General features: G+C 39.2%; 2 protein-coding genes across 4 annotated transcripts; one reads left to right on the plus strand and one right to left on the minus strand.

Annotated features, from left to right (window-relative positions):
* Nucleotides 1-2141: 2141 nt before the first annotated feature.
* Nucleotides 2142-33263, minus strand: CGRRF1 (cell growth regulator with ring finger domain 1). Of its 2 annotated transcripts, XM_067028459.1 has the most exons (7): nucleotides 33015-33200; nucleotides 24394-24500; nucleotides 21205-21344; nucleotides 11251-11428; nucleotides 10949-11096; nucleotides 4894-5001; nucleotides 3136-4668 (listed from the first exon to the last, which is right to left on the minus strand). In XM_067028459.1, exons 3-7 carry the CDS (start codon nucleotides 21266-21268, stop codon nucleotides 4348-4350), a joined length of 819 nt encoding a protein of 272 aa, XP_066884560.1. In that variant the 5' UTR covers nucleotides 21269-21344; nucleotides 24394-24500; nucleotides 33015-33200; the 3' UTR covers nucleotides 3136-4347. The 2 variants fall into 2 exon arrangements, with proteins under 2 accessions (XP_058911705.1, XP_066884560.1); XM_059055722.2 differs by lacking the exon at nucleotides 24394-24500 and having other exon boundaries at nucleotides 2142-4668; nucleotides 33015-33263.
* An 11619-nt stretch (nucleotides 33264-44882) lies between these two features.
* On the plus strand, nucleotides 44883-58786 carry GMFB (glia maturation factor beta). Of its 2 annotated transcripts, none has more exons than XM_059055732.2 (7): nucleotides 44883-45027; nucleotides 49369-49465; nucleotides 51054-51103; nucleotides 51792-51841; nucleotides 52305-52387; nucleotides 53410-53483; nucleotides 55053-58786. In XM_059055732.2, the coding sequence occupies exons 1-7, from the start codon at nucleotides 45025-45027 to the stop codon at nucleotides 55122-55124; spliced, it is 429 nt and encodes a 142-aa protein (XP_058911715.1). In that variant the 5' UTR covers nucleotides 44883-45024; the 3' UTR covers nucleotides 55125-58786. The 2 variants fall into 2 exon arrangements, with proteins under 2 accessions (XP_058911715.1, XP_058911714.1); XM_059055731.2 differs by having other exon boundaries at nucleotides 44917-45027; nucleotides 52302-52387.
* The last annotated feature ends 10040 nt before the right edge of the window (nucleotides 58787-68826 follow it).

Here is a 68826-nt window from a genome sequence, read left to right on the forward strand (position 1 = left end):
TAAATGTCCATAAACTGATGAACGGATAAACACAGTGTGGTATATCTATGCAATGGAATATTATTTGGCAATAAAAAGAAATAAAATACTGATTTATGCTATAACATGGATGAACCTTAAAAACATTATGCTAAGTAATGTTCTGTGGCCAGTCACAAAAGGCCACATATTGTGTGTGATTCCATTTGTGATTCTACATGTGATTCCATTCCATGTAATGTCCAGGACAGGCAAATCTATACTATAAAGAAAGTAAATCAGTATTTGCGTAGGGTTGGGGAAACACGGCAGGGAGTGGGGGTGATGGCTAATGCACACAGGGTTTTTCGTGTGGGTAATCAAAATGTTCAAAAATTGACTGTAGGGGTGGTTGGAAAGCTTTGTGAGTACATTAAACCCTTGAATGGGGGAACTGTATTGATATGGTATTTAAACTATATCTCTATTAAGCTATTAAAAAGAAAAAAAAGGCAAAAACAAAAAAAAAGGCCATGCAGCTTTTGCCTTGTTCACTAAAAACACTTACTCTTGGAATCCTGAGCCCCCATTTAAGAAATGACTATCCTGAGGCCACCTGGCTGTGACAAAGTCCAAGCCACATGGAGAGGCCACAAGTTGTCCTAGCTTGGCCCGTCTTTCAAGTCATCACAGTCCAGTCACCAAATACGTAAATGAAGAGCCTTCAGATGATTTTAGTTCTCTGGACTTTGAGTCACTTTAGTCATTTGGGTCTTCCCAACTAAGTTCCCAGACAGGCCCATCCCTGCCATATCCTGTCCCAATACCTGACTACACAATCTGTGAGTATAATAAAATGGTGATGGTTTTATACAACTCCATTTTGGGATGGTTTGTAAAGCCCACGCTTCTGCTTTTCCTCCTACCTCAGCATCTACTTCTCAGTGTACTTGTTCCTCCCAATCTCCCTGAATGCTGGAGTATCCCCTCAGTCCATGGACCACTTCTATTCCTGTGCTCATGTCGTCGGTGATCTCATGCAGACTCATGACTTTAAATGCCATGCTGATGACATGGCATCAAGAAAACATGAAATCTATCAGCCGGATCTTTCCCCTGAACTTCAGAGTACTATATTCACCTGTTTATTGGAGATCCCTACTTGGATTTCCAACTGGCATCCAAAATGGAACAAAACCAAAATTGCTCTTTTCCTCCAAATCTACCTTTTCCCAATTGTTTCCATCTCAGTAAATTGCACCTCTCAGCCTTGCAGTGGTTAAGGTGTCTTTGTCTAGATATACATAGCTCACTTCCTGGCCTTCTAAAGGTCTCTATTACGCTGGTGAGGCCTTCCTTGACCATTGTATTTGAAGTAGAATCCTCACTTCCATCCTTCACGTTCCCGACTCATTCATGCCAGCTTTGATTTTCTCCATAGCACTTAATCTCCACCTGATATTTGATACTGCTTACTAATTTGTCTCCCTCTCTACTAGAATGTAAGGCCTATGAAGGCATGGGTTTTTGCCTATTTTTTTTTACTGCCGTATTCTCATGCCTAAGGTCTTTGGCACTCGGTAATTTTTCAATTACTGAATGAATAATTAAATGAGTTCAGGGAGCAAAGAGAGATGAGATCAGTAACACAAGCAGTGTTGGCCTCAGAAGTATCAATAGAAGAGGCTGAAATCACCTCCACCGACCCTTCCTAAACCCCAGATTACCTATATTGATGCTACAAATTCCCACAAGCCAAGACAAAATTTCATTCCACAATTAATGAGAAGGCTTAAAAAGTACAGTAGTCCCAGTGGGAGATAATTCACGATTATCTGTGATGTGATGAGATGATCTGTGTTGTGTCCTTAAGCAATAGTTTTTAAGTTCCTCCACTAGAGCTGGTTTTGACATTAAGAACCCTCATAGGTACCAAGTTGGGAACAAAGGGTCACTGAAGGAGGAGGAGGCTACTCACCTATCAGGTCTGCTTAATGTATCCCTGGTTGAGATTTTTGGAAAGTACCAACTACTCTACATAAAGCAAATGTTTTATCTAATGATCCATAAAATAAATAAAATAAAATGCTTTTGTAGATGTTCTCACAAGATGTCCCTTATTCACTGCTATTGGCAAATTCTGCCATAAGCCTCTATGAGACACTGTACTTGTTTTTACTTGATTACTTAGCGAATTCCTCATATTTATTACTACTGAGGTCAGGAAAAACAATTCCTTTAGTTGCAGCAAGGGGACCTAAGGGCAAATCATCTTTAAGAGTTATGAAAAATAATGGGTGAATGGATAAACAAAATGTGGTATATACATATAATGGAATATTATTCAGTCTTAAAAAGACAGGAAATTCTGGTACATGCTGCAACACAGAGGAACCCTGAAAACATTATACTCAATGAAATAAGCCAGACACAAAAGGACAAATATTGTATGATTCCATGTATATGAAGTACCTAGAATAGTCAAATTCATAGAGACAGGAAGTAGAATGGTGGTTGCCCAGGGCTGAAGGGAGGGGTAATGGGGAGTTACTGTTTGATGGGTACAGAGTTTCAGTCTGGGATGATGGAAAAATTCTGAAGACGGATACTGGTGGTGGTCACATAAAAATGTGAAAGTACTTAATGCCACCAAATTGTATACTTAAGAATGGTTAAAATGGTAAATTTTATGTTATGTATATTTTACTACAATAAAAATTATGAAAAATGGAATTAGACTGCAGGTGGAAGCTATCTCAGATGAGAAAGCAACCGTGGATCTAGGACAGTTTAGGTACAAACAGATCTGTAAAGGGAAGCAGGATGGACAGGATGGGCAAAATGATCCCTGAGTATTCCCCCAACTGCCCTACAAAGTGAATTTCCCAGATGAACTGCTATACAGCTAGCCAACTGCAGCATGGACTGTAGCTTTTGACCGCCCTGCTTCCGCGGATAGAATTAGAACAGGGCCTTAGGAATTACTAAGATAGGTATGTGCTTCTAATAAGGCATCAATGCTTCTGTTAGGGACAAATACTTTGAGGTCAGGAGCCTTGTCTGATTCTTGGTAGCCCAGACTCCCAAAAGGTATCTGGCCCCTAGAAGGTATTTATTACATAGCTATTGAACATAGATGAAATTTGATTTGGTTTATAAAATGGAGAATAGGTAATGTCTTTTTGAGAGTGCTATATTTGATGGGAATGAAATAATATTACGTAAACACACTGATACAAAGATAAGGCATTATTCTTAATACAAACAGGACAAATGCGGCTTGGAAATCTCCCTGCATGTCACAGTTTATTTGCCATAATCTAATTTCTTAGTAAGTTAAAGGTAATTTCCACTGAAGAAACAGGAAGCTCTGATTTAGTTTTTTCTTCTTAGTCATCTTGGGAAAAGTGGGGAATGGGGCTTTTTTGACTATCAGGTTACTCAACTATTAAGAGGATGTAACAAGGGATGAACAAAGTGATTTACTATTAAGAAGGACATGGGGTTTACTTAGAATAAAAAACACCCTAGGAAAAAAAGAGTCACTTGTTTCTTTTAGTGATTTTTCTGGCCCTAAACCCCTTCAGTTTTGGATGGGTTCGTGTGCAGGAGGAACTCTAAGCTAAGGCATTGAGAGCCTCACAGATCTTCCCTGGTAGGTCACATCCAGCTACTCTAATCATATTGGACAATACATTTAATTATCCAATAAATTTTATTATCCATGTTTTATATATCTGCTTCCTATAAATGAGTATCATTTAAGTCTATGATACACTGAGAACAGTCAAGAATTGTTTCTTGCATTTATGATTTAAGAAGCTATATTTTAAAATTAAGACTTGTGTTTATGTGACTATAATTATAAGGAAAATTAGAAACCAAACAGCTGGATATTTATAAAAATGGATATTTCAGGAAAGGATTTAAAGTTAGAAGCCCTTTCCAACTCTTTTGTAAACCAGCGAACATACAATTATTTTAAGAAGGATTTCATTTTTACCCAACTGCATTCTAGAATCTGTCAAAGGAAAAACATTCAGAAATCTTAAGACTTTTACTTCCTCAAATTTTAGATGGATTGCTTTTCAGAATTTTTCTAATCAACATTACGTGAAATCCTCTAGCTGATAAAGGACAAATGTTTACATTCTTCTCAAGAGGTTGAATGAATTTTTATGCATTGACCCAGAATGGGATTCCAGTATTTGCCATACTGAACAGCAAGGAATAATTAATTTTCACCATCCATGTACCATACAAATATGAAGTCAAAATAGAATTTTCACTGACAGTTAACACTGTAGATTCCCTGTTATGATTAATTCCAAGAACACAAGAACACTGCATCTTCAGTGGGAAGTGTACTTCTCAGTTGTAACAACATCCTCAGAGACTTTTCAATTTGTCTTTACCTTGCTCTTTTTGACTGCAAAGTGCAAAAGATTCCCGAACAAATTGCCTGCACATTGGGCACTGCTGAAAATACTTAACACAGCCATCACACAAGCACGTGTGTCTACATGGCAAGAGCACCCAGTTCACAGTCCCATTCTGGCAAACCACGCAGTCCTTGCTATTCTCTTCTGGAGGCTCCATTTCACTTTCAGATAGTCCAGCCTTTTCCAGCAAACTTCGGTCTGTGTTTTTTTCCTCTGGAGAGGAACTTCTGGAGGGAGTGGAATTATTATTTGCCGACATGAAAAGTTGCTGAAAATCAAAGAAACAAATGTAAAGATATTACAAATGACAATTACGCTTCAAATCTGGGGGTCATAAGACATGCTAAAAATTTATGAGCTAGCAAATCCAATAACAAATAATAGCTAACTTCTATGATAACTAACTGAAAGATATTATCTCTTTATAGATAGTCATTCTTTGAAACTCTTCAAACAAAAAGACAGAGGATAAAGACTAGAGGGTACAACGTACCTTAAGATCATGAAATTGACCTTGAGCCAGGAGTAAATATTGATATAATATTCTACAGGAGAGTTTATAAGTCTTATCAGGAATATGAATTACTGACACCATGGAAATCTAAGATAAAAATTGAACAACAGTCAGTACATACCTCCTTACATTATTTCAAAGATATGTGAAAAACACTTCTCAAATAAAAATAAGAGGTTGATAAATTAGAAAACTTACAATAAGTTCCTTAAATCACAATCACAAAAGAGGACCCAGTTACATATTTTTGCCAGAATTATTTTATTTATACTCAAATTTATAAATTCAATGTCATCTCAACAAAAATAGCAATTAGTTTTTATACAGCTGTATAAGTTGACTAAAATTTTCATATGGAAAAATAAAACATAAGAACAGCTAGGAAAGGGGCTTCCCTGGTGGCACAGTGGTTAAGAATCCTCCTGCTAACGCGGGGGACATGGGTTCAAGCCCTGGTCCAGGAAGATCTCACATGCCACAGAGCAGCTAAGCCCATGCGCCACAACTACTGAGCCCACGAGCCACAACTACTGAGCCTGAGCTCTAGAGCCCATGAGCCACAACTACTGAGGCCGCACATCACAACTACTGCAGCCCACGCACTTAGAGACTGTGCTCTGCAACAAGAGAAGCCACCGCGATGAAAAGCCCACACACCGCAATGAAGAGTAGCCCCCACTCGTTTCAACTAGAGAAAGCCCACGTGCAGCAACGAAGACCCAACGCAGCCAAAAATGAATAAATAAAATAAATTTTAAAAAAAACGAATAGCTAGGGAAATATTGAAAAGAAAGCTATGAGAGGGACTAAGCTGAGTCAGATATTAAAGCATACTACAAAGCCTCTAAAATTAAAACAGTGTGGTACTGGCACATGAATAGATGGATGGAACAGAATAAACAGTCCAGAAACAGACATAACTATATATACAAATATGACAAAGGTAGCCTCTCAAGTCATTAAACAAAGAGAGCCTTCTTAATAATAAAAAGTATTGGGGCAACTGGATAGCTGTTTGGAAAAATATAAAATTAGATGCATTCCTCATTCCATACATAAGAATAAACTCCAAAACCATAAGAGATCTAATTGTGAAAAATAAAACTATACAAGTACTAGGAAAAACGTGTGAATTTCTTTATAGTTTCAGTGTAGAGAAAAAGACTTTCGGACTATGACCCAAACCCAGAGGCAGATAAATTTGACAAACCTAACTACATAAAAATATAAAATTTGCATGACAAAAAATTTGCGTGACAGAAAACACTATAAGTAAAGTCAAAAGACATATGACAAGCTGAAATATATATTCACAATGTATATCACAGACTAGGGGTTAATATCTCTAATTTATAAAGAACTTTTAAAAATTGAAGAAAAAGTGAATTAAAATCCTATAGAGAAATGGGCAAAAGACACGAACAGATAATATACAGGAAGATAAAAACATGGTCCTTAGCCATATTAAAAGATGTTCAATTTCACTCACAATATGATAAATGCAAATTAAAACTTGACTGAGATATAATTTCTTTCTCATCAGGTTAACAAAAATTGAAAAGCTTGTCAGTACACTCTATGGAGAAATCATCACTCTCATATACTGCCAGTGGAAATGTGTTAAAAAATAAAAAATACAACTCCAAAGGTACAATTCCAATGGAGGGGAATTTGGCAGTATGCAACAGAAAGAAATGTATTTACTTAGCCTTCAACCACATAACCTCAACAATGTTAAAATACGGACACACAGGTTTTTCAGTGCAAGATTATCTGTTATTGCAGAATACTGGAAACTACCTGAATGTCCAGCCACAGGAAACTGGCTGAATAACTGTCATACATAAATACCCTACATACAATAAAGTGCTAGGCAGCTATAAGTGAAAAAAGCAAGAACATGTATAGTATATATAGGGTGCTACGTTTTGTGTAAGAAAGAAGGAAAAATAAGAAGAAATAGAAAGATATCTGTATTTTCTTATCATTACAATAAGAAACATAGGAAGGATAAACCAGAAAACAATGAACTTGAGTATCTGTACAAGAATTGGGATGTCTGAGAATGGGGGTAAGGGATGAAAGCAACATCTGAGTATAGCACTTTATATAGTTTTTTGACTTTTGAGAGAACTAATCTTAGTAATTTATGGACACAGTTTTTGACTATAAATCCTCAGTTTGGGGCAGGAAATAAGGAAAGCACAGTTTGAGGACCAAAATAATCATATTCAGTAATGAATTATAAACCACTAGGGGAAAAAGGAATTCATGAGGCCATGAGGATAACAAATAGATAAACAAAGAGGTAAAACGGAGGACTCTTGCTTGTAATAGGAAAATAATCATTTTGCAATCATCACGGTAAAGATGAAATCTCGTAAGAATCATTAATGGATATTAAATTCAGGGGGAAATTTTACTAAAGAACAGGATATTTGTATGGTATTAAAGTGCCTCCCCACACACTGCTTATTACTCGCAAGGGAGGGGAAAAAAAGGAAACAGTGGAAAATTGGATAACACCTTGACTGAGAGATCAAAGTTTACATCACCAATGAAGGAAAAGAACCTCCCATTCTTCTATAGGCGATGCCCTGAAATACATACATTATCACCTGCGTGGTACACTGGCTGAGAACGCTCAACTCCAATCTAAACACGATGAAACATCAGACAAAATGAGAAATGTTCTATTTTACAAAAACAGTGTGTGCATGTGATTCTATTCTTCAAAAATGCTAATGTCATAAAAGACAAAAGAAAGGCTATGGAAATGTTTCAGATTAAAGGAGGCTAAAGATACATGACAAATACAACAGCTGACGCTAGACTAGAATCTGTACTGGAGGGGAAAACATGTTGTAAAGAATACTGTTAGACAGACTGACAAATTGGAATATATATTATAATAGATTAGATAAAATATTATACCAATGTTAGATTTATAAAGTAGATAACCATATTGTAGTTATACAAGAGAATATCCCTATTATTAGGAAATACACACTTAAGTATTTGGGTGTAAAAAATCATCATGTATACAACTTATTCTCAATTCATTAAAAAATATATATACACATACACCCATAAATATATATGTGGGCAAATAGTGAAAATGGTGCAAATGTTAACAATGAACAATAGGAGATCAGGGTAAAGGGTATATGGATGTTCTTCTACTTTTTTATTTTTGCAAGTTTTTGAAATTATGTCCACAAAGAAAGTTAAAAAAAACAACAACCCTATTATGGTTGTAAACATACAATATCTTTTACAGCCTCATAAGGATTTATTAATTTGGCAGTGACTTCAGAGGCTTTTAATACTAAATCAAAACGACAGGATTGGTAAAAGATAGTAATGTTATCACCTACGACTAACAATCCTGCCATTTAATTTAACATTAAAAGCCTCCGAAGCTACTATCATGCTAGTTATGAATATATATATAGTTGTAGATTTACATTTGATATGGAAAAGATGTTTAAAACATACTATTAAATGAAAGCAGATCCCCAAATAGTATGGACAATTTGATCCCATTTTTGTTTCAAAATTACATACGTAAAGGTCTAGAAAGATACAAATATTCACAGTGGTTATCTCTGGATGATAGAATACAGGTGATTTTCCTTTTTTCCCTTTTGGCTTATCTAGATTTTCTACTTCTATTTCCTGCCACAAACATGTATCATTTGAGTAGTACAGAAAACAAACTAGTATAATTTAGTAAAAATGAAAAAAAAATTTAAGTCAAGATCTTGCAGTGACAATCCCTACTTTCCTTATCTACCTAAAATAACAGACTGGCTCCTAACTACACAATCTGAATGTAATTTATTACTGTCACAATAGGAGTGAGAGAGTTAAAAAATTTCTTTTTTAGATTTAGAATTTCGGACCCCAGATAAAATACTGAAAAACCAAATGCCCAATTTGCTTTTAAAATTAAGAACAGAGAACATTCAAACAAAATATACTAATATGCTTTAGTGCCAGTGTTAGGCCCCACCTGAGAGATAAGAGAGCGAGAAGCAAGGATTAACAGGAAAAAAAGAAGGGAACCTACTGATAAGAACAGAAGATACAGAGAAGGACCCAGGCAGGGAGGTGTACACAAAGGACCTGAGAGCCAGGTACTTTGTCTGCCCTGTGGGAATAAGCCTCCCCCAACCACAGCTGGGCCAGTAGACTTCATTCCAGTTGCATCAGAGACCTGAGAGCAAATCTTTCCCTGTTTAGAATGCCACTGAACCGTACACTGAAAAGTGGTTAAAATGGTCAACTTTATGTTAATTTTACACCTCCCAACACCAAACACACACACACACACACACTCTCTCTCTCTCTCTCTCTCTCTCTCTCTCTCTCTCTCTCTCTCTCTCACTCACTCCTTCTCTGTTTAGATTGAGGAGGAAAGTTAGAAAATAAGGAAGAGTCTGAGTACTCAAGTTGACAAAGAGCACCAGCAGGGAGAGGGAAAGGAACCACAGGGGAAGCTGAGAGGAAGGTGACAGATCTGACCCTTTCTGTTTTGAATGAAAGGAAAGAAGTAGGGGAGCTTAGAAGAGATGGGGGACACAGTGATGAGAGAAGGGCTATCTTGCCCCGGTAGGCAGAGTGAAGGAAGGAAAGGCTGGACATATCAAACACCAACTTAATAGGTCTTATTTATCTTCAGTTGAAAGGAGTGGGAGGGCCAAAGGAAGGGAGGGGTAGACAACCAGAAGAGCTCTCCTATGGACTATTCAGGAGCTTGGCTGTGAGGCTCTCTGTGGCTCACTAACATTGCTTGGTATGACTTTTTTTTTTCACTTATCAAATTTACTGAGCACCTATTGTGTTTCAGGCACTCCATTAGGTTCTGGAAATACACTGCTGTTAGTATGACTTTTATTTGGAAAAAACAAACTGACTTCAGCTCAATGGAACTTCAATTTGATAAAATTAACCCCGCTCCCCAAAAAACTACAGAGGCATAACTTATTTAGCAGGGTCTAGATCTCCCAATTAGGGTGTGCACCTTCCAAAGCTCAATGTGTGCTGGTTTTGGTGAGATACTCCTCTTAAAAACAAAGCATACTGCCACAGGACTACAAAGGCTCAGAATCGAACCCTGGTTCCATCTCTTATTTCCTGAATTCCTGGGAGTTTTCTTTAGTCTCTTTCAGTGTTTATAAGACAGATGCCCTAACACACAAAGTTGTTGGAAGGAATTAATATGTTAATGGGAGCGAATGTACTTTGTATATTACAAAGTGTCATAAAAATGTTACCATATCTTTATTCATCAACATATCTATTTCATGCACTTCAGAAAAGTAGTAAATTGTGTATAAAGCCATTCTTATCATGATAGGATTTCACCAAAAGTTTATTTCACGTACAAGCTTCTACCATACTTATAGGAACGTCAGGCTCAGGACCTTTCAGATCTCTAACGTGCTTTTATCTTCCTAATTGGGATAAACTACCAGACTAAAGAAATAATTAGCACATAATGAGAAAAGGAGATTACAATAATTACTGAAAATATAGGGACCAAACACATGTAAGATGTAGGTGCAGCAGGGGCTATGATGGAAACAAGATGACTGCAAAAGCATGCAAAGAAAAGAGTGGATACTGTCTTAAAATCAAGCCCTTCAGATCATTACAATGCTTATTTATTCAGTGCTAAAAATGCTAGGAATAAACATGCTTCCTAACAGACCTTTTTCTATGTGGCAAAAATGACAGAATATAGGATGATGAAATTAATGTAATTCAACTCTATCTTTCATTTTCTAAATAAAATCATATTCTCGCAAGCCATATGGAAAAAAACAAGTCATTCTCTGAAGGAGCATTACACATATAAAACACATACAAGTGTACTTCCCATGTATTCATTTTCCAAAAAAAAATGTGTCCAGGCCGAATGTATATCCTCAGAAATTAAAATAAACCTTTTTCTATTTCACCAAATAATTAAGACCCATCATCCAAATCACTTAAAAGTTAATGTTTCCAGAACTTTAAAATTACTTACAATATCATAAATTTCTCGGTTATCTTCATCAGCTAGGGTCAACAGCGCTACCAATGGATAGCGAGATCTGGGCACTGTACCAAAGTCTTCAATTTTAGTATCTTTTGGTAACTGGCAATATATTTCTTCTTTGCTGTCCTTTTTAATACTTTTTGAAGATGTAAAGATAAATTGCCACTATAAGCAAAAATACAACAATATACCAAAGGGGTAAGTAATAACTTAGCAACACTATTTTATCCATAAAAAGTCTAATGTCTAAAATTTTGATGTGCTAATGGATATATCAGATAAAAGGATACAAATACTGCTCTTGATAGAGATATTCACTATACAGAGCATCTTCTAATGCTTGAGGAGTGTTTATTCGGAAGCAATAAAAGTGCTTCTGCAGAGCTTCATATAATTTTTGAACACTGCACCCCCAGTAGCAAGTAAGGAGGCTATCTTCAAGGCAATCTGTTGTCAAAGTTATGCCAGCTGTGGAAAACAAACAAGACAAAGAGAGGAAAATTACCTAATGCTATTTCTACTACAATTATACATAGCCGGTAACAAAAGCTTCCTTTTGGATGCTGGCCAGGCTGACGGCAGTTAAATGAACTCATTAAAGGGTATGTGCCTTTAAATGAAGAAAATGGTCTCTAAAACAAAAGATATAAAAACTTCAATGTCTACACAGTTTTGAAGCACTGTCAGTAAACTCTAATTTACATTATTTTATATTTATTCTTGGAAGTTATAAAGATTTTTTTTGATGACTTCAAGACTCTTCCCACATAAATTTAAAAAACTGAAATACAGTTCACTATTGATAACCTACCACTCTAATAGTGTATATAATCCTAACTACAAGAAGTAATAGAGGGGCTTCCCCGGTGGCGCAGTGGTTGAGAGTCCACCTGCTGATGCAGGGGACACAGGTTCATGCCCTGGTCCGGGAGGATCCCACATGCCGCGGAGCGGCTGGGCCCGTGAGCCGTGGCCGCTGAGCCTGTGCATCGGAGCCTGTGCTCCGCAACGGGAGAGGCCACAACAGTGAGAGGCCCGCGTACTGGAAAAAAAAAAAAAAAAGAAGTAATAGAGCTGTCTCTAAAAGTGGACGCATACAACCCATGTGGTCCAGAAGATGATCAGTGGAGTAGGAAAAATATTAAAAAGAAATTGAGCCTTACTAACATTAAGATACTAATTGACAACACTGATATACTCTTGTCACACAGTTAATGTCCCATGTAATATGCAAAATATCCTAAGGAAAGAGTGGAGATTCTAAAACATGGAGGGTTTAAGAGTGATGCCCTCATTCATTTGTTTGCTTTCAGCATAATAAAATATATTACAATTTAAGTAAACCTGATTAAGTGGATATATGTTATAAGTGGACATTCAAATTATCTTATATAGTTTTGCCTATTTACCTAACACTTACATAGGACTTACTATGTGCCACCTATATGATTTTTTCCCTTGCTCATTGCAGCTGTAGCAATATTAAGTTCAAGGGCAGCAGCATCCAATGTCTCACACTGCTGGCAGTGCAAGCTGCAACATCTAGTGCTCAGTGGCCATGGCATACTTACCAGAGCAAAAGGGCATGTTTTTGGTCATTGCTCCTGGCTGAACAGCCTTGGTCTCTGATTCTGGCTCTCCAAACCTACTGGCAATTCTGTAAGCTACTCAATGTCCTTGGAGTCATTTCTGTTGTTTGCAAATAGGAATTTTTATTGATACATTATGTATTTTTTAAAAGGTAATCAAGAGTATGAGTTGGAAGGAGATACACAAACACAAGCAGATGCTCTACAGCAGGGGTCCCCAACCCCCGGCTGCAGACCGGTAGTGATCCACCATAGCCTCTTAGGAACCAGGCCGCATAGCCAGAGGTGAGTAGCAGGCGAGAGACAGAAGCTTCATCTGCCTCTCCCTATCGCTCGCATTACTGCCTGACCCACCCTCCACCCAACCCTGCCCCGTGGAAAAACTGTCTTCCATGAAACAGGTCCCTGGTGCCAAAAAGGTTGGGGACCGCTGCTCTACAGGACACCAAAAATTGAGCTTTTCACTTTTCTTCTCACTATTCAGTAGTATGTACACAGAGTCTCAGATTCTGAACATGTACAGTAGCAGCAACATAGAGCAATTTCTAATCATTGTTAAGCAAAAATCTTAATTGGCAGGAATTTCACAGGTAATTGGAACAGAATTTGATTTCAAATTTTTAAATAATGCCCAATATCAGGTATTAATTCAAGAATGAAAAATTCAGTTAGCTATTTTTCTTGATTAACTATTGAATAGCTGAAGAGGAACACTCTATTAATACAAATTTTATATATATATGTATATGTATACATATATATTAAAATCACACATACTTTCCTCTATGTCACTAAAGAACCACAAAACATGAGGCAAGGAAAAAAAGTTGGAATTAGATAGGACAGGAAAAAATATTAAAGGCATATTAAAAAAGTAGAAAAAGAAAAAAAAAGGAACCCAGAAAATGATTTCTTAATATTATTGTATTACCGGTAAAAATGCAAAGAAAATGTGAAAAGATCTATGTTTAGTGCACTAGTTATATCAAAATACTGGAACCCACCCAAATATCTATCAATAAGGGATTAAATGAATAAAATATGGAATACTTTACTTTTTTTAACATCTTTACTGGAGAATAACTGCTTTACAATGGTGTGTTAGTTTCAGCTTTATAACAAAGTGAATCAGCTATACATATACATATATTCCCATATCCCCTCCCTCTTGTGTCTCCTTCTCACCCTCCCTATCCCACCCCTCTAGGTGTTCTCAAAGCACCGAGCTGATCTCCCTGTGCTATGTGGCTGCTTCCCACTCTCTATTTTACATTTGGTAGTGTATATAAGTCCATGCCACTCTCTCACTTCGTCCCAGCTTACCCTTCCCCCTGCCTGTGTCCTCAAGTCCATTCTCTATGTCTGCGTCTTTATTCCTGTCCTGCTCCTAGGTTCTTCAGAAGCATTTTTTTTTAAGATTCCATATATATGTGTTAGCATACGGTATTTGTTTTTCTCTTTCTGACTTATTTCACTCTGTATGACAGTCTCTAGGTCCATCCACCTTGCTACAAATAACTCAATTTCGTTTCTTTTTATGGCTGAGTAATATTCCATTGTATATATGTACCACATCTTCTTTATCCATTCATCTGTCGATGGACACTTAGGTTGCTTCCAAGTCCTGGCTATTGTAAGTACTGCTGCAATGAACATTGTGGTACATGACTTTTTTTTTTTTTGCAGTATGCGGGCCTCTCACTGTTGTGGCCTCTCCCATTGCGGAGCACAGGCTCCGGATGTGCAGGGTCAGAGGCCATGGCTCACAGGCCTAGCCGCTCTGCAACATGTGGGATCTTCCCGGACCAGGGCACGAACCTGTGTCCCCTGCATCGGCAGGCGGACTCTCAACCACTGCGCCACCAGGGAAGCCCTACATGACTCTTTTTGAATTATGGTTTTCTCAGAGTATATGCCCAGTAGTGGGACTGCTGTGTCATATGGTAGTTCTATTTCTAGTTTTTTAAGGAACCTCCATACTGTTCTCCATGGTGGCTGTATAAATTTACATTCCCACCAATGGTGCAAGAGGGTTCCCTTTTCTCCACACCCTCTCCAGCATTTACTGTTTGTAGATTTTTTGATGATGGCCATTCTGGAATACTTTATAATAAAGAACTGTGACTCTTAAAAAAAGAATTGAGCCATATCAAAACATCTGCATGCACTATCGTGGAACAATCTTCAGAATATATTGTTAAATGAAAAAAGCAAGGTGGAGGGAAGTATATAGAGTATGTTACTGCTTATCCCACAGGAGAGAATATCTATATATATGGGTTTACTTACACTAAAAAAAGAACAATGGAAGGATAAACGTTAAAAAAAAATAAAAAAACTCAACTTACAGAACATAGAAACCTACCCAGTGTGTTTGCTTTGTAAAAAGAATCAGAGTTCCAGGGATTCAGAGCTGCATACAAGACTTGTGTACACTTTGTACATCTGACTACAACAGGGAGTGTCAGAGTCTACTCACCACTGGATATTACTCATACCTTAACATAATATGTCTCTGAAATTAATAAGTTAACAAAAGAACTATAGAATCTATAAAATTCTACTCCCTACAATCTTTCATAAACTTTTCCATTAATAGACTGACAAGAGAATGTCTCCCTTTAGTTCTTCCCACTTCTTTGCAAATAGAATTGCCATTCTTACATTTTCTTAATCTTCTATAATTCAGTGTGAACACAATGGCATCTTAGATCTATTGATCTAACAGATCAATAACAGATCATTAACAAAACTGGGACACAGCCATAAACCAGAAAATTCAGAAGCCAAATTAAGCGAGGCAGCATGGATGTGTTTTCTATCAACCTGCCCTTACGTGCCTAGCTGTAACAGCCAAGTAAAGCACTGCACAAGAGATAGCCTTGCAAAAAACTGGAAAAAAAAAAAAGGACTACAGTCAAATGAGTTGAGCGTTGAGCCATTAAAAAAGGAGAAACCCTAGGGCAGAAAAGCCACAAACCCTGAAGAAGAAGCGCTGAGAAAGAAGAACTATATACAAGGAGATCATGCATGAGGATAATAAAACTGGAGGGGGTACTGGGAGCTGAAAATTTTAGGTTGTAGGGAAGAGAGGTTCACAAATTCCTCCAAATATGCTGTGTGTGTCATCTTGCACAAGGCAGCTGTTTACAAAAGGACAGCAGAATTCCTGAACCACCACGGTTCTGCACATTTTAATCAGGAATGTTTTCTAAACAAGTTAGTTTTCTCTGTCTTATCTTGAAATTTGTTCTTCCTAAGTGCAAAATGTCAGAATGAACCCCTTATCCATCACTGGGGGAAAAAAAGGTCCTTAGTTCCCTTTAAGTCAATTCAACTCAACTAATATATCCTGAGTACTTACTTTTAAAAAAAAAAAATAAATTTATTTATTTAATTAATTTATTTGCCTGTGTGGGGTATCTGTTGCTGTGCACAGGCTTTATCTAGTTGCGGTGAGCGGGGGCTAGTCTTCATTGTGGTGCGCGGGCTTCTCACTGCAGTGGCTTATCTTGTTGCAGAGCACGGGCTCTAGGCACACAGGCTTCAGTAGTTGTGGCACATGGGATTCGTAGTTGTGGCTCGTGGGCTCTAGAGCACAGGCTCAGTAGTTGTGGCGCACAGGCTTAGCTGCTCCACGCCATGTTATATCTTCCCAGACCAGGGCTCGAACCCGTGTCCCCTGCATTGGCAGGCAGATTCTTTTTTTTTCTTTTTGTTGTTTTGTTTTTGTTTTTCAGCAGTTTTATTATGATGTGCTTATAATGATTTTCTTTGTATTTATTATACTTGGGGTTTGTAGTGTTTCTTGAATCTGTGGCATCAGATCCTTTATCTGTTTTGGAAAATTCTTGGTTACTGTATTTTAAAGTATTACAACATTCTCTCTCAGCTTTCCTTCTGGAACTAATGGTGTGTGTGTGTGTGTGTGTGTGTGTGTGTGTGTGTGTGTGTGTGTGTGTGTGTGTGTGTGTGTGTGTAATGCTCTTTTTTATCATTATTCCTGAAGTAATAGTTCTTCAGAAATCCCTAATAAAAATCATCTGATACTTGTCAAATTCTCTATTCTTTGGAAGAATGGGACTCAGTATTTTGGTTCCACCTGTCCTAAGAAATTTCAAAAGCTCTGTTTAACTTCTCAACTTCTCAGCTACGGTTTTCTGCTCAGCTTCTCAGCCTCTTAATTACTCAATTATAGACAAAGAAAAATACCAAGCGTCAGGCTAACAGCAGGTGGACTCTTAACCACTGAGCCAACAGGGAAGTCCCTGAGTACTTACTTTTAATGTCATTAAAGTTCTACCCTGGGGACATGGAAGCATCATAAACCCACATACATTAAATAACAACAAGGTAATCCCAACAACCCACTCCTAGTAAACAGAGCTATAAACAACTAAGATTAAAACTGATTCTCTGCTTTATTTTCAAGTAAATCAGGTCTCCAGATGTTCATCCTTACTCTTCTATGTGCCAGGCATCTTAGGTACAGCAGTGAAAATAAAGACTTGCATTTTTAATCTACCTATCTACACATCAAATGAAATAACCTTTTACAATCTCACAATTATTGCTCAGAATATTATTTCAATGTTTTGGTTAGACACCTTTAATGACATCTGCCATTCCACAGTTTAAACAAATGAATTTTATTCTACTGAGTACAATTCCCAGCAAAACGTTCTTCTTATTTCCCCACAGAAGATAGATAAAGAATGACATGCATTGCAAAACTACAGTGAGGTACCACCTCACACCAGTCAGAATGGGCATCATTAAAAAGTCTACAAATAACAAATGCTAGAGAGGGTGTGAAGAAAAGGGAACCCTCTTACACTGTTGGTGGGAATGTAAGTTGCTGCAAGCACCATGGAAAACAGCATGGAGGTTCCTCAGAAAACTAAAAACAGAATTACCATATGATCCAGCAATCCCTCTTCTGGGCATATATCCAGACAAACCTATAACTCAAAAAGATACATGCAACCTTATGTTCACAGCAGCACTATTCACAATAGCTAAGACATGGAAACAACCTAAATGTCCATCAACAGATGAATGGATGAAGAAGATGTACATATATATGACGGAATACTACTCAGCCATAAAAAAGAACAAAATAATGCCATTTGCAGCAACATGGATGGATCTAGAGATTACGATACTAAGTGAAGTAAGTCAGAAACAGAAAGACAAATACTGGGCTTCCCTGGTGGCGCAGTGGTTGGGAATCTGCCTGCCAATGCAGGGGACACGGGTTCGAGCCCTGGTCTGGGAAGATCCCACATGCCACGGAGCAACTAAGCCCGTGAGCCACAACTACTGAGCCTGCGCTCCGCAACAAGAGAGGCCACGATAGTGAAAGGCCTGCGCACCACAATGAAGAGTGGCCCCCGCTCACCGCAACTGGAGAAAGCCCTCGTACAGCAACAAAGACCCAACACAGCCAAAAATAAATAAATAAATTTATTTTAAAAAAAGAAAGACAAATACCATATGATATCACATATATGTGGAATCTAAAATACGACACACAAATGAACCTATCTATGAAACAGAATCATGGACATAGAGAACAGACTGGTGATTGCCAAGGGGGAAGGGGTTGGGGGAGGGATGGAGTGGGAGGTTGCAGTTAGCAGATGTAAGCTTTTATACATAGAATGGATAAACCTACTGTGTAGCACAGAGAACTATATTCAATATCTTATGATAAACCATAATGGAAAAAAATATTTTAAAAAATGTATATATATGTATAACTGAATCACCTTGCTGTACAGCAGTAATTAATACAACATGGTAAATCAACTATACTTCAATTTAAAAAAGAGGGACTTCCATGGTGGTGCAGTGGTTAAGAATCCACCTGCCAATGCAGGGGACACGGGTTCAATCCCTGTTCTGGGAAGATCCCACATGCCGCGGAGCAACTAAGCCACAAGCCACAACTACTGAGCCCACGTGCTGCAACTACTGAAGCCCTCACGCTTAGAGCCCGTGCTCCACAACAAGAGAAGCCAACACAACGAGAAGCCTGCGTGTCACCACAAAGAGTAGCCCCCACTCGCTGCAATGAGAGAAAGCCTGCGCACAGCAACGAAGACCCAATGCAGCCAAAAATAAATAAAACAAATTTTTTTAAAAAGAATGATATGCATTAGTATTTGAAAAATTAAAATACATCAATAAGCATGCTACAAGTCTTCACACTTAAAATATTTTTCACGTACTTTAGTAATGCTACTGTTAGCATCTAGTGTGTTGGACATAGCAGAGAGGTCTTCTACTTACTGGGTATCTTCTCATTTGCTTCTAACATTTACAGGGTGGGCTCTATTTGAGACTTTCTGCATGAAAGACAGACTGATGGATTTCCTCACACATTCTAGCTCACAAGTGTCCTGTATTTGTTTGCTCACGATGTAACAGTTCTTCTTTTTCAGTGTTTCCAGGCTTGTGGAACTGTGCTGCAGGAAGGACAGCTTTGTGCTGGTGGATTTTTTTTTATTGGCAGTCCTGCTCAAGAGCCAGATGTGACATTATAGCAGGTCTAAGTACGTGTCCATAGAGGTTAGCGATCAGAAAGCCACCACAGTTCTGCACATCTTAGTCAGGCATGTTTTCTAAACAAGTTAGTTTTCTCTGTCCTATCTTGAAATTTGTTATTCCTAAGTGCAAAATGTCAGAATGAACCCCTTATCCACCATGAGGGGGAAAAGAGGTCCTTAGTTCCCTTTAAGTCATAGGGTAATCATACAATATTTATAGGAATAAGAAAAAGAAATTTTGTACTTTTTCAACGTAAATCAAGATTTACTTAAGGTTGGACTTCCCTGATGGCACAGTGGTTAAGAATCCGCCTGCCAATGCAGGGGACACGGGTTCAAGCCCTGGTCTGGGAAGATCCCGTATGCTGCGGAGCAACTAAGCCCGTGTGCCACAACTACTGAGCCTGAGCTCTAGAGTCCGCGAGCCACAACTACTAAGCCCGCATGCCACAACTCTGAAGCCTGCGTGCCTAGAGCCCGTGCTCCACAGCAAGAGAAGCCACAGCAATGAGAAGCCCGCGCACCACAACGAAGAGTAGCCCCTGCTCACTGCAACTAGAGAAAGCCCCCTCACAGCAATGAAGACTCAATGCAGCCAAAAATAAAAAACAAATTAATTAATTAATTAATTACTTTTAAAAAAAGATTTACTTAAGGTTGATAATCCCTGTTGACTATGTACACTGATGACAACTGATTTTAGAAGTTGAAGGCTGGAAGATGACTAGACAAGAAGGTCACAGGGGCCAAGGGAGAGGATGTCAAGAAGGAAGGCCCAGCCAACTCTGCTAAACACTGCAGAAAGAGCACTAACTCAGGCCGGAAATACGTCCCCTGGATTTTACGACTGGGGGGGACCAGAGGTGGGGGTTGAAGCGGTAATTAGTGACCTTGGAGAAGGCTATCTCAGTACAGGGATACAGGCAAAAATCAGACTGCAATCATCTGAGGCGTAAAAGGGAACGAGCTAAGAGGAGAAGGCAAACGCAAACCACTTTTAGGAAGCCTGGCTGCAAAGGGAGGAAGAGAAGGAGGACAGTGGCTAGAATAAGATGACAAGTTGAAGAAGTTTGGGGTTGTTTGTTTAGAAGGTACCAGAAATGTGAGCAAGTGTGAAAAATGATAGGGTCTTAGCCCAGAAATCCTTGTAGAGCTACAGAACTGTGTGGAGAACTGCCTACTCTATATCTCTACTTAACTGTCACAGAAGCATTTCAAAGTCCACAATTTCAAAACTGAATTCATTACCTTTCTTCCAAAACCTGTTGTTCCTCCTGCACTCCTTACCTTGGCAATAGGATCTGTCTATGGAGGACCCACGCAAAGAACTTGAATTTTCCTTGACTCTTCTCTCTTACCTGTCCCACCCTATGTTTTATACATAACAAGCTACTTATTGTTTCTCTAATGTATTATTCTGTTTATATCTCATTGCTGTGCTCATGCTTCTCTCTCTACCTAGAATTTCTCCCAATCCCAAAAGATAAACACCTACTTATCTCAAAACTCTACTCACCAAAAAAAAGGGGGGGGGGATAAGAGAGAGACACACACACACAGCACACTCTTCTTTACGAAGCTTTTCCTGTGTATGCTTCCCCAAACTTAACCCTTTTCCTTCTTTCTATTACTCCAGTGATTCCTAGATAATCTTGCAGACAATTTATTTCCCCAAGTACAGAAATAAACAACCACTATTTATTATTACCATTTAATACCAAAATACCATAATTTCAGATGAAAAGATAGCTGTTCTTCAGAAGGGTAGCAACCTTACATTAGCTATACTTATACTACACTGCCTTACTTTTCTCACTGCACTGAAGAACAATGAAAATGGCACAGTGTCCTAATAGACTTCTCTTATTAACACCTGTGATACTTTATTTTTCTCATACAAATGCCTCTATTTACTAGTTGATAAGCTCCTTAGGAGCAAGGTTTGTGAATTATCAGTCTTTGTATCTCTGGTATGTAGCATAGCTCCTGGAACAGAATAGGGGCTCAATAAATGTTTGTTAAGTCTGAGGAAGAGAAAGAAAATTAAAGGGCTAATTAAAGGGCTACAGAAAGAGAGAAAAATCTTTGGAAAATAGCCACCAACTTGTAATTGAAGCTGAAGATGGATTGGTGATCTCTAAGCCAAAAGGATTCTTTACTTGTCTCATTTGCTTTTTGAAAACTCTTGTGTTGAACTGGGTCTCTTCCGAATTTCTCAGAATTACTGGAACATCCCAACCAAACCTGAAGAAAGGTAAAAATAAAATAAGACATAATTTTAATAAATATTGAAACTTTATATGTAAAGAATCTTGTGCTTTATTAGTTATTCCTCTTAACATAAGTATCAGAAAAATAAATTCAGTTACTCGAAATTTTACATTATATTGCAGAATTAATCCAAGATTAAGAGATATTAGAGGTCCCATAGAATTGCAATATATTGTTTGGCTGGCTGAATCAACATACTCTTAAAAACAGAGTTCTACTGTTAATTATTGTTGATTACAAAAGAGTGCCATAATTATAGATAAAATGAACCTAATACAGTAGCAAAAAGATAGAATTATTGAATTTTTTAAATGAAATGAAAAGCAAATACATATTTAATGTGCAGACTATTTGATATTATTTATGGGACAAGAGAACTTTTAAACACCAAATATAGCCCTTCATTAATATAACATATTCTCTACTTTTAAATTTCATGTAAAAATGTGATAATGAACAGACTTAGAGGGAAAATGGAAGCGATAAAACTCAATTCCTTATAAAAGTAGAAAGCAGCTGAGTTTACTCAGTTTAAACAAAACAACTTAAAATGAAAACACGTTAGTTAAACCAGGGGACTTTAGGTTAAGATAGCACAGTTAGATTCATACTTTAATGCACTGTCTTCTCTCCACACACTTAGCAGTGATAGATGAAAAAAAATAAAAAAAGAAATCAGAAGAACCGCACTGAAATAAGTAAACAAACAGCAGGTGTGTTTAAACAAAGCAATAGTACTGCTCAGCAATGAGAAGGAGTAAATTACTACCACAACCACATGGCTAAATCTCAAAAACAACATACTGTGCAAAAGAAGCCTTACATAAAAGAGTACATGCTCTATGACTCCACAACAGGAAATTCTAGAGCAAGCAAAACTAATTTATGGTAGAAATAAAATACAGAAAAATGGTTCTTCTAGGGATGCAGGAGTATGGACTGACTGGGAAAGGGCATAAAGAAACTTTCTCTGGTGATGGTTATGTTCTTACCTTGACTGAGGTTTGAGGTGTATATGTTGGTAACACTTAAGATTTGTACATTTCACTGTATATAAATCTTACTTCAAAAGAAAAAACAATAACTACAAAGAAAAACAAATATTCAACTCTAGCTAAAAATATGCAATGCTTTAGTACTTATGGATGAAGAGTATAACTTACTTCGAAGTAATAAAGAAATTAACATGGACTGATGGGTAGATAGAGGAATGGATGGACAGATATGTAATAAAGACATTATAGTGAAATGTTGATTGTAGAACTTAAGTGATGGGCATATGTATGTTCACTATGTAATTCTTTTAAGTTTTCTGTATGTTTGAAAATTTTAATAATAAATTGTAATAAAAAAGAGACAACTGGGTTAAAAGACAAATCTTTATGGATCTGAAAAGGAAAAGAAATACAAAGTAATGAGTAAGGCTGATGCCATGGTTTGATGGGTTCTGAGCCTGGCAGGAGGCAGTGGCAACTAAGCCTTCACACGGTAAGAGGCCTTACAGGTTGTCCACTCAAGACAAGGGCCAGAGCCAGGTTCACAACTTGAATCCAGGAGCTGGGTTATTAGGCTTATATCAATATGGGACAGAACTTTCATTATAAGACCTACTCCCTGATGAGGGGGTCTAGAAATCTGGTTAAACAGCAAGGATGAGGACAAAGGAGGGGGGCAGGGGACTTCCACTAAAATTTAAGTTGCAAACTAAAATTTCAAAACACATGAATAAATCTAATGCCAAGAGAAAGCCAATAAAATTAACAAATGACATACAATTTCACTGTAAATGATTTTAATTTTATAGAACAGTTGGATAAGGCTGTTCTGTTCCTGCTTTAAAAAGCTGAAAAGCAAGCTTCTAACAGATCAAAGCATTCCAGGTAAGTTAACTGAATCCCAAAACAAAGTTCAGGAATATTTGTATGAATACAAAAACATCCAGCACCCAATAAGGTAAAATTCACAATGTTTAGCATCCGATAAAAAATTAACAGGCATGCAAAGAAGCAGGAAAATATAACCCCAAGAGCAGAGAAATGGTACAGATACTAGAATTAGTAGATAAGGATATCAAAATAATTTTTATAACTATATGCCATATGTCAAGAAAATAAGTAAAGATCAAGCATATAATATAGAGACATGGATCATATAAAAAAGACCCCAATCCACTTCTGAAGATGTTAAATACAATGTTTTGGGTGAAAAGTACACTGGATGGGATTAGCAGCAGGTTAGATATTACAGAACAAAAGATTAGTAGATTTGAAGACATAGCAGCAGAAAGTATCCAATATGAAACACAAAGGAAAAAAAGGCTGCACAAAAAAACAAAACATCAGTGAGCTGAGGGACAAGTTCAAGCAGTCTAACATACATGTGACTTAAGTCTGCAGCAGAGGGGAAGAGACAATACAAGAAAATTACAATACCACTCAAGAACATAAATGTAAAAATTCTTAACAAAATTTTGGCAAATTAAATCTAACAGTATATAAAAATATGTCAAGACCCAGCAAAGTTTATCTCGGGAATGCAAGGATGGCTTAACATTACATTAAAAATGTAATGTAATTCACCATATTAACAAACTGAAAAAGAAAAACCATACAATCTTCTCAATACATGCAGAAAAACTGCTTGCTAAAATCCAATGTCTAGTCCTGATAAAAACTGTTGGAAAACTAGGAATGTAAAAAAAGAACTTACTCAACCTGATAAAGGGAGGCATTTTTTAAAAAAAGTATAGCTAACATCATACTTAATTAAAAACTGCTTTCTTCCTAAAGTCAGAAACAAGATACTTAATAGCCATGTATCCTTAAGCAATCACTCAACCTCTATGTAACTGTTTACCCACCTGTAAATGTCTATAACAGGGCTTGGTACTATGTAAGTGCTTATAATGATAATGATGATGGAGTGGACTTAGGGGTTGGAAGAGAGAAAACACAAATCTAGTAACTTATCCTCTTTGATTCTCAGAATCAATTACCCCACAGCTTTTGTCTCCGCTGCTCACCATTGTCCCAGTGCCCTTTAGAGGTCAAGTCAGGCATACGGAGTGGTGGGACACAGATATAACCTTCCTGTTACAGCCATAACACCTTTCCTTTCTTTCCTTCGTCCCTTGGAGTGAAAAAAAAAGCAAAGAAAAAAACACCACTCTATGCATACTCCTCATTATATTCCCTGGCCCTTTCCTCATTATTTAATTCTCCTTACCTCGCCCCACCCTTTTCTTTCTTTACCCATATTGCCTTACTCTTTATACCCACAGTACCGGCAGTAAAAGCTACAAGTTAGATCTCATGGTGTTCATTTCTACTGTAGGTTCAAGTACTGTATTTCAGGTACTTCATAATGTTGTACCTAAAAATTTCAATTAAAGAATCCTTTAAGGCAGGGGTCCCCAACTCCTGGTACCGGTCAGAGGCCTGTTAGGAACTGGGCCGCACAGCGGGAGGTGAGCGGCAGGTGAGTGAAAGAAACTTCATCTGCCACTCCCCATCGCTCACATTATCGCCTGAGCCATCCCCCCACACCCCCGCTTCCGTGGAAAAATTGTCTTCCACAAAACCCGTCCCTGGTGCCAAAATGGTTGGGGACTGCTGCTTTAAGGTACGAGCCAGAATACCACAATAGGCTACCACAATACCACAGAATACAAGCCAGAAACCACAAAAGGCAAGGCTTTGAGGAAATATCTGGAAGCAGCTCATTGTGAGCATAAAATTCCTTTGTAAAATGCTTTTTATACTCCATAATATATTTGGTTTTAATATAAAAATATTATTTTTCCAAATCCTTACATAAAATCAATATTGTAGGAGGATATATCATACCTGCTCTGTGGCTTTGGATACACCTCAGAGTGAAACAAATAATTTGACATGTGAAGTGCTGCTTCTCTTTAAGCATGCTTATCCAACACTGCTTGGCCCAGCATCACATCAACAGTTGGCAAAGCACATCTATTATTAAAAGAAATTCCTCTCTCTTGATTTTTAATTTCTCTGCCTCATGCTTAATCTTGGGTCTACATTTTCTAATATCCTAAGGTCCTTGATTTAACATCTTTGAAAGTTGTTGTTATGAATCTTGCTCAATCTTTGGCCTTTTTATATTATATAACCTTTTTACTGTGACGGATAACATACATATAAAAAAGTACACAAAGTACTTTTCTGAATAACAAAATAATTGTTATTCAGGTTAAGAACCAAAATAATACCCTCAGAAAGTCTCCTTGTGTCACCTCCCACGTACTACCCCTTCCTTCTCTATCTTGATTTCAATTACTATAATTTAGTTTACCTGCTTTTGAACTTTCATATAAGTGGAAGCATGCTGTGTATACTTTTATTTCCTATTTTATCACATTATGTTGAAGTCATTCTTGTGTCTATACTTAGAGAATTTTTGTGGCTGTATAGTATTCTATTGTACAAACGTGCCATAATCTGCTTACTCATTCTACTCTTCATGGACATTTAAGTTGTCCTCACAACTCGGCCATTATGAATAATGCTTATATGGACATTTTCATAAGAGGCTCTCAACGCACATACATGTACATGCATTTCTGTTAGGAATGGAATTTCTCGGCCATAAGGTCTGTGCTTCTTCAACTTTGGTGGATAATCTTAACAACTGCTCTACGTGGTAGTTATCAATTTACACTCCACCAGCAATGAATGAGGGTTCCCCTTGCTCCATATCCTTGTCAAAACACTATTAACCATCCTGGTAGGTGTGTGGTGGCACTGCATTATGGTTCTAATTTCTACTTTCCTGAATACTAATGAGGTTGAGCACTTTTTATGTTTATTGCTACTTGGATATCCTCTTTTGTGAAAGCCCTTTGAAATCCCTTCCCTGTTTTTCTACTGGTCTATTTTTCTTATTTATAGAAAATTCTTTATATGTTCTGAATACAAGCCCTTTATTGGATATATGTTCGGCTCTTCTACACCTTGCCTTTTCACGTACATAATAGTATGTTTTTGTTTGTTTGTTTTTTACATAAATGGAGAATGCTTTTTTTGTGTGTGATTTATTTTTGGCTATGTTGGGTCTTCGCTGCAGTGCGTGGGCTTCTCATTGCAGTGGCTTCTCTTTGTTTCGGAGCATGGGCTCTAGGCACACGGGCTTCAGTAGTTGTGGCACGAGGGCTTAGTAGTTGTGGCTTGCAGGCTCTAGAGCATAGGCTCAGTAGTTGTGGCACATGGGCTTAGTTGCTCCGAGGCATGTGGGATCTTCCCAGACCAGGGCTCGAACCCGTGTCCCCTGCAATGGCAGGCAGATTCTTAACCACTGCGCTACCAGGGAAGTCCCATAATGGTATCTTTTGATGAACAGGGTTCTTAATTTTAACACAAAAGTTATTAACCTTTTCCTTTAAGGTTAATGTTTTTGCTCTTTGGCTTTTCATTACTGCCTTATGTGAATTATGGCCTAACACTGCTACACTTCTGAATTACCATCTCAGACATTTTTGTATTCTTGTCTTCTTAGAGGAGTCAGCCAAGCATGGCTAGTGCAGCCAACACTCAGTCAAGGCTCTGGGTCCTTATTTGACTTTGCCAGCCTTGCTCCCTTGATATCCTCATGCTTTGAAGGGAAAACAGGGGGTGAGGGGGATAGAGTTCACTGTGTAGCAGAGTGACATCATAGCCTGACCACACCTCTTGTCCTAAACATCACACTTAATGTAGTCTAAGATCATGTCAGCTGACACACTGATGACTCACCTTGAGCTTTCAGCCTAGAATAACCCTAAACCTTTTCACATACCTGACCCATTGTGAACTTGCTCTTTTGCACAAAAATCCACAACTTTCACAGTTTAAACGTATTTGATGTGGACCAATATTTCTATCTTTATAATGTATTACTCAAAAGCCAATATGCAGAAATGATTTGGAATAAGGTTAAATGTTAGAGACTGTCTAAAGAGCAATCCATAATTGGCGCTGCCAAATGGTTCTATAAAATGTTAGTAAGTAGACTCTGTGATGTTCTTCTGGCCACCATCCTACATCTGGCCATTTTCACATTTTTAGTCAAAAGCGTGAATAAAGACACTGATGCCCTGTGTATCAAATCATGGCTGATATGACATTAGAAGAAACAGTAAAATAGAAAATTGAGCAATTTTCTTTTCAATCAAATTCCATTTTAATCTTTTTCTACTCAAAGTCATTTTGGCAACTGTTAGCAATAGAATACCAACTAAATAAATGTTTAACATTCATTACTTTCTCTTTTATATAAACTCAGCCTCCCACCTCTTCCTTTTCCATTAAGAGAATTTTCAGTTCTCTTTACTGTTAAAATTTCATACTTAATCCTCCTGGAATTTTCTATAATTCTGTTTTTTTCCCATTTCTAAAGTGTTTGTTGCACTTGTTCATACTGCTTAAACTTCTAGCACAGCAGTAACCTGGGGGCTTCCAACTCTGTCCACACTTTTTCATATTGCTTGTTCACTGTCTTACCCTGCACACACTTCCTAAACTTCCACCCAGCAGCTGAATCAGGAACTGACCTCCTTTCCTTGTTGGAGTCTCACCCAGTCCCTCCTGAAAAAAATTTACTTTGAGGCTGAAGTGTCAAGCTCAGCAGTAAACAACTTTTATCACCCCTTCAGCCTTGAGTTCTAAAGCCAATTAGAAAACAAACACACAGGCAGCTGTTAATCTGGGTGGGGGGGGGGGATTGGGGGAAGCTCCTCTCCTGAGCAGTCTCCCAATGTTGGCCTCACTTGGCTAGTTGGATACTGAGACTGGATCAGGATATAAAAAACATTCTTGGGGGAATCCTTGGTAGAGGAGGAGGGTTGTTTCTGCGCAAACTGATGTGCTAACAGACTTCGAGTAAATTACTCAATCTCTAAAATTCTGTGCCTTTAATTGTAAAAAGAAGGGTCAGAATAAGTTATCTTAAGGCCCTATTGAGGTTTGAAATGCCATTTCTAAGAGCTTTGTGTTTTCTTCTAGATTGTTCCAAGAAATTTCTTGCCAATAGAAGGGTCATATATTTTGTACCCTAAGCAAATACAAAATAACACTATATTCTTTCCCTAAGAAGGAATCTGTACCTCATCACACACACACAACCTACTGCATTAGACAAGTAAGGTGAGAAACAGTCAAGGTCAGTGTATCGGGAAGGGTTGGCAGGAGACAGCTATTTTGACACAAAGATTTTAATATAAAGAACTATTAAAGTACTGGAGGACTGAAAAGGCAAGAAGGGGACACTGAGGTACCCTAGCAAGAAGCAGTTATCCCTCCGAAGGCGAAGGAAACAAAAGGAAGAGTGGGGATTATTACAGTTTAGAAGCTGGGAGAAGGAATCCCCCAGAGCTGGACCCAGACTTTTCCAGTAGGAGTGCTGGCCAGCTGGTGCTCATATTTCTGAAGGAGTGCAATAAGGCTGTTTCTAGGTATGAGGAAAAACTGTAAACTAAAATAAAATGCTGCTACTCAGGCCAACTGTCACTGCCAGGGTGATGCCACTGCTGCACGAATGTAGACCAGGAAAAGGAAGCAAACGGTTAACAGGAAGTGCAACCTTATTAAATATAGAGCACCTCTGAGTCCAAGTTTCAGGAGTTAATACTTTAGAGTCAGAAATATTTTGAGAATACACCCAGATAAATAAATGTAATCCGCTCTATTGTTACATTCTATCCTCCTTGGCCTAACCTACTTACACTCCATTCTCACACATACTACCCAAATTCGCAATGACATAAATTAGTAAACTTTTGTAATTCTTTTAGAGGCTAGGCTATTTCTGACTAGGTCAGATTTTTGTCCCTGTCCTGAGGAACATGAAGAGATCTGGGCCTCATGGCAAAAGGTAATAGAGGTAGGTCTTGAGTATAAACACCCTTTGCAAAGCAACTGCCCTGGGAGAGGTTATTACAGGATCTTCAGGCAAGAGAAGGCTAGTTTTCTCAGACACGGAAAGCAGGCTTCCACCAAGAAGGAAAGCTCAGAATGACTGGGGTTTTAAGATTCTCAGCTCTGTCCATTTAGATGTTGCCATTCCTAGTTTCAGGGCGCTACTCTTTTCTAGTCCGTGTCCTAAATGAGACATTGACAAGGTTATGTAATTCTAATACCAGCACAAATAAAACTGTGTTCAATTTTTAGCTTTGTGGCATGAAGTAAAGTGCTATGAAACCATAAAAACTCTTGATTCTTTAAGACTTGATCTGAGAGTTTAAAGACATGAGCTTGTCATTTCCTTTCTGTAAATGTTAAGGAGCTTGGTCCCCCAAGGCACTTACTTCAGAAATCGTTTAATCACAATCACACAAAGTGTGATAGTAAGTTGATTAATTATGAGGCCAACACATGCCATGGATTACTAGAATCTTACTTCCCATTGGCAAGGAGCTGAAGAAATGACCAAACCCAAATCCCATCTTTGAAGGTTCCCCCCACCCAGGATCCCATTCTGAGTAACGATTTCTTATATATCAGTCCAATCAAGAGACCAAAACCACACCAGTATTTTAACAGATAATTTAATGGAAAAAAATTGCTAACCAGATGTTGAAGAACTGAAAAGGCAAAAAGGGGACCCTGAGCATCAAAGAAGTAGTAACAATGGGAAGCAACTATCACACCTAGGACAAGGAATAGAGCAAAGAGGATTACTACAGATTAGAAATTTGGAGGAAAGACCCCCATGCACGTGGGACTCAGATCTGAGGAAGGGATTGAAATCTTTGAGGGGGTACAATGAGGCTGGTTCTAAGAGAGTAGGAAACTATAAACTGCGACCAACTGTTAATGCCAGGGTGAGGCACCATCACTATGGTGAGACAGAGGAGGACAAGAATCAAACAGGAAGCAGCAAGTCCTTTTGCCCTCCTCTAGCCTTCTACTCCCCTTCCCCTATAGGCAAAGCCTCATTGAGGCAGCAAGCTAGTAAAGAAGAAACGTGGTTTAGAGGTTCTGCCCCAGATTCACAAAGCAGAGTATATAAGGGTGGTATGAAGTCTAGAGATGACAGCTTAATAATCTGCAGTCCATAGGAAGCAGAGGGTAGCTGCAGAGTCAGGTTCACTGATTATTTGAAACTATTAAAGGATGTATATGGCATTTTGGTCTCCTTTCTGCACAGTGCCTGGTAAATAGCAAGAGCTTAATAAATGTGAGCTATTAGAGCTCACAGAAACCATCACATAGTTAAATAGAGATACCATACTTCCAGTTGCATGATTCTCTGCTATTGCCACTGGGATTCCAACAACCAGGTGCTCCTGTTCTTTCTCCATTCCCACACAGTGCAAGTGGACAGGGGAAAAGTGGAAAAAAATGCAGAGCAGTACCGAGGTAAGAAGCATGACAGAGAAAACAGATGACCAATTGAAATTATAATTGGGGAGGTTAAAAAAAAAGACAAGCATAGTGAAAAAGCACAGTGGATTAACGGGTTTACCTTCTGCCTAGAGAACTATTAGATAGCTGACTTGATGAGATCTAGATGGTTTTCACTGTTTCTATACAATGAATCTGTAGCCGTGGCTTAGGGCAGCAAGTAAACTAGTAAAAAGGTTATCTAGATGGGCAAAGCTAACCCAGATGGAGAGAATGGGTGGGTTAAGCTCAAGATAACTGGTTAGGCACAAATCAGGATGGAAGTGCGTGGCACTTACATGGTCTTGTGTCCTCAGCAGTGCTTAGTTCAGAGTTTTGAAAGTTCTACAATTACCTGGGTTTCTACCCTTGTAAAAGTCATACTTAAATGGAGTGTTTAGAGAATCATTAAGTTTTCAAACCAAGCCAAATTTGGCAGAGCCATGATCTGAGCCTAAGTCTATCTGACCCCAAAGTCTGCCTCTTAACCACCACAAACATGAGGTTCCTAACTACCCTTCACCCACAGATGCCACCATCATTATCAATATGGTCTTCACTCATTTTCCTCTAACCAGTACTAAAGACGGACACATCTGAGATACCTAATTAGTTGAATTAGGCCAACTGCAAATTAATTTTAAAATAATTAGGCCTATTGAAAATTAAAATTTAAGGATATAATGTAATTATCAACTAGCTACTTATTTTCCTTAAAGGAGGAAAATTACACTCTTGAAGACAATAACACTAACATAATAGTCAATAAAAATCCTGTGTTAAGACAGCTTTTCTCACTTAGGCAACATCTTCCTAACTCCAACTACAAACTTTCTTGAAATGAACAATAGCAAGAAAGTCTGATGGGTCAAGAATAACAAATTGTGTAAAACTGGTCTTATTCTTCCCCCACCAACCAACAAGGAATTTTATGCTCTACTGCTGATAGGGTGGAAAGCAGTGTGAAAACATTAAAACTTTACTTAGTTCCTAAAGACGGCATATTTTCAGAAGTTGACCAGGGCTTGTGTCCTTTATATATGTGCTCAAAGGGTATTTTTATTTTTATTTTATTTTATTATTATTATTTTTTTTGCGGTACGCGGGCTTCTCACTATTGTGGCCTCTCCCGTTGCGGAGCGCAGGCTCCAGACGCGCAGGCTCAGAGGCCATGGCTCACGGGCCCAGCCGCTCCGCGGCATGTGGGATCCTCCCGGACCGGGGCACGAACCCGTGTCCCCTGAAACGGCAGGCGGATTCTCAACCACTGCGCCACCAGGGAAGCCCTCAAAGGGTATTTTTAAACTCATTTTACACAGCCTGCTCTATTCACTAGCATGTCTTCTCTGACCCTCTGCTCATGTATTCTCTGAAATGCTTTCTATTCTCTATTATACACCTTTAACTCCATTTATTTTTCAAAATACTCATTCTTCAAAATCCAGCTCGTGTCTCTCTCCTCAATGGATGGAGCCTGTAAGACGGTTTCAAATAGCTGTGTTTTTAAGGAGTCCCTAAACATGATACAATGGCATCTCCTCAAGAGAGAAATTTTAGAATTTCTGAGCTAGAATTGCTCAGGAATGAGCTAACAGTCTACTCTCCTTGTCTCCAATAGGTAAAGTGCCCTTACCCCTTAGTGTAACTTATCTCTAAGATCTCTTCCAGCTCTAAAATTATGTCTTTATGGTTCTATCGATCTAAATATTCCTTCAAACGGTGCGAAATATGTGTATAAACCATTAAATTCTCAAACGGTAACAGAGTTCAGTCAGAACTTACACTGGAAGATCTGAGGCCAAGTGCTCACCTCAGTTCAGGTCAGAACAACAACGACCAACTCGGTTTACTGTCCACGTCTGTGGACTGTACCGCGGATGATGGGTTCACTCCGGGCACACAGTAGGCCCCAATTCCGGACAGAAGCCTGTTGTACAACCTTTCTATCCTAACACCAAGACCTGGCCCTTACTGGTTGCTTTACCGTCTAGAAACAAAGCTGGGTAAAATACCTCAATCCGGCATCACCCCCAGATGCGCGCCGCGACGGGGACCGGACGATGATGCGGAGCAGTGATGCAGGTGCGGTGTCCACCTTGTTTTCCTCCCGGAGCCAGTCGGAGTCCTCGGCACCGGCTCTCCGACAGCCCCAGGTGCCCCAATTCAGCAGCCACCCAGCTCCTCTGCCCCCAGTTGCCCGCCGCGACCCCATTCCCTGGCTGTCCGCCCCGTCGTCCCTTGCCCCTGGCCCTAGGGCACTCACCATCCCAACACCAGGCCGGTGGTCACGATGAAGCAAGTAAAGACCACCGCGATGTAGAAAAGCGGCGAGTACTCGTAGAGCGTTACTAGAAACACCGCAGCCATCAGGGTCTCCTAAGCTAAGCCGGGCTCCAGCCGCTGAGCCCAGTCTAGCCCAGCCGGGCCCTCTCGGCCAGGGTAAAAGCCACCTACGGTGCCCCGGAGCGGACAAACTTTGTAGATCCGCACTAGCCTGGAGCTCCTGCAGACTAGATAGGGGTAGCCTCGCGGGCTGCGGGAGCCTACGTGCCAATCACGAGGCGGCCAGCGGGGCTCGCCCCGCCCCTCCCACTCCTGTCCCGAGTTATTGGCTTCGCAGCGGGGCGGGGCCCCGACTCGCACCACCCCTGGTGTACAGCTAGCGTCTTATTCCGTGGTCTGTCCCAGCGGTCCGCGCTTGTCTGCGGCAAAGTCTGAATGGATGTTGGTGCCAACCCCGCCCAAGACTCAGGTAGTGTTTTCTGATGCCAGAGACAGGAGGCACAGTCCGAAATCCACGTCACAGAGTCAAAATCCTGAGATCCTGCCTATTACATCTGAGGCGGTTGTGGGAGGAAGAGGGCGGCCGGCATCTCAAGTTCTACAAAGTAAAATAACCCCACACCTACTCTTGTTTTATCTACAAAACTTACAAATAGGCACTGTACGAAACACCAAAAAGAGTCTCACAAGCAGTTTATAGGAGCCTTGTCAGCCTTTTCAAGTTCGATTTAATGCTAGAGGAAAATTAGCATTGGGTGTCAGGATTCTCAGAAATAAATCAACTGTCCTCCCATATCCCTTTCTTTTTTTCTCCCCTATACCCCGCAAATTAGAATTAGATATTTGAATGTTTTTTGTATTAATTTTCACCTTAATAATAATTTTAAATATGTATTATGTGTATGTGTATATATGTGCATATATATACATATATACAGTTGACCCTTGAACAACGCAGCTTTGACCTGCACAAGGTCCATTTATAGGTGGATATTTTTCAATAGTAAATACTATAGTACTACACGGTCTGTGGTTGGTTGAATCTGTGGTTGAAGTATCACAGATACCAACTAAAGTTATACCCGTCTCTCTCAACATTTCTACTGAGATCTCATCGGTTTGCGTTTGGTCCCAAGGCCACACCTAGCTGCCACTGAGTCAGGGAAACGCAGCATCCCCGCTACAGATCAGGGATTTGTTACCACGGAAGAAAGGGACATATGTCAAACGTTGTATCAATTTATGTTCCCTCCCTTTTATCCTCGGTTTTGTCATAATTTGATATTGTCACTTAACAAAATCTTGGCTAATGTGAAAGGCAATTTTATTTCAATAAACAATAAAGAATTTTCATAATGAAAACAAAAATATAAGGAGTTCCAAGTTAAAGTGGTATATTAAACATATGCCTGTAAGTTTGCTCTCTCCCAAAACTCCACTAAAACTACATCGAAGGGATTTAAAAAATAAGTCAACAAAAACAAGAAGAACAGGAAATAAAATAACAGCAGCAACATATTGGAAGATGGAAAACAGATGAACAAGGATAATTCACTAGCCAGGCTATTAAAGACAAATCCCAAACCAGCAGTGGAGAAATAGACCCAACCTGACTCACACCAAAGAATTCTCAGAAAAAAGAACAGGAACTGACACAAATTTAACACAAGCCCTTATTTTTCACTTGGATAACTGCTACAACCATTGAAACCTGTAATTTTATTTCCAACATAGATTCATTCTAGTACATTCTACACAGTGCTGGCAAACATTTTCTTAAACACACATATATATTTTTAAACAGATGTCTTATTTCACTCCACTGCCAAAAATTCTTGGTTGTCATGCTGTATGTCCTTGAGAATGAAGTTCCAAGTTCCTTATTTAGCATACCCATCTCTCTATGACCCAGCTCCCACTTACCTCTTACTTATTCATTCAGAAAATGTTTATTGAGGGTCAAATATGTGCCAGACACTGTAGAAAGCAATAGGGATACAATAATAAGCAAAAAGTGACACATCTCTGTTCTCATGGAGTTTATCATCTAATGGAAAAGACAAACATTAACCAAAGAATCTTGAACAAAATATAAAGGCAAAATTATAAGTGCTATTAAAAATAGGTACATGGAGCTATGAGAGTAAATAATGGGGAAATGGGGAATATAAGGAAGATCAAGGAAGGCTTCCCTAAAGAACAGATGGTTGACCTGAGAGCTGATGGAAAGAGGTTTACCAGGCAAAGGGACAGGATGGGACAAAAAGAATTTAGGACAGAAGCTACAGCTTATGCAAAGGCCCTGTGGTGGGAAAATCATAGCATACCTGAGACAATGAAAGGCCAGCATGGAGAGGGAGGAGGAACATGCTATGAGATGAAAACGGAGACATAGGTAGGGCCCAGATCATACATGAGTCTTGCCATTTTAACTACTCAAATAACCTAAGAGCAATGAGAAGCCACTGATATGACTGAAGAAGAGAGTTTTATGGACTGAATTGTGTCCCCCCCCCCACCAAAATTCATATGTTGAGGCCTTAACCCTGAAATGTGACTGTATTTGAAGATAGGGCCTTTAAGTAATGAAGGTTAAGTGAAGTCATAAGGGTGGGATCCGAATCTAATGGGACTGGTGTACTTATTAAAAAAAAAAAAAAAAGACAACACCAGAGATTGCTCTCTGTGTGCACGTGTGTACAGAGAAAAGGCCATAGGAGGACACAGCAAGAAAGCAGCTGTCTAAAAACCACAGAAGAGAATTCTCTCCAGAAAGACTGCTGGCATCTTGATGTTGGGCTTCTGACCTCCACAACTATGAGAAAATTTCTATTGTTTTAGCCACCCAGTCTGTGGTATTCTATTATGGCAGCCCAGGCAGACTAATATAGGGAGCGACATTCTATTTGCATTTTAAATCAATCACTTTAGCTACTGCGTAGAAAACTTATTGGTAGGAGGCTGGGATGGATATAAGTGAATATGGAGATACCAACTAATAGATTCTTTCAAAAGTCCAGAGAAGGGCTTCCCTGGTGGTGCAGTGGTAGAGAATCCATCTGCCGATGCAGGGGACACAGGTTCGTGCCCCGGTCGGGGAAGATCCCACATGCCGCAGAGCGGCTGGGCCCGTGAGCCATGGCCGCTGAGCCTGCGCGTGTGGAGCCTGTGCTCCACAACGGGAGAGGCCACAACAGTGAGAGGCCCGCGTACCACAAAAAAAAAAAAAAAAAAAAAAAAAAGTCCAGAGAAGAAATATTGGTAACTCTGATTAGGAAAGTGATGAGGACTTGCAGTGAAGTGGATTATTAGTTAGAAGTGATTTCAACTGTGAGTGACTAAATAAATAAATAAATAAATAACAGTATCTTACTTGAGATAGAAGTTTATTTCTCTTTCAGGTGAAAGTCCAGAAATAGGTAATGCAGGACTGATTTAGTGCTTCACAGTGCAAGGGACCCAGGCTTCTCTTTTGCTCCACTATGTATAGCCCCCATTCCTAAGGTCACCTCATGGTCCAAGATAGCTGCTGCAGCTCCAGCCACCATGTCCAGATTCCTGCTAGCAAGAGGGAGGAAAAAGAGGAAGAATAAGACACCATTTCAATTTAAGGAAACTCAAAGGATATACGACACATTCTGTTGGCCAAAATTTAACTGGAAGAGAGGCTGGAAAATACAGTCTTTGCTCAGGGTGGCTGTGTGTCCAGTTAAAACTAGAAGGCTCTATTACTTACAGAAGGAGGAAACAGAGTTTGAAGGAGAGAACTCTTGTCACAGAAGAAGTATACAGGACCTAATGATGCATTGGACATGGGGCATGAGAGTAGCAGGAGTTGAAGTTTCTGGCTTCTTCTACCAGGTGAGTGGATGTAGCTGTCATTCACTGAAATTAGACCTTAAATCTCCAATCTCTCACCACTCATCCCTGTTCCCCTTCCCTCATTCCCTCCAAATACAAATCTTAGACCTATTGAATTACCAGTCTTCTAAAATACATTAGAGATGCAGGTATGTGAGGCCTGAAGCACATACCATTTGGGGGGCCCATTCTAGGAGAGTGAATACAAAATCACAAATACAAAATTAACTGTAAGGCCTTGGAAGGGGCCTATGCAAGCAAGTGGCCCCCAAACTTAAACTTCATTCACTTTAGGGTGCTTTAAGCCTCACCTTTACTTTATGTATCACCAAGAACAAAATTGTAAGATACCACGATTGCTAGGTGCATCCTGATTTCAGAGAAGTTAAAGTGTTGGGAGGAAATGAATTTTGAAATCAGTGAAAGAAACTATTTGCAGATTTCAGAATTGGCCATTGTATTAGTTAGGGTTTTCCAGAGAGGGAGGGAGAGAGGGATTCCCACAGTCAGCTCAGCCGTCTATAAGCTGGAGGGCCATTGAAGCTGGTGGAGCAATTCCTGTCCAAGACTGAAGGCCTGAGAACCAGGGGAGTCAGTGATATAAATCCCAGTGCAACTGCGGAAGACCGCTGTGCCAGCTTAAGCAGGCAATCAGGAAGAAAAAGGGGGCGGGATGGGGGCGATATCCTTCCTCTGCCTTTTGTTCTCTTCAGGCCCTCAACGGATTGGATGATACCCACCCACATTGGGGAGGGATATCTACTTTGCCAAGTGCACTGATTCAGCGCTCTCCTCATCCAGAGACACCCTCACAGACACACCCAGAAGTAATGTTTAATCTGAGCAATACGTGGAGAAGTCAACACATCATAGTCGTCACAGCTCTGTACATATATGCTCTTCCCTTTGCCTGAAAGCCCTTCTTCTTTCCTCTTCCCTCTCCTGGCGAACTTTTAGCCATTCTTAAGACTCAGCTGTGAAGTTCCTTTCTCTGGGAAGTCTTCCTAGACACTTCCCAACTCTTGGAGAGATGCCTCTCCCACAGCACCCAGTGTGGATCTATATAGGATCCCCCTGGCCCTGGTGAAAGCATCTGCTCACTAGTCCATATGGCCTACAGATCCCCAGCTCTCCGCGGGCAAGAGTGACACCTAATTGATGTGTGTGCCACCAGCACCTAGCTTATGTCTTGTAGCCACTCAACACCTGTTTACAGAAGAAGGAGAGGGATAGTGGGAGGGGGTTCTTCTCCAGAAGGTAACCTGGCAGCACAAAATACCTATATTAGGCTAAAAAAAGTATAACTCTCACATAAAAGGAAAGAATGGCTCTTCTTTATTATCTATAACTGATGTAATTTTGCTCTAGATAACCACCCCACTAAATAGTGGAAGGGTGAGAGGACAATGGGAGCTTAAACTTATCAGTTAAAGTTATCTTAGTCTCTTCAAGTTTAACTGCCCCTTTTGAGTAGCTGGTCTCTTTCAGGAAAATTCTTAGTCTCTCCTCCTTCTTCTCTTGTTTCTCCCTAAGATGGTATTCAATTGTACAGGGTATTCGTGTGATCTCACGGTAGGGTTGGGAAAACAAGCCCTCACTCTGCACACCTTTGAGTCCTCAGTAAGGTGATGCAGGTTTCATCTGGCCTTTTGTGGCCATGGGCTAGCAACCACTCCTGAGATCCAGGGTTCTAGACATTTATCTCTGGTTGTAAAGCCCTCAAGCACTAGCTTAGCTGGTTCACCAGACTGTTCACCATTTCCAGTGGTACTTCTTTAGGGAACTATGAATGTGTAGCTCCTCCAGCTTGTACCCTGCAGGCCACTGAGAACCTCAAGATACCAAATTAGGCCCCCTCTGCTATTGAACACTGTTGCTCCTGAGTCATATTCAAGGATGCGCAGAGCTAAATGAAAGGCCTCTCCTCCTTTCTCATAGGAAAAGTGGACTGCCTATTCCAATCTCCTCCTGCTTTCCTACAACCCCTCCCCACCCCCCATTCTGAAACTTCAGCCGGGGAGCCCTGCCAGAACAGGCTGGCTATGGCTGCCTGTCATACTTCGCCAAGCCCCTTCTTCTTTTTTTTTTTTTTTTAATTTACTTATTTATTTATTTTTGGCTGCGTTGGGTCTTCGTTGCTGTGCACAGGCTTTCTCTAGTTGCAGCGAGCGGGGGCTACTCTTTGGTGCAGTGCGCGGGCTTCTCATTGCAGTGGCTTCTCTTGTTGCGGAGCACAGGCTCTAGGCACGCGGGCTTCAGTAGTTGTGGCTTGTGGGCTCAGTAGTTGCGGCTCACGGGCTTCAGTAGTTGTGACATGAGGGCTCAGTAGTTGTGGCTTGCAGGCTCTAGAGCACAGGCTCAGTAGTTGTGGCACACGGGCTTAGTTGCTCCATGGCATGTGGGATCTTCCCGGACCAGGGCTCGAACCCGTGTCCCCTGCATTGGCAGGCAGATTCTTAACCACTGCGCCACCAGGGAAGCCACCCCCAAGCCCCTTCTTCTTCCCACGCTGCTCCAGATCAGAAGCGAGACTTTCTCTGCTTCCTACCCTCAGCAGGTACTTTCCTTATGTCATAGCCTCAGTTTTCTCTACCATATGGCGTATATCAAATGCCACTTTTAATTTTGCCAAGGTCTGGATTTTCAAATGTTAATGGAGCTTTACAATTTTATAAAACCTTTCTCCCTTGGTAGTGTCCGGCTTTTTCAAGACTACTGTGTTTCTTCGGATTCAAAAATCCTATTTTAGTAGTCAAAAGCTGCTTGCTTTCTTTTGCATTCCTGACATCACGGTTCTGTTTATCCTTTGAGGCTAATAAATACTTCTGAGTGACCAAAGAGAAGGTCTCATTAGAAATGCTAAAATTACTAACATGTTTTAAAAAATTATTTCTTTTATACATTTTTCTTGGAGCTGCCAATCCCTTCATTCATTTTATATGGACTTTCTATCTCCCATATTATCTCCTGGAAGGTCAAATTTATCTCTGTTTTGGAGACACCAAGAAGAATATGATAAGCATCATGACTTTGAGTTTCAAACTTTGAAACAATCACTGCACAACAGAATTGAATGAATGTGCAATTTGGGTGTGATCTCATAGATGACAGGAATTGTGAAAAATCTTATAGTCCTCTGGCAGAACCTAACCTCTTGTAGCCCATCGAACTTCCATGTCCCTCTAGTAAAAAAAATTTTCATGGTCTTTGATGTTGGGCTTTTGTCATCTGTAAGTACTAAGTGTTAGGAGCCCACCTGAAGCCTGCTCCAACTGAGCTGACACTGATGACTAATGTGGTGTTTAGTCTGTGGCCCAAAGCTTAAGGCATTCACCTAGAACAGCCATTCTCAACTGGGGGTGAATCCTCACCTTTGGGCCCTGACACCATTTGACAATGTCTGGCCACAGTTTGGTTGAGGGGCTACTAGTGTCTAGTGGGTAGAGGACAGGGTTGCTGCCAAATGCTCCCCAATGCCCAGCACAGCCTACCCACCACAGGGAATTATCCAACTCCATATGTCAATATTTCTGAAGTTGAGAAACCCTTATACAGAAAATTCTTAGTAGTTCTGGGCACTTCTCACCAAATCACTGTTTCCACCTTGGTCCAGGCCATGTATTCCCTGGATTACTACAATAGTCTCCTGGCTGGTTTCCTTGCTTCTCTATTTCCCAGTTGGTTCTTCTTTTTTATTATTATTATTATTATTATTTTATTATTATTATTATTATTTATTTTTATTTATTATTATTTTTATTATTTAAAATTTTAATTTTTAATTTAAATACAGAAAAATTCATTATGTCCAGTGTACAGTTCCTATCACCACAACCAGGATACAGAATGGCAGCTCAATTTTCAATGTCTGTATTATGCTGTTTGGGTCTGTTTGTCGCATGAGCCCCTCTGGGCTTAATCTGAGTCTTGGCAGTGGTTTATATTGTAGTTAAGCTCTCAAAGTCTTTGCCATGCTCCTGTGGGTGTGTTCTGCACATGTAGAACTTGGGTATGTGCTCAGTGTCAATCCAGTCTCTTCTCTTCAGGATTTCCTCTATACCCTCTGACTCCCAGAGGCCCCTTTCCCCGTTCTTCTGGCCTGAAAGATGGGGAGCTTCCAGAATATTTGCCCTCTACACTGCTGTGTCAGTCTGCATGACTGAGCCTGTCTTTCAGGTAAAGTGACACGAGAAAAGGGAGAAAAAAAAATAACTGGGATACTGCCATCAATTTTTGTATAACAGGGACCTTTTTCCAAATTCCTCTATGCAGAAAAATGGATTTTCTCTCACGGTTTTAGGTGCTTGAGCCCCTGCCCTGCTGTAACAGTGCCAACTTGATTGGTGTTGCCCTCAGGGCAGGGCTAGGAGAAAAAAAAGGGAGTTTCCTTCCACACTCTCCTTTCCCAGGGGCCCCTTTTCGCCATCCCCAGGCTAGAAGGAAGGGTTCCTTTTGGAGGTTTTGCTGTTGCTGCTTCGCTGATTCAGACCACTCTCAAGTCAGGCAGTAAAGGAGGAAAAAGAACTAGAAAACTTACCAGCACAATAACAGTCATTTGTCAAGTTCTGAGTTCCTGCTGTGTAAGGCCTAAAATGAAGGTGTAATATTATGTGTTGCCTTGATATCTGGTGAAATTGGGAATGACCTAATGGTGAGTTTCTATCCCCACTCCTCTCCCACGGACAAGGTCCCCTAGCCAAACAATCCTCCTTATCAAGGGGACCAGGCACAGTGCCTGCTTATCCCTGAGTACCGGGTTTCAGTTTCCTTCCAGCTCGTGGAATTATTCAAATAAGCCAGTCACATCCTCCCGCAGGACCAGGGGGCACCTCACCCTCTTGATGCTACAAAGCCTGCCTCCCACAGCCTCTAGCTGTTCACTCTGTTTCCCAGGGCATGGCATTTGGTGTTCCCCTCCCCCAGACTGTGAGTGTATGTGACTAAAAAACTGCTGTCAATTTCACCTGTCCAGTACTGGGTGTTGTGTGTTCAGCCATCTCCATAATCCTAGGGAGAGGATCCCTTCCTCACAAACAGGATGAAGAAGAGGTGATCAAAACACTTCCTTTCTCAATCCACTAGCTATTTTGCTATTATTCACTCTTCAGAGTACTCTGGTAGTTGTTTTTCATATTCTCTCCAGAGCTTTTAGTTGTAATCAATGGGAGAGAAAGACTGCAACTTACTTACTCCATCTTGGCTGGCTCTGGAAGTCACTTTATCCCTACAGTCTAACACAACAGAAGGATCCTTTTAGAAGGACACTGAAGTCAGAATGATTCTGCTAGGGGCTTCTCTGGTGGCGCAGTGCTTAAGAATCCGCCTGCCAATGCAGGGGACATGGGTTTGAGCTCTGGTCCGGGAAGATCCCATATGCCACGGAGCAACTAAGCCCGCGTGCCACAACTACTGAGCCCGCGTGCCACAACTACTGAGCCCACGTGCCACACCTACTGAAGCCCGCGCGCCTCGAGGCCGTGCTCTGCAACAAGAGAAGCCACCGCAATGAATAGTAGCCCCAGCTCACCGCAACTAGAGAAAGCCTGCGCTTAGCAACGAAGACCCAAAGCAGCCAAAAATAAATAGATTAAAAATATAAATTAATTTTAAAAAATTGTTTAAAAGAATGATTCCGCTAAAATGCCTAACAGGTCACATCACTGCCCTGCTCAGTCTCTCCAATGGCACGTCCTTGCGATGATTTACAAGGCTGTACGGAATCCAGCCCTCTAATCGCTCTGACCACACCTACAACTCACTCCAGTCCTTTGACTGCTGTTTTGTCCCCTATAACAACATGCATGCTTCTGCCTCAGGGCCTGTACAGTGCTATTCCCTCTGTGTGGGATGTTCCTCTAGATATCAACATGCTTAATCCCCACAGTTTCAAATCTTTGTTCAGACATGACCTTCCTAGTGAAGACTAGGATGACCTCCCTATTTAAAATAAAAATCCCTCCTACCCTGCACTCCCAATCTCCCTTTTCCAATTCTTTCCCCCAGCACAGATCCCCTTCTAACTTATAATATTTACTAATTTACTGTGCTATTGTCTGTTACCTCCTCCCCCCCATTAGAATGTTAGTTCTAGGATGGTAGGGATTTTAGTCTGTTTTGGATCTTGGCACCAGGACAGAGTCAATGGGTCCTCAATAACTATTTGTTGCATGAATGAATATGGAAATAATAGAAACACTTTAGCATGGCTGCCAATACAGAGAATGGAAGACTTAGAAAAATTCAGGCCAGAAAAGATTATTCTAATTCTGATCTTCCCTCGATTTTTAATTAGAATACTCCTTTCCTTTCGACCCTGATCTTGTCTTGACGTCAAATGCTTTCCTGAGATAAAACACATTTCAGTGACCTCAACACAGCTTAGTATTTATAGGTTCTTGAGTTTTTAATAGGGGCTACCCAGGCAGAAAAGTGCTAGAAAACAGTTTGAACTTTTCCCCCTCAGAATAACCCAAGCCTGAACAGCATTCCCAAACCTCATTTAAAATGAATGTAATTTTTTTTCCTGGTTCAAAGGATATTCTACAGACTGAGTTGAAGTAAAATTTCTGTACATAGTCTATATTCATTTTACACCCTCCACATAATATAATAAATCACATTTTCATCATTGTCCTTTTCTTGTCAGTGTACTACTCTGCCCAACCTCTCTGGGTCTAACATGAGACCAGCCCATTTCATAGCCATTAGCATTTAGGAAACATTAAAAGAACATGAAAACAACATTAAAACCAACATGAAAATTAAATAAAAATTAAAAACATAAACATTAAAAACATTAAACATAAACATTAAAAACATTAAAACAACATGAAAAAGGAAAATAATGGCTTTACTATTTACCAGGCGAAATGTCATGTATCTAAATGTTAATTTTCTCACTTTTTCCTCCAATTCCTCCTGTAGGTGGAGAGAAGAGATGGGAAAAGATGGGGGTGGGACAGAATCTTTGATAAGTCTAATATAACTGTTCATGGACCAGTAAAAATCATTTTCTCTTCCACCATTTCTTATATGGTACTACATGTCAAATTTACCAGTTCCCTTGTCATAGTAAAAAGTACTGGGGTGGGGGGGCAGATCACTAAGAGAATGTAGTTGAGCTGTGGAATTTCTTATAGCTAATCCTTCTAGTTTTATAATTTATTAGAAAACATAGGTATTGTATCAAATTAATTTAGATATTTTGAACTCTGATTTAATGCTACTTATTAACATGCTAACAATTCATTAAATTTAATATTAAACACAAACTTTAAAAATTCTAATAATTCAGTCTAATACTAATGAAGAAGGATGGAAGTAGGAGCATGTTCTGGAATTTTCTTTTTCTTTGCTTCTTTCACGCTTTCGGCAAATATGAATTGAGCATCTACTATGGACGGGGCATCATCCTAGAAGTTGGGGATAAGCTGTAAAAACCGTGAGATATTGCCTCAGGCAGCTTCTTTCATTGAAGGCACCTGTATGAATTCTGAGTTCGAACCTTACTTCTTCTAAACTACTTTCCCCACTACATTCAAAAGTAAACTTGCTCCAGTAAGTCGGCACCTCCTACAGAAACGTCTTAATGCGCGATTAGACAACGGCTCTAGATGAGAGCACTCATCTAGACATCAATCATCATTCAATCATACTTCAATAAATAAACACCATTGAGAAAAGAAATGTATTAACCAAGTCCCAGAAGCTGGTAGGAGTCGCGGGTAGGGTTCCGGAAAGGGTGGGAGGGAAGCCAGGGTTAACGCACACATCTACCACTGAAATCGTTGACTTAATCATGTCACCAGGAAATTGATCTCAGAGCTTGAGGAAAGTTAAAAGGAAGCAAAAACTGGCTTGAGTTTTAAGAGTGTAATTTGGCACGGTCGCCCATTCCCAATCAGACAGGGCATCCATCACTACAGAGATTGAAGAGCAAGCAGGCGCTCGCGTTTCGGCTAATTTTGAGCCGCGCAGCCCGCCGTCCACCATCACGTGCCGGCCTGCCGCTGCCGCGTAGCTTGGTGGGGGCGGATCTGCCAGGCGCCGGGCAGGAAGGGAGGCGGCTGTCGTGCCATTCTTAAAGGGACCCGAGGGAAGGCGAAAGGCTGCTGACGCCCGGAAGGAAAATGGTGAGTTGCTCCCGGGGAGGGTGGGGGCCGGCCGGAGGTCTGGGCCAGCCCGCCGGGCTTTCCTGTTTGCCAGAACCGGTCTCGGCGGGCAGCGCCTGGGGTGGGTCGGCGGCCGCTTCCGGCTCGGCTGCTGGTGGGTACCCACCGTCAGAGTCTTGGCCTCCGCCCGCGGACGCAGCCGCCTCTCCTAAGGGTAGCATCCTCCTGCCGCGCCCGGGGTCGAATCACCCAGCGGGCTTGGCGACTAGGGTGCGGCCAGAGGGGGTGGGTGATTCTCACCGGGTCCTTCTGGATGGAGGGCTCTAGCTGCTGCTGCGCTGAAGGGTCGGAGGGGCCGGGGGTCTAGCCTAGCCGAGGGCTGCCCCAAACGCCGGCATTTTTCCCAGGGCCCGGGCCAGGCCCAAAGGGCTGGCGGAAGCCGAGCACTTTCGGCCTGGCCGCCTTTGCGGGGGAGGGCTCGAATTCTGACTCCATTCTCTCGGTCTCGCCTTAGTTTCCTTTTCCTCCTTCCCCTGGCCTTCCTCTAAGGATTTCTCCTTATCCTTGCTTTTTTCGAGTTATGGCAGTTGGAAATTTTTTGACCCAGTGCTTTGGCCCTTGGCCTTAAAGTAACTGTCAAAAGCTTAGTTTTGCATGGTCTGGGGGTTCTGGCTTCCGTCTCGTATGGGTTCGACCCCGCGCTCAAAAATAAAGTGTAGAATTAAATTAATTACCCAACGAGGATCTCCTGGATCTTTCCCATCGGGTTTTAAAGTATGCTTCTCGTGTCTTTAATTACAAGCAAAAAACAAAACTCCCACTGTTCTATTCTCTGACCTCCCACTCATTGCTCAACCCACTTACATCGAATAGATCTTGTCTTGGTCACTAAATCCAAGGGGCTCACTCTTCAATTCTCATGTTTCCTGACCTTTCAGCTGCATTCTGGGTGTTGATCACGCTCCCCTCTTTGAAGCATTTTCTTCCCTCGTGCTTCCCCCTTGACTTCTAGGATACAGAACTGGTTTTTCTCCTACATCGTCTCCTGTTGTTGGTCTGTCTGTGTCCCATGCATTGCTCCTATGCTGTACATCACAAGTAGGAGTCCTAGGCTCCATCCTAATGCTTCATTTAACATTCTGTATTTTTTTTCTCCTTCGTTTCTTACCTACACTCATAACTTCAATTACCACTTACCTATATGTAGATGACTTGTGAATTTGTAGTGCAGACCTTGCTTCTGAGATCCAGCACAGATATTTATATTCCCACTATTTAGTTAACATCTCCTGGGAAGCTTTTCCCCACTTGAGTGCCTCAAAGCCCCCTCAGTTTGTCCAAAATAGAACTCATCTCTTTCCCCTCAAACCTGGTGTTCCTCGGTGTTCCTTAACTTAGTGAAAGGTAGCACTGTTTAAGTCTTACACAAGCCAAAAAGCTTAGGAGTCACCATTTTTACTGATCCACCCCCTCCCAGTATTGTCTGTCACCAGCTCCTTTGTGGTGGTTAAGTGTGGGCTAAAGTCAGGCTGTCTGGCTTGAGTCCTGGCTCCCCTAGTTGCATAACTTTGGGGAATATACTTAACCTCTCTAAATCTTAGTTTCTTGCAAATTGGGTATAATATAATACCCATCTAATGGGATTGTTTTGATGATGAAGAGAGATCCATGTAAAGTACATAGCACAGTGTTTTCTCATAGCGTTTAATACACGTTAACAATTGATTAACGGAATTCACCTGCTTCTCTTTATCCTCATCAGTCTGTCTAAGCTACTTTTCATCTCTCACCTGGACTAGGCTTGTCAGTTAACTAGTCTTGGTCTATTTATCCAGTTGCTCTGCCTGTTTCCTGCATGCAGTCTGATCACTTTCCCTGTCACCACCTACTTAAAACACCTTAGTGGCTGCCTTTGCTCATAGGATAGAGACCAAAATACTTAGTATGACCCACTGGGCCCTATGTGGTCCAGCCCCTGCCAGCCTCCTCTTGTACGTGTTACAGCTCGTTCTCTGTGCTTGAGTCACACTGGCCTTTCGTTATCTTAGATGTGCTGTGTTCACTTTAATCAAAGGGTCTTTACATAGGCAGTTTGGGTCCTTTAGATGCCTTTTTCAGGCAAGTCTCCTGTAACCATGCCGTTGTCACTAGTCATAAGTTCTCATAGCATCAAGTTTCTCTCCTTTCTAGCTCTTATCCTAGATACAAACAAGTGTGTATTTTTTCACCTGATGATTTTGATGTACGTCTGTTTTCTAATAGACTTAATAAGCTCCTTGAGGGGCCCATAGTTTTTACTTACTTTATATCATTGTATCCCTAGTACTTAGCACGTGCTGACACTCATTAAATGTTCATTGTGTGGATTATCCAATAAATGACCACTTGAGTTCAACTCTCCACTTTGTATGTTAATATTTACCATATAGTGTTGTTTTCAGGGTTATACTGATTTTCAAATGCTTCTGTTGACTGGAAGCATTAGAGTTGGCTGAGCCGTGGTCCTTTTTCTTGTAGGAAGGAATTTTTGGCCTTATTAAGGTATTGGGAGGGGTGAAAATGGAAACAAAAAAGCAATATAGATTAAATCACAGCATGTTTTTCACTTGGTTTACTATTCTTAGAGTGTCAGGATTGCACAAGCAGCTCTGAGTATCAGAACTGTAAGATAAGACTCATGACAAATTGCTCTTTGCCTACAAAAATCTAAAGTATTTATTAGTTTCTACTAAAGGGTTCTATCTTTGGTTGATGAAAGATTGGAAATTCTAGTTTTCTGATTTATATCTCTTTCTTGAAAGATAGGAAAAAATAGACTAGGCTTGAATACTGCTTTCAGGAAGCTCCATATGACTTAGCATTTCTTTCTCTAAAGAGAAGTAAAAGGATGGACATATATGACTCCTACAGGAGCCTAATTTATTGGATAATATGTATTGGTGGGATGTACCTTCTAATTGTATAAATAGCACATCCTATGGTATATCATAACTTATATGTTACCAGTGTTATGAATTTAAAGGACAACTTAAAATTGATAGCTATTTACTGTTGTAACATATGCTCTTATTTACCCAACACAGGATGAAAAAGCAGACTTTTATTAAATTTTCCTTTTAACTTAAAATTTGAAGCCTTAATTCTTTCAGATTGTAATGAGACATGTATTTGGCATTGGTCTCAAAACTCTTAATTTTCTGAAGAAGTGGGTGGTGGGGGGAGACCCATATATGAAGAGACCAAAGAATGTGGACCTTGTTTGGAACCTGACTCAATCAAACTCACTGTTAAAAAAGAAAAAAAAGGGGGGGGGGATTTGAACTTAGAACTCTACTTGAATAATTCACTGGAATTATTATTAGGTTTTTTTTTAGGTGAGATAATGTTATTGTCCTTATGTTTTTAATGGCACATACTGTCATTTTATTAATACATATTAAAATATTTATAGTTAAAATGATTTGGGGCCTTTCCTATATGACGGTCCATGGGGGCAGTATTGAGGGTTTTGGATGAAATAAGATTAGCTATGTGTTGATAATGGTTGAAGCTGAGTGTTAAGTGCATAGGATTTCACTATACTATTCTCTGCTTTTGTATGTGTTCAAAGTTTACACATTAAAGAAAAAGATTTCCATCCACATGCTTGCAATCAGTAGTGCATTTGTACCACTAAAAGAATAGTGCTTTTGATAATTTCCTTGCCAGATTTCTGGAGAGGAGTTTCTAATATTTTTTCATAATTTATAAAAGGTTCTTTGAGTGTTTATATTTGTTTCATCTGGTTTTGCTTTCATAATTCTTAATAGCTCCTTTTTTTGATCCCTGTAGTCATTTAATTAAGATATAAAATGTAATCGTTCTTTACTCTTATGGTTTATTGTTCATACTTTTGCTTCTTTTTATTTTTTTCATAGTTGTGAGACTCAAAAATGAACTAAGGCCTTATTAACTCTAAGTGTAATAAGATGATTTTCCTGTTCTTGCTGCATAGTGCAAAAATATTATACTTTCTAACAGCAATGGTCCTTGACTTTTCCCTTATTCTTCCCTTCCTCTACAGTTCTGATGAAATTGCACATTATTATGTGTCTAGTTCTTTGAGATATTTAGTATCCAAAGAGAAAGTATACCCTACATATAAGATGAACAAATGTGTATAATTTAATAATGTAGATACAAAGCTTGGTAGATTTAAAAGCTCTTTAAGTGTTCATGTGTTTCACGTTAATACTTTCACATAATTATGACATTTGTAGGTGTCAGTATACCTTCTTAAATGTATTAGGTTTTATAACTTTAACATGTACATATGTATATTGAAGTCATGGCATTTGATAACATGATTTTTTTCTTTTCTAGAGTGAGTCTTTGGTAGTCTGTGATGTTGCTGAAGATTTGGTGGAAAAGCTGAGAAAGTTTCGTTTTCGCAAAGAGACGAACAATGCTGCCATTATAAGTAAGCTAAAAGCGATTGTCTCCGTTACATGGTCTTAGTTTGGAGTTTGGCTTTATCCTATAGCTACATCGAATAACCTGAACCTTTAGAAAGTTACCTCCTCCAGTTTTAATTCCCCCCTCACCAGCCCCCACCTGTTAGGTCACTTTAAAAAGTAACAGCTACTGTCACAGAACAGAGGCAGAGTGTCCTACCTCTGCCCTCAGCTGCCTACACAGCTCTGGAGAAGATGATCATCTTCTTGGTCACTTGGTTATTTGTAGTGACCCATCCAACTCCATCCTTTAACTTCTCAGGGGACTAAAAATAGCCTGGCCATTCATCCTCAAACAGACACCTTTGCCTACACCTAAAGTGGTACAGTTCAGCATTATGTTCAAAGTGATTTGAGGTCTTAATTAAATTGTAGACTTGAATTCTAGTTTCATGGAGAGTACTTTTTTTTTTTTTACGGTACGTGGGCCTCTCACTGTCGTGACCTCTCCCGTTGCGGAGCACAGGCTCCGGACGCGCAGGCTCAGCGGCCATGGCTCACGGGCCCAGCTGCTCCGCGGCATGTGGGATCTTCCCAGACCGGGGCACGAACCCATGTCCCCTGCATCGGCAGGTGGACTCTCAACCACTGCGCCACCAGGGAAGCCCTGGAGAGTACTTTTAAGTGTCACTGACTTTTGACAGTAGAAAGAATGATTTGTATATTGCCTCTTCCACTGTGAACTGTATGTGATGTTATGCAGATTTCTTTTATATTCTTAGGTAATATTTAATATGTGGGTAGTGATTTAGAAAGATGAAGGATGAGGGGGTGAGAATGTAAAACTCTATATACTGTTAACAGAGATGCACTGGCAGATGTGAATTAATGAGGTGGTGACAGCTTGTTGAATTATGGTTCTTTTACAAACAAATACTACAACATAGGCATATAGTTCTTAAAAGTGACAATGTGTGTCAGTGCCATTTTGCCACAAAGAGTAAAGCTATTTGAGATCTATTGTGTCTCACAGGATTTATTATGAAATTAGTGCAAAATAAAAAATTGGATAACTTTTCAGAGTAATGGAAAAGAATACAGGCATAGATTATCTAAAAATATTTCAGTTTGGCTTTGGGGTCTGTTGCATGTAGAGATATCACTACTATTTGGTAATTCACTTTCTCAGAATACTCATACTGCACCATGAAATCCTGACTCTGGAGAAGCTGGGAATCTGGAGGTTGTCTGTCCTAACCCTTGCAACCCTTTCACTTGCAATTCTAACCATGTGCAATAAACCAGTCTCAGTCACAATGACCTTTTCAGACCTTTTCTTATCATCTAGGAAGTGCATTTGAGTTATGAAGTTCTTCATATACACAGTAAATGTAAGGAGTTGACATAAAGTTCTAAATTAACAAATTAGGTGCTGGGAATTCTGGGTTTAAAAGATTTAAATGCTGACTGCATGTAGAATCAAGCTTGTGTTTTATGCTTGTGTTTCTTCCTGTTTTAATTTTGAATGCCAAAAAAAAGGGCTAGGACTCTGCGGGTTGGGTAGATCAAGTCACATTAGAATCACAGTTTACTCATACTATATTTTTATTTTAGTGAAAATTGATAAGGATAAACGCCTGGTGGTGCTGGATGAAGAGCTTGAGGTTTGTTGGATCAGCTAAATATAGTTTTATCATTAAGCAATTATTGCCCAAAAGATGCTATATTAGTTACAGTTACTTCTAAAGCGAGTTCTAAACCTTTAGACATGATCATTATGCTTGAAAAGCATGTTCTAATCATTGTGTAGTGCATTGTCTTGCTAATATAATCACCTTCTATAAAACATTAATGAAATCCAGGGTAATAAGTAGTAGAAGTTAGGGCTATATGTCTGGTAAAAACTGAATCAAGTTTATAACTTGCTTCTAAATTGGTTGGCCAGTAATTAAAAACTAAAGCCCTTTAACCTAAGTATTTAGTTTGTCGAGTTAAGTAACTAATTTAGAGTGAAAAGAAATTAGCTTTTTTCCCCTAAATCAGATATTGTTGTTGCTCTGAGGAGTTGGCTTATCTCACTATTTCCTGACAATTGGAACATGAGCGTAGACTACTCTGCCTCTCAGCCCCATGTTTAGTTGATACACAGAGCTAAGCTGAGTGGGCTGGAGTAGGCTTTCATTGCACTGAGGTTTTAATAACCTCAGCTTATGTACAATTTAGTAAAATAAAATTTTATGTTGTGATATAAGGTTATGAATTTATACCTATTAGTAGAATATGTGCTTGGTATATCTCTTAAGAATTTATGGGTAAGAAAATGTTTAAAAGTTGTTTTCTTTATGGTTCCAGGGCGTTTCACCAGATGAACTTAAAGATGAACTACCTGAACGACAACCTCGATATCCTTTTCTTAGTGCTTTAGAAAGATTTGTTTTTTTAAGTGGTCACTGTTTTATTTATGGAGTTCATTTGTTCAACTTTTAAAAGACATATTTTACAAAATTTTCTTCTACACCATGATCATGACCAAGGAAGAGAACCAAAAAATTAATATTATTTTTTAAAAGTTCCTTTTATTTTTACATGTTTATAATAAAAATTGAGAAAGAGAAAAAAATCCATATTAAATCTATACTTTTAATAAATTTATTTGTGAGAGAGTATAAGATGTTATAACTTTTGGGGGGGGCCCATTTATAATTTTGTGGAAGGATAATGAATAATGAAGGTGTGGCCTAAACGGATAGGATAGAAATTTGCCACCCACTAGCTCCCCTGGTGCGTGTTTCCTTTCAGAACTTTGTTGATAAGTACTTGTCTCAAACAGAGCAGTAATTTTAGTTTCCTTAACTTGAGAAAAACCTTCATTGTATATAGTTATAAGTATCAACATGATGATGGAAGAGTTTCATACCCTCTGTGCTTTATTTTCTCCAGTCCGGTTGGTAGGTGAATTTCTTTAAATAGTGCATATTTGGTTCTGATCAAATTAAACCATTTGTATACTAGACAAATTTTATGCTCGTTTTAAGGAGGAGAAGTATTAAATAACCTAAATTGCAGTATATGTGCATGCACATACACACATGAATGCATCCCTAAAAAGAAGTTACTATAAAGCATCATCTCTTAGAACTTGCTTTTCTTAGGATAGATTCCTAGAAGTGTAGTTAGGTCAAATTGTACAGACGTTTTAAGGAATTAGAAATGTAATGACATTTTAAAATATCCAAAGTACAGTTTCTTTATCTTTATTTATAAGTATGTGAACTATGTGTATGATTATGATATATATTGGGTGTTTATCTTTAAAATAGTAGTTACCAGTGATATGCCTATAATCTTGAGAATAGTCCCAGAGTAGCTTACATTGGATATTAAAATGGCTTATTGGTATTTAAAGTATCCATTATCACCAGGACTCCCACTTCTCCCACCGTTCAGGCCCACAATGAAGTCTCTGCACACTGAACTCCTCCCTGAACTTTATTATTTGTATCATTTATGTAGCCCTTAAAATATACTGCAGTCTGTTTTTTAATTAATATGTAAACAGACCGTAACCTTTCTTCAGAGTCAATCTCCTGACACTGCTGACCCAACAGCATCCCCAAACCTATATATATTAGGCCTCTGTAAAATTGATCTTGATATTTACCATCAGAACTAAATGCTGAAAAGTTTTAAAGTATTTGCAAGGCTCTAAAAGTCAAGGTCTTGAGAGATCTAGCCTCATTTATTTTTGCTGACCTAAAGCCTTGTTCATTAGTAATATAGCTGTTTCTCTTTGTGCAGGCAGTATGCAGTGTAAGACTCAAAATACAGCCTTTACACATTTAGACAGAAGTTGTTGTAAACTTGATAGCATAGGAAATCCTAAATGTGTCATTTTTATAAAGTAAATAATGAAAATTCATCACTCTTTCAAAATTTAAGTCTCATTTCTACTCTGATCGCTCTCTTCCAGGATGTAAGCCTGAACAACAGATGATGTATGCTGGGAGTAAGAATAAGCTAGTCCAAACAGCTGAACTCACCAAGGTGGTATTTATATTTGACTAACTTGTTGAGAGAATTTTTTCCCTTTGTAAATAGAGCAATACCCAAGTAATCTGAAGAGTTAAGTATTTCTTTATGTAGGTGAAAGTTATTTAGAACAGAGCAGTAAACTAGAGCTTTTCATTAGTTGGAAATAGAATGATAGAAGTCTTTAACCAAAAGTGTGTTTTTGGAATGAAAATTATAAGTTGATTACAAGAACTCATATTCAAAAAATAACATATTCAAAATATAGGTGGCTTTAGAAAACTACTCAATCTATTGAGAATTTTTCATCTTCCATAATGTAATTTCTAGTAGATAAATGCAGCATTTGAAGCTTCTCTGGGCCCTTTACCATAGACTAAGTGAACCAAATTCTGTGCAGGAATTCCATGCTATGCAGTTAACTGTATTGTTTCCAAATCTAAAATTAAATTTTTAAGAATACATATTAGCTTTATTAAGTTAGAACATTCTGTTTCATATGGGACACCTGCTTCAAGATTTAACATGTTCCCATTGTTTTATGGCATTTTTGAAGGTTAAAGGTAAGAGTGGTACTTGCTTTCAAACTTTATTTAACTTCCATGTATTAGTTTGAGTTGAAAATGTATATACATTTAACGTTTTGAAATAGAATTTTACATCACTGGAATGGTATTAAATAATATTTCCAGTTTTATTTTAAGGAGAGCATCAGGGTATTCCCCTTGGGTGCTTAATTATCAACCCAGGTGATGTTTTTAAGTGCCCTCTGCTTTTTCCCCTTAGCCCACCTGATTGTCATTGATACCACCAACTTATCAACACTACTTATCCTCATTTGTACCACGGGAATATGCTGGAGTTGCTCTAAGGGGATTGGGTGATTAGGAAGGAGCTCTGTTAACAGGCTCATGTCTGTTCTAATCCTAGGCATGCCCTAAAATGCTGGAATTAAGGCATTACAATTTACAAGTTACTTTTACAAATAATCTGATTGAATCCTCACCACAACTCTGTAAGTTGATGGTGAAACTCCTGTTCTTAGCTGGGAAAATTGAGGTTCAGAGGTTGAATGACTTGCGTAGGGTTGTATATTAGTACATTTCAGAGCTAGGATTCAAACTTTCATCTGGCCTCAGTCCCATCCTTTGTGCTCTATTGCACTGTCTTTTTATAGCCGTTATTCTTTCTGGGCCTGTGTGTGTTCAGATTCTGGCTAGAGATTTGTGGCTGTGGACCCCTACTCTATCCTTATAAAAACAGCTGGTATTTCCTCCACCTGTGGAGGATCAGCACCAGTTCTTCCAGTTCCTAACTGGATTGATTTTTAAGTGTATACTTGGTTCTCTCTTTTAGTGGGTAATATTTACAAAACTACTCTTTTAGAACATTTGTAGATTTGTGCTTTTAAGAGTTTTGATTTTATGCTGTCTTGATTGCTAAACTTTGGTAACTGAGGCCCTAGCACTTAGAGAAACATAAAGGTATATCTAATTTACACAGATAAGTCATGACCAACATGAAAGGAAGGAGAATTTGGTATTTAATACTCAAATATACAAAATATTTGATTTTTTTCTTAAGGTATTTGAAATAAGAAATACTGAAGACCTAACTGAAGAATGGTTACGTGAGAAACTTGGATTTTTCCACTAATGTGAACTTCTGTGTTTCTAAAGTATTTATGTATTAACCTGACCATACTGGAACCAGACATAAATACTTATTTATGCCTAAAAATGCACTGTTATTTACAGTTTGTTACCTGCAGTAAAGAAAAATTCTTCATTTGTTCAAAGTTTGAACAAAGGGGAAATCATCTTCATAGTAATGAAACTTTGTAAAGTGTTTCCTTATATTTGTAATTGTTAGGTGGACTACTTCTCTCCAGGGACTTTTTGCACTCTTGTGACTAATTTCTATAACTTATGGTTCAGAATTTGTTACTATTTACAGACACCATTGGAAAGTGGGTATTAGATTGTGATAGACAACAGTTGCCTCCTTTTGACAAATACTGGATATTAGCAGTTTATATATGAAAATAGCATATTATCACTTGTCAAATCTTTGAAATCAATTTGGGATAAAAGACTTGAGTGACCCAATTTTGAGCCATGAATAATAACTTACTATAGTATAATCTGCATTACAAGCATTTTTTCATCAATTCCATGCCTTCTTAATTTTCTATATCCTTTTAATTAAGTCCAGAAACTTTTCATCAATCGCTTGTTCTTAAGGTCTGTAAGTTAGATTTTATAGTAAAGTTATGACTATTAGGTTCTCTTCTTATGGAAAATAGTATTTTAGTCTTAGAAATTGGTGGATTGTAACTAATCAAGGGCCTCATTCCTGGTTGTGTCATTTCTATATCGTTTGGAATCTAGGTTAATAACACTTTATTTATAAAGCACCTTTTAATGTTGTCCTGTGAATACTAGTTATTTTACATGTGTTAATACTATGCCTTTGATTTGTTAGCTTTAAATTTAGTTTAAGACTTTTACACTGCCAGTATTCCAGATTTTGTGAAATTAATACTTTTGTAAAGGGTCCAAGTAAAACAATTTTCTAATATGTGTATCTGAAATTTGTAATAAAATCAACGTGATATTTTAAATTCCAACTATCTACTTGCATTGGTGAATATATGGCAGTTGAGAGTTATAATTTGGGGCATATTTGTGATTAGTTTTGTGCCATAGGAAAAAAAATGGTTATCTTAAAACTTTGGCCATAGTTAATAACATTAACACATCAATAGAAATCTCATCTTACATCCTAAATGTCAGAATATATTCTAAACTGGACACCTGTCTTGTTAGATGATGGCATCCTTGGCATTTTTAAAGCAAGGATTATGATATATAGTGTACTTTAAAAACATATGAGTGACTGTTTAAGATTATCTTGACATTAATTTGACAAAAGGTCTTGAGACTCTAAAGACTACCCAGATTTGGTGAGTGAATTCTGATATTAAGAATATCTTAATAATTTCAAAACTAGCAAAGGCTTTTTTTTAATGTTGGTGTATCTCCCATTCATATGTGCTTTGCATTTTTTTAAGGTTTCTGTGCCAACTTTAATAAAGAGGTAAAGATAGTTGGAATTTTCACAATATTGAATCTTCTATTCCAACACTGTTTGGCTTCACTAATCTAAAAAACAGGAAGCAATAGGAAGTTAGTTGGAGGTGAGGAAGTGCTAGAGGGGCTATTTGTTTTGGTTAATGAATGGGAAGGGTTCTTTATTCCAATTTCCAGAGAGAGAGAACTTCACCCAGGAAGTTTAAGAATTCTTTAAACAGCTATTTTGATATTGGAGAATAATGCTTATAATTCTGCAGAAGTGCAAATGTAATCCAAGTGACTGGACACTTCTTCTAATGTTTGTGAATGAAGGAAATGAGATTTTGTTTCATCAGGTTCGCAGCAATAAGAGAATCTAGGGCTGCAAGAATGTATTTTTTAGTGAGGTTCCTTATTTTGTCTTGCATGTTTTAGGTGTTTTTTTTTTTATTTTTTTATTGGAAGGTCCTCCATAATGTCTGATAATATTGACCTCCATACACAGAACTCTTAGCTCCCCTGTTCTCTAACAGGGACAGAGAGCTGTGATAAACCATGCTTTTTTGAGCTTGTCTGACTCCTTATTGATAACATGTATTTTTGCAAGACAATAGATGAGGTTAGGGGGATCAGTGGAACATTTTTTTCACTTCCTTGGTCCTATAGGGAGAGTTATAGGTTCCTTGACCTACAGTGTTTTTTGTTTTTTATATATATTTCCCTTTCATCTAACCAAATTTTGCATTGTTCTTTTAAAGTATATTTCCTATTTAATCTCTTTTTCTGCCTTCTCCCTAATAGTAACTCCAGATTTTGTAATTCCGGTTTTTACATTCCATTTATGGTACAGCCATTCCCATTCAGCCTTCAAACTTGTCTTTCCTTTTTGGCAGCAGCTTTTTTCCTGGGAACCTCCTTCATGGTCTTCTAAGTCACCATTAGTTTTGAAATTGTTGGCCTTGTATAAGCTCTGCATAGCATCTAATGTTGTCAAAATAGAACTGATTCGTAATGACAGCATGTTTTTTAGTATGGTTTTTGTGGCAACATAAATGACATATGAAGAAAACTGTTCTCAGGTGACTATGCTGAAATTCCAAAATGTCAAAGAGTTTTGAATAGTATTCACTTTGTTCTGGTATTGAAGCAGTTATGTTAGGAAAAAAGTTGTTTGACTGGCTGTTCTTGTTTAATTGACTTCTAAAATAAATGTTCAAATTGTCTATTTCTAAAAAGTTTACTAAATGCCTAGTGCAGTTAAACATACTCTTGTTTAAGAGGGTGTTGCTGAATTTTGTATTGTCATTACTAAATGATCTTTGTAGCAAAATGTCAGCACTTTTCTCTCCCTTTTTGTCTCCTATTTTCAGGAGTCGAACGTAGCCATAAACTGTATCCTGGTCTGACACTTTAAAAATTTTCCAGTTAAAGGAGTTTATTGCCAAATTAAATTTGGCTGTCTTTGTTCCCCACTCATATAGATAGTAAGGAAGGGGTTCTTAAAAATATGTCTGGACTACCTTAAAACACTAGCAATGTCATTAATCCATAATGTGGACTAGTGATGAAAAGATATTTTCATAAGAGTTTAAATGCTGATATTTGGTGGAAGTAGAGAGTAACTCGTAATCTATCAATTCAAATATTCTTAGTATGGTTGCTTTCCCTGTTTGTTCAATAGACTGATAATACTGGAATCTACAGAATTTGAGCCTTTACAACTTATGTGAAGAAGTGTCTCAAACATTTCTGGACGAATCTTATTTTGTATTTCTGGAAAAATGTAAGTCTTTCAGGCCACTTAACATCAGTGCTCCCAAGTTGAATATTCTTGAGAAACTTGTTTCTTATTATGCCATTTGACATTTCAAATCAGTGATCATCTTCCTATGATATTTAAAACAACTACATTAAGGTTGTGATAGAAATTGTGTTTTCTTGCTTTTTGGAGTATAGTTCATACACGTGTAATTACTTGAATATTGTTTGAGATCACTAACATGCCAGGGTAGTTCCCACTGATTTAGGTGGTCCAATGTAATCTCATTCAGGAGGCTTGAAACATTAATGGTTTAGTCTTGTGAATTTTAACAGTTTCCTGTCATCGTTTAACAAAATCAACAGCTGGCACAACTTCTGAAGCTGTGGTTTCAGTCTGTGCGAGTTCATATTGCATGTTTATTTTGGACAGTCTTCTGTTAAGCATGGTGCTTGTACTGGTTTAAATAAAATGTTAACATGAAAGGACTTCTAGCTTTTCATTGTTTACTTGCCTCCTTTTCCCTTTTGAAGTTACTGCTACCTGCCTGGCTCAATTGTGGCATCTGTGCGAACCACACAGATTCAGTTGTTTACTTTATCTGGAAAAAGCGAGAGGCAAAATAAGTGGATCACTTGGCAAAAGAAGGAAGGGGGGAGGGAAAATATAACGAGATTATAAAAATTTCTAAAACTTGGTCTGATACTAAAATGGTTTGTTTGTAGGGGCAGAGGGCATTATTTCAAATGATGAACCCTTGCTTTCAAAGGGAAGACTGTAAGAGGGTCTGTGTATTTTGTAAGAAATCAAATTAAAGTGAAGGATCTTTTATTGAATATAGTTTATCACCATTTATTAAACGTCCGTTAAGGACCCATTCTGCCTATATCACAGACTTGTCCGGGTTTGTGTGTCGTGGGTATCTATTGAATGACTACAAGTCAACAGTACTTAACATAGTATTTAGACTTTACCATATACTTCTTGTGATTGACTGTGTAGTTGTCACAGTTTGTTTACAGTTATGAAAGGAGCTGTTTTTGCCTTCCTATATTCAAGAATCTCACGAGGAGAATTGGCCAGAGGAAACATCTTCCTTATTTCTCAAATTTAACCATTTAGCTACTCACAAGGCCAGCTCCTAAATTTTTTCACCTTCATTGTCTTTTTGTCCTTTTCAGTTTTCAGCATCAAAAAGCATTTCTAATCACTTACCCTCACAGTGAGGGCCCACCCTCATTTGCATGAGGGCGCACCCTTAGTGGATACTCTCGTGTGGTATATTTTTAGCTATGTTGGGAAGCCAGTTAGATGAAAGATCTTATCGCTGAGCATCAGGGAGTTCTCTCATCCTTTGCTTGAGATCTGCCCCTAGGCTACATGAAAGCTCCCTGCTGAGGTAACCCTCTTTTCCATTTACAGGAAAGAAAGAGAATATTTAGGTTGCATCCCAAAGCCACCTTGTGGTGCCCCGACAAAGCAGGGGGAAGGCTGCGCGCGCGTGTGCGTGTGTGTGTGTGTGAGCGAGGGGGGGTAGGAGTGGGGATGGGGACGGGGCAGGGGGGCGGTGGTTTCTAGACACTGTTACCTACACAGTTGAGTATAAATTCTGTTACCCTGGAGTTAAGTCCTGCCGTATTGTGACCTATTCCTTACCTGTAATGGATGGCGGATCCCAATACACCATAGAATTTGTTAGGTAGAAATACCCCTGCCACTGCTCCTTGCTGAAGGGGCAAGCCTTTAGGCAGCCATGGTTTGTCCCACATGGCTGTACTCCTGTCTGCAGCTCCCTCCCCATCGTCAGTACACACAGGATCTCTCCCAAGGGCCACCAGCCTCTAAGATGTTGCCTAACTGGTACCAAACACTGAGCTGGGCCAATTGCTTTCCCAGTGTCAGTCTTGTTACTTTATACAGAGGTACAATTATAGTTCAATTCCTGATATTGGGAGGATGATCTCATTCTCTTGAATGAGGCCATTAGCAGTGGGAACTGAACTTGGAAGAACGCTATTAGATGGAGAAGAGGCCAAGTGCAACCTACAGAGCAGAGGGAAAGAAGATGCCAGCTGGGGAGGTATAGAATGAAGCAGGTGTGCAGTAAGCAGCTGAATCATGTTAAAGGTGGAGCCCTGAATGGAAGGGCCACCCTCCTGGCTTCTAGGTTCCTAGAGCCTCCTTTGATCCAGGGCCACTCTTCACAGAGTCCCCCTCTTTCTGAGGCCTGGTTGGTTGGTCAGCTTTTTCTGGATTCCTCTGCGTGTCTGTCCTTACTAGAAACCCTCCATTACTTAAGTCAATATGGACATGTCTGTTCACTTGCATAAAGTACCTAACCCCAGTGCTACCTCTGGTTTCATCTGCCCCTATTCCCTACATTTACACTATCTCCAGCCCAAACTTGTATACAGACATGCCCTGGCCCTGTTCCCCACCAACAGAAACACCTCTTCCCCATTCTCTTTGGCTGCTGCCTGCCAAAATCAGTGATCTTCAAAAAGCATCTCAAATAACATTTAAACCACGAAGTCTGCTGTTTGTTGGACTAAATATAGCATCTTCTTAAAACACACACACACACACACACACACACACACACACACACACACACACACACACACACACACACACACACACACACACACACACACCCCCGCAGTCCCCATGGGGCCAGCTCCTTCCAGCCCTGTGGCTGTCTCCATCCCTTGAGACCTGGTAACTGGCTTTGACGGAAACAATCTCTCCTTGATGGCAGTATGGCTCCATAAATGCTAACTAAGCACCTAACCCTAAGCAAAAGGTAGGAAATGTCTACACTCAGAGAAATCCAGTGACATTTTTGGTTATCTCTTTTCTTGTGTCTGGAGGAATTCTCTGGCTCCATAGCTTTTCTGGTCGCTCTTAAGAATTATGGGGGCTTCCCTGGTGGCGCAGTGGTTGAGAATCCGCCTGCCGATGCAGGGGACACGGGTTCGTGCCCCGGTCCGGGAGGATCCCACATGCCGCGGAGCGGCTGGGCCCGTAAGCCATGGCCTCTGAGCCTCAGCGTCCGGAGCCTGTGCTCCGCAACGGGGGAGGTCACAACAGTGACAGGCCCGCGTACCACAAGAAAAAAAAAAAAAAGAATTATGGAATTATGCTCAGTTTTTCAGGTAATACAAATTCCAGTCTAGTCTAATGTCAGAACTTCAACATCTTATTTTCTTTAAAGCTCCCTCCCATCTCCCTTTCCTCTACTCCACCTCCTTCAAGCTTGTTCCAGGCTGGGAAACCCACCGTGTGACGTGGGGTGTGGCCTGTCCCGCATTATTACCCTGCTTTGCTCCTCCATTCACTAGTTGTCTTTAGGCCCTTGGGGATTGGAGGAAAGGGGCAACATAAGGGAGCAGGAAAAGACTTACTAACCTGGTACAGATGTAACCTGGAGTCGTTGCCCTCTGGCGTGGCCAGTGTCAAATACCAACTTCTTTCCCCCATGGAATGATTTCGTGGGTTTCTTGCCAATTCCCCCAGTGGGGGCTTTGGCTGCAAGACCCTTGACTCGGGTCATGCCCCCTATGGCTGGTGACTTTACAACCATCCCTCCCAGATCTTGGCTTCTGGCAGTCAACTCTGGTACCCTCCCTTTGTTTCTCCAGTCTGGCATTTTGAGCAGGGCCTGCAAGAAACACGTGTCTTTGCCTTGCTGCCGTCAGGGACGGTACAACTCTCTCGTTCTGCCATCTACATCTAGCCCTGCATACCTCTGTGATCTCGTTTTGTCCTATTCTAGCCCACTACACCTGAGCCAAGCTTGCCTTATTTTTGTTCCTCCAAAAGCAAGCTCAGTCTTTCTCACTAGCTGTAGCTTCTTCCTGGGAAGATTGCCCACTCTCTCCTCTGCACACCCTTCATCCATCCCCTGCAATATTCCTGTGGCTGGCTCCTTCATTCTGAACTGAGCTTAAACGGTGCCGCTCAGAGGCTTTCCTATCATCCTTCCTAAGGTGGCAACACATTGATACTCACATCCCATCTGTTCTCATTCTCTGCACAGCACTTAACCACCATCTGATATTTTTCTAATTTACGTAACTGGTCTGATGAAGGATTCTTAAACGGAATATTATAACAAATTTTTGGTTGTTTTTAAAAAAAACTGTTACCTCTGTTCCTTGTCAAGCCTCTCTTTTTCACTCTGGTTAGAAAGCTTCCTTAATGATCGATTTCCATAACATGTCAGTCGCTTAGTTGTTAAAAGTGCCTTTTCTGTTACTAAGATTCAGTTCTGTTCCTTTTCAAAATTCCGTCTCAGATTTGATTCAGACCTTTTCTCCCCATCAGCACAGGCTGAACTTGGGGCTGGCGGTGGTGGGGAGCACCCGTGCTCATCCCTCTGGCGTGGGGATGGGGAAGGAGGAGACAGGAAAGGTGTTAGCTAATGCACCTGCCCAGGGCAGGCTGACTCTGTTCTCCTGGAGGGTTTTCTTTCTCTGAGCATCCACCCCGTGTTGCTGGTGAGTAGGTTGCTTGCTTCTGGATGTCATTGCTTCTTTATTTAACACCAACTGGATGTGGTTCCAAGAGTGGGACAAGTATTCAAACAATGATTCTTTCCTAGGGGTCATCTTTTGGATTTTTAGATGTCTTTTGGGGGGTTCTTCATGATTACTCTTTCTACAAATTTTGTTTTACTGGATGAATAAGTATCATTTCCCCCCATTTTATTAGTTTTTAGTGTATTCATTGTTATTTTTTGCCCAAATACCCCAAGAGATTAATAAAATGCCTAGAGCAATTCTTCCCAATACTTCAGCATATAGGAAAAGCTGTCAGTTCCCTTCTTCTCCTTGGAGCCCTACTTCCCTGCCTCCCATCTTCCCTCTAAATCTGCACACACACTGGATGCTCTATAGGTATGAGGCCAGATGTCATCCTGAAGTTTCCCCCTCTTGCTCCTTAGTTGGAGCCCCTCGGTTGGATCCCATGTATTCCCTGTCTTGTTAACTCATTATGTTGAGGCTCATGGCACATGGGAGGAGAGCTTTTGTGTTTCTGAAAATGATTTTCCTCCATACTCACAGTTAATTTGTGGTTTGGCTTGTGTGCCAGATATTTTTGGTTTGCTTCTCCAGACCCACTCTCTGCCCTTCTCCGCACTGGTCTCTGCACTCAAGGAGGCTGATGTTGAGAAACTATATCAACTGGCTCCTTTGCCTTCTGGTTTCTTTTTGATTTCAGCCAATCTCTAAGAAGGATAGGGGGTGAGGACAGGGTATTTACTCCCTCCATCACTCCATTAGGGCTTCCTCCACAGGCTGTGGCCCTCCACTGAAAGTCATTCCTGCACTCAAGGTAGTTCTCTCTATATGATCTGCTTTTTCTGAATCCTGGTAACCACCACCTCCTCTTCATCCTTGGGCCTGGTGATGGGAACAGCAAAGCTTTGAGGACTCCAGCATCCCTTCCCACTCTTTAGTAATAGCCCTTTTTCAAAACCCCCTCAAATTATTTGAATTTAGAGTGCCATCTCTTTTCTGGGTATTAAATTCTAGGATGGAAATCAATTTCCCTCAGAATTTTAAGGTCATTACTCCTCTACCTTCTGCCTTCAATGTACTGTTAAGAAGTCTGATGCCTGTTGGACTCCAATTCTTTCATAAATTACATTCTTCTCTCAGGAAGCTTTTGGGATCTTCTTATTTCTGGTGTTGTGAAATGTCTCTGTGATGAAACTTGGTATGGATCTGGTTTCATTCATTGTGCTAGGTATCTGATGGACCATTTGAATCTGGAGATTCATATTCTTCAGTTTGAGGAAAATTATTTCCCATTATTTATTTGGTACAAATTAGGTACAGGCTTAATTTATATGATACATACACAAATCATAGTTGTCAGCAATATTTGTATTTGTATACATATTGATATTTTCTCTTTAAACCTGTTTTCTATTCTAGAGAAGAATCTCCAAACAAAATTTCACCATGACTTAATTTCAGTACTAGCTCTTCATGTAGTTTGTATATATGAGCTTTTATTTTATTTTACTTATTTATTTTTTGGGTACGTTGGGTCTTCTCTGGGTGAGCAGGCTTTCTCTAGTTGCGGTGTGCAGGGGCTACTCTTTGTTTCGATGCACGGGCTTCTCATTGTGGTGGCTTCTCTTGTTGTGGAGCATGGGCTCTAGGCGTGCGGGCTTCAGTAGTTGTGGCATGTGGGCTCAGTAGTTGTGGCACACGGGCTTAGTTGCTCCGTGGCATGTGGGATCTTCCCAGACCAGGGATCAAACCCATGTTCCCTGCATTGGCAGGCGGATTCTTAACCACTGCGCCACCAGGGTAGTCCCTAGATATGAGCTTTTAAATTGTTAATGTTCTGTTCCGTGTGGCATGTTTTACTTATATAGATGTAATAGGAGGTGTTGATTAATAGGAGGTTGTTGTCCTTGCTCTATGATCAACTAAACTAGAGCTATAAGACTACAAATGCCAATGGGTTAACTTCTATCTGGAGATTTCCTAAAAGGTGGCAAGGCTATTCTAATGCTTTCTTTCTCCCTTGAATTGCCCTTATCATCTCATCTAAGCCTAGGAACCAAGGATTGGTGGCTCTTCTCCAGTTTCATCTGCATTATCTCTTAACGTGCAAGTACCTCTCTTTTTCTGAGATCTCCAAAGTTTGCCATTGTTCCAAGGCTGCCTGGAAGTGATATCCTTGACCACCTGTAAACCTGGAACCCTGTAAGTCTAGAACAAACTCCAGATCAGTTCCCAGTGAGGAATATGAAGTGGATTCCATATTCCCATTAAAAGATAAACAGAGGCACATTAAAATTGACAAGAGTTTATTTGAGCAAACAGTGATTCAAATCAGGCAGCACCAACTGGAAGTGATTAGGAGCTTTCTAAGGGAAAGGCTTTTATAGAATAGATGCTGAAGCAAAGCAAGGAAATTATTTGACTGGTTATACGTAGTTAAGCAATTGCCTTATTTGGAAGAGCCTAGCTAACTGTTTGAGACTGGTTGTTCTAGCCAGAGCAATTAGGCAAGAAGAAGAAATAAAAGGCATCCAAATTGGAAAGGAAGAAGTAAAATTGTCTCTGTTTGCAGATGATATGAACTTAAACATAGAAAACCCTAAAGACTCTACAAAAAAACTGTTAGAACTAATGAAGGAATTCAGTAAAATTGCAGGATACAAAACCAAGATACAAAATTCAGTTGTATTTCAATTCACTAAAAACAAACTATCTAAAAAAAAGAAAACAACCCCATTTACAGTAGCATCAAAAACAATAAAATAATTAGGAATAAATTTAACCAAGGGGGTAAAAGATCTGTCCACTGAAAACTATTATGACATTGATGAAAGAAATTGAAGAAGACACAAGTAAATGGAAACATATCCCATGTTCATGGATCAGAAGAATTAATATTGTTAAAATGTCCATACTACCCAAAGACATCTATGGATTTAATGCAATCTCTATCAAAATTCCAACGGTATTTTTCATAGAAATAGAAATGAAAACATCCTAAAACTCATATAGAACTACAAAAGACTCCAAATAGCCAAAGCAATCCTGAGAAAGAACAAAGTGGGTGACATCACATTCCTTATTTCAAACTTTATCACTAAGCCATAGTATTCAAAATAGTATTGTACCAGCATAAAAACAGACACATAGACCAATGGAACAGAATCAAGAGCCCAGAAATAAACCCATGCATATACAGTCAACTAATATTTGACAAGGGAGCCAAAAATACTCAGTGAGGACAGGATAGTTTCTTCAATAAATTGTGTTGGGAAAACTGGATATTCACATGCAAAAGAATGAAACTGGACCCCTATCTTACACCACTCACAAAATTAACTCGAAATGGATTAAAGACTTAAATGTAAGACCTGAAACTATAAAACTCCTCAAAGAAAACATAGAGAAAAAGCTCCTTGACATTGGCTCTCAGCAACAATTTTTTGGATATGACACCAAAAGTGCAAGCAACAAAAGCAAAAATAAACAAGAGGAACTACATCAAGCTAAAAGCTTCTGCACAGCAAAAGAAACAATCAGCAAAATGAAATGGCAACCTACAGAATGGGAGAAAATATTTGCAAACCATCTATCTGAGAAGGGATTAATAACCAATATATATATCAATAACCAATATAAGGAACTCATACAACCAAGTAGCAAAAAACCTCAAACAATTCTATTAAAAATTGGGCAAAGGACTTGAAAGACATTTCTCCAAAGAAGACACTCAAATGGCCAATAGGTATAAGAAAAGATGCTCAACATTACTAATCATCTGGGAAATGTAGATCAAAACCACAATGAGATATGACCTTGTACCTGTTAGAATGGCTATCATCAAAAAGACAGAGATAACAAGCATTGTCAAGGAAGTGGAAAAAAGGGAACCCTTGTGTAGTGGTGGTGGAAATGTAAATGGATATAGCTACTATGGAAAACAGTATGGACGTTCCTCAAAAAATTAAAAGTAGAACTACTGTAAGATTCAGCAATCCTACTTCTGTGTATTTATCCAAAGGGAATGAAACTACTTTCCTAAAGAGATATCTACATCACCCTGTTCATTGCAGCATTATTTATAATAGCCAAGACATGGAAACCACCTAAGTGTCCATTGATGGATGAAAGGATAAAGAAAATTGTCATGCACACACAAACACATACACAGAGTAATATTATTCAGCCATAAAAAAGAAGGAAATTCTATCTTTTGCAACAATAGGAATGGCCCTTGAGGGCATTATGCTAAGTGAAGCAAGTCAGACAGAGAAAGACAAATACTGTATGATCTCACTTATGTGTGGAATCTAAAACAGCTGAATTCATAGAAATAGAGAGTAGAAAGGTAGTTGCCAAGGGCTGGGGGTGGGGTGGTGGTGGAGGGAACTGGGAGATGCTGATCAAGGATACCAGCTACCAGCTATAAGATGACTAAGTTCTGGGGATCTAATGTACAGCACGGGGACTGTAAGCAACAGTACTGTATTATGTACTTGAATGTATTGATATATTGTTGTACTGTTAAGAGAGTAAATCTTAAATGTTATCACCACACCAAAAAAATGGTAATTATGTGAGGTGATAAAGGTGTTAGCTAACCTTACTGTGATAATCACTTTGCAATATATGTGTATCAAGTCATCATGTTGTACACCTTAAACTTACATATAAGTCAATAATATCTCAATAAAGCTGGAAAAAGCATTTTAATATATATTAGTTTCCTTTCAATCATTTCCCATGTATTTAAAAAAGATAATTGTATATGGTATATATCCAATTTCATGAGTAATGTAATTATATATTCTCCATTTAAAAATGAACTATTTATAAACATAATTAGATAATTTTATAATATTTTTCTTAGTGCATATGTCACGGTTATATAACAATTCTTTTATTGTTGGGTATTTTGGTGGTTTCCAATACTATTGCTAGAGATATTTTTGTGCAAAAGGCTTTTCCATGTTTTGGATGATTTTCAAGAGGATTATTATACTGAGAAGCTATGGACAAGGGAGCCTTGCTGATACCAAATACTTTCATTTACTTAAAGTACTACCTAATTTGATTTACCAAAATGGTAATCTTTATTTTTAAATTGGCTTTTTCTTTGACTACTAGAGAAAGTTTATTTTCTCATACATTTGTTAATCAACTACAACTGTAAACCGTGTGACCCTACCCTTTGTCCATTTATCAACTGGGGGTTTAGAGTTCATTTTTAGAGAGTTTTCAGTGTACTTATTCATCCTTTGTCATTTTTAAAAATTGAGAGTATTTCAGTTTTCTTCTTTATTTTGGTGTTTTCTTATATATTAAAAATTTTATTTATTTTGTAATTGACTCTGTTGATTGGGTGGGTTTTTGTTTGTGTGCGTGTAAGATGTAATAGACTGGTTTTAGTTTAAAAAGTACACCCATGCCTGGAGATCTGACAACGCTATGTGTTCCTCCATTTTAAATGGCTAACCTTGAATTTACCTAATTATATGGTATCAAGAGAGAATTTAAATTATTAATGTACCTCGACAAAGGTTTTAACATCACAAAAAATATTTTTTCCAATAATTTGGGATGCCTTCTTTAAAAAGCATTCAAATATTATGTGGAATTGTGTCTTTTTCTGGAATAATTATTCTAAGATATTGATATGTTTGTTGATTTTTGTGCCTCAATCACACTTATAATTATTACTGCTTTGTAAAATGTTTTCAAATCTCATAAAGCTAATTTCTTTTCATCTTTCTTTGTTTTCAAATGTTTATTTGGTATTTTCAAGTATTCTTTAAGGTGAATTTTAAAATAATGTTTGAAATCTCATTTTGATTACAATCATGGTAACATAAATTAATTTGGGAGAAAATGACATCTGTTAAAACTTCAATCAAGGAAAATCTTTCCATTAGTTCTTTTATTTTTCTCAGTGAAGTGGTATCAAATTTTTTTTTTCCATATTGGTGGCACACATTCCTTGTTGAAACTGCTGGGTATTCATT

Source organism: Kogia breviceps, chromosome 3 (assembly GCF_026419965.1).
Source record: "Kogia breviceps isolate mKogBre1 chromosome 3, mKogBre1 haplotype 1, whole genome shotgun sequence".
Classification (NCBI taxonomy): domain Eukaryota; kingdom Metazoa; phylum Chordata; class Mammalia; order Artiodactyla; family Physeteridae; genus Kogia; species Kogia breviceps.

Bases quoted from the DNA above. Each gene is read 5' to 3' on its own strand.
- CGRRF1 (XM_059055722.2), bottom strand. From the start codon at position 33,118: ATGGCTGCGGTGTTTCTAGTAACGCTCTACGAGTACTCGCCGCTTTTC. The intron at 21,345-33,014 runs GTGAGTGCCCTA...ACCTTTCTTCAG, and splicing joins ACCGGCCTGGTGTTGGGATG to GTTTGGTTGGGATGTTCCAG. The intron at 11,097-11,250 runs GTATCCTTTTAT...ATCTTCAAAAAG, and splicing joins CTCTATCAAGAGCAGTATTT to TATTAAAAAGGACAGCAAAG.
- GMFB (XM_059055731.2), top strand. The intron at 51,104-51,791 runs GTTTGTTGGATC...TTATGGTTCCAG, and splicing joins TGCTGGATGAAGAGCTTGAG to GGCGTTTCACCAGATGAACT. The intron at 52,388-53,409 runs GTAGGTGAATTT...GCTCTCTTCCAG, and splicing joins TATTTTCTCCAGTCCGGTTG to GATGTAAGCCTGAACAACAG.